Source organism: Brachyhypopomus gauderio, chromosome 8 (genome assembly GCF_052324685.1).
Source record: "Brachyhypopomus gauderio isolate BG-103 chromosome 8, BGAUD_0.2, whole genome shotgun sequence".
NCBI classification, from domain to species: domain Eukaryota; kingdom Metazoa; phylum Chordata; class Actinopteri; order Gymnotiformes; family Hypopomidae; genus Brachyhypopomus; species Brachyhypopomus gauderio.
The window spans coordinates 1,749,037-1,801,403 of NC_135218.1; the positions used below are offsets into that span (position 1 = coordinate 1,749,037).

The 52,367-nt window shown below is 43.6% G+C and overlaps 1 long non-coding RNA gene across 1 annotated transcript; it reads left to right on the forward strand.

The window, feature by feature from the left end:
* The first annotated feature begins 8,568 nt into the window (after positions 1 to 8,568).
* LOC143521173 (uncharacterized) lies at positions 8,569 to 16,066 on the forward strand. Its single transcript, XR_013132684.1, has 3 exons — positions 8,569 to 8,731; positions 9,043 to 15,349; positions 15,652 to 16,066. It is a non-coding gene; the product is annotated as an uncharacterized LOC143521173 (long non-coding RNA).
* Positions 16,067 to 52,367: the final 36,301 nt, after the last annotated feature.

Sequence of the window (52,367 nt, forward strand, 5' to 3'; positions counted from 1 at the left end):
TTCCAATAGATCTCTGCTTTGGTACCAACCCAAGGGGATATAACCCAAAAACACACTCTCAGTATGTGAGGGATTTGAAGAACAGGCTTAGATATGCTTGCAACCTGGCTTCCAGTAATATGGCGAAGAGACAGGCACTAAATAAGCAGCGTTGGGATGCAAAAGTCACTGCTATGCCTCTGGAGGAAGGTGACCGTGTTCTTATAAGAAATTTGGGCCTGAGGAAGAAGCATAAAATTTCCGACCGATGGGAACCTGCCGTCCATGTGGTGGTCCGGCAGCCTGATGAGAATCTTCCAGTGTATGTGGTAAAGCAGGAGAATGGAGCAGGGGGAGAACGCGTTCTTCATCGTGATCTGCTGCTTCCCTGTGGATTCTTACCAGTAAACCTAGAAGCTGGAATGGATGTTCACGAGTGTAATGCATCATTGCAAGACACGAGAGAAAATGAAAAGCAGCAAGTAGACTCTATTGATGTTTCCGCAGCACAGAAGCCTGATGACACCCTCGAGTTGCTGTTTTCCGAAGAAGGGAATATGAGCTCAGCTGAGAGAGCTGCAACCCCCTCTCAGAGGTCTCTAAATAATGAAGCACCAAATTTAGTAATGGATCTTTCAGGATCATCTGAGAGTGAGTGGGTAGTAAGCCCCACCCCACCACGGGGTAGACCACAGAGGAAACGAGTTCCTCCATCTTATCTGACAGATTACCATGTTGGGTGTAGACAGCACAGGGTTGATACATCTTCACCTCAGTCAAAGATTTATGATCTCTTGATGTCATGGCAAGAACAGATTGCGGACTTGATTCATTCTTTACTTATAGAGTGTGACGGGGGCGTCATATTCTAAGTGGGGGAGGATGTAACCTACATGGAATTTCATTAAAAATGATCAAGGCCATTATTAAATAGATGCTGGCCCTTTAAGAGCTTTGCGTCAGTTTACTGTATACTAGTGCAGTTTGCGAGTATGGGGATTGCGTTACGGTAGATTGGAAAGAACGTCACTGGAGGACAAAGCGCGCCTGTCAGATTACTTTCGGCGCGAAATGAGAAAGATCATCACGACGTTGTTGGTCGTATGTGCAACCGTCGTGCTAATTGTGCTTTTTCACCCTCCTGTTAGGTGAGCAGACTCTATGTTGTTGAGTAAATATTAATGTAGTGTGTTGTAATATGAAACAATGTGACTGTGGATATTATTTTTGTATTAATCTGTTCAATTTAACAAGAGTAATAATTTTGGTTACATGCTAGGAGTTGGTTAGTTGTCGCTAGTCAATTCAGTTAACTCTGTTGAACAAAAATATCTAGCTTAACTTTGTTAATGTTAAAATGTGGTCTGTATATATATATAGTTGAGTTAACTTTGTGGTATTTTGTTATTGTGATTATTTTTGTAAGTGTGCTACAAAGCGCGCCTGTCAGATTACTTTCGGCGCGAAATGAGAAAGATCATCACGACGTTGTTGGTCGTATGTGCAACCGTCGTGCTAATTGTGCTTTTTCACCCTCCTGTTAGCCTGCTGTAAAGTTATTGCTGTGACTGTGTTTGGAATGAGACGTCGGATAAGAGGATTGAGCAAAGAGCAGTCTACAACGCTCCTCAGTGTTCTGGACATTCTACAAGTACACACACACACACACACACACACACACACATTCATTATTTTATTTTATTTATTTTTTATTTTATTTTTATTACAAATCTGACAACTCGACATCAACAGAAATGTTGGTGTAATTATCCAAGGACACTTGTCATGTACTTTGGACATTCCCATCTGACAGTTGAGATGTATTGTTATGTGGTTTCGAATATTGTGCTGTATATTAATAACTGATGCAATTGCAAGGGTGTTTAGTCATACTGTTTAATTGTTAAAAATTGTTGAGTGACTACATCTTGTGAGGTACGCTCCAGCCCGATAACAAGGTTATCAGGTACAGGTAGTATATTGCTACCAAACCCAACATTAAATTCCTTCACGTAATGATCAACTGAGTTATTCGTCATTATTATAATTGTTGTCCACAGATTGGTTACATAAACACACGTACGATTTTTAATTCACAGGTTTGAAAACTCGTTCTCGCCCCTACTGTGCAATTTGGTTAGGAATACAGCCGAGCTAAACTGTCAAGTTGAAAGTCATCATAGTTTGCTTACCCATTTAGTAGATATATTAACGGCGATAATTTTTATATCGCCCGATAAGAGTATCAAATTAACGAACGCCGTTAACGCCGTTAACGGCCCACCACTAGTTTTTTTGTGTTCCTCTTCCTTCTTTTGTTTTCTCTTTTGGCTTCCTGATGGATAAATTCGCTTCATGGTTAAGTTTCATATTTGCCGGCGTCTAAAACTTGGCTGTCTGCCAGGACAGTGTCTGCCTGCCTTCAGCAGCTGGTGGGAGGGGCCCCCTTGAGGGGGATTCTGAGAACAGTGTCATTGCTCATGACTTTGAGAATGTAAAGGGGGGCTCACACAGTTTGTCGCTGCATTTAATTCTTAACCTGTTGTTGTCTGGGGGCCCCAGGCCAGCTTGGGGCCCCAAGCAATTGCCTGGTTTGCCTGCCCCATCGCGACGGGCCTGGTGATAAGTACTGTATTTGTTATTCAACTGTAGTGAAGTGAAAATCATAAGTATAAAAAAATATCAACTTAAGTAAAGTACAAATACTCAAGAACTGTACGTAAGTACAGTACTTAAGTAAATGTACTTCGTTACTGCCCACCTCTGTATTTAAGCCTATAGATCCAGTCATCTAGTGATGCATATTCACCGAGCAGTGTTCTCCCTGTCTCTCTCCCTCTTTCTCTGCACCTGAATATGGTGCCTTTCATCTCTCTCTCTCTCTCTCTCTCTCTCTCTTTCCCTAGCAACTTAGTTATTTACCTTCTACCATAAACAAATCTCCTTTGTATACAGCCACTGCACAGTATGAGCACACTTCACTTTTATTAGTGTGGTACTGGAATAATGCTGAGCACATTTTTGACTGATCTCAAACATGGGATGTTGGGTTATGTACAGACTTTATAAACTCACATTCTGTAACATTCTGTGTGCCATATTTTGGGGGTATTTTATTAACTGCGAGACACTTGATGAGATCATAATTACTGCGTGTGAGACATTTGACAGGTTATAATCAAGAGACCACAATAGTAATTTAGGAGCTTGAGATACACATCTTAATCTACATTTGGCCCATCGCATCAAAGTCATAGATGTTACACCAAGAGCTCAAATATGTGCCAACACCGAAAAGGCTTCTAAGCCCTTGCAACTGGCAGCATAATACCTTTAAATTAGTCCACTCTGAAACAATAACGATCAGAGATTTGAATTATGAACTGTTTCAACATCCCCATATAACTGGCTACAGGGCATCCATGTAATTTTCTCAGGTTAATGGTCGTGGGTTTCTTTTTTAATTACAATGAAGAACAATCCAATTACCTGACTTACAGCTGGAGGCTTTCTCTTTATAAATGTAGTTAATTTCCCCACTCTCATATATTTTAGCCTTCATAAATGTAAATATTTTATTGGTAACAGTTTGAAGCATATATAGAAAATGGAAAAGACACATTAGACATACAAAATGTTAGTTAATGTGTTTAAGTAAAGATGTTTGTTGGAAGTTATATGAATGATATGTACATTTCTCTTCCAAACATTTGTTTTTGATAGTGATTTTCTTCTATCTCCTGTACTTTGTTGTATTAAGAAATATATTCTAATCATGCAGCCGGACTAAGAGACACTTTGTCAACATAAATGACTGTTTAATGCTATTCTTCCAAAGACCGTGGTAGAATAGACCATGTAACCAATTTCTATTAACACAGTAATTCCATTTCTAAGAGTAATATCAAACAGAAAGTTATGTCCATCTGTTATGTGGCTTTATTCATGAGACACAATGTAGGCCTGGCAGTAGCAAACATGGACAGCTACTGTCTTCCTCAAGCTGGGCAGCCCCCAACCAATTAGCATTACCTCGAGTTGTATGCAACAATGAACACCGTAACAGACACTGCTCTCAACGCCATCCCAGACCTGACAGTCATGGAGGAGCTAGACACCCCACTCACTGTGGCAGAGCTCAGTAAAACCATCGACCGCCTTGACTGTGGGAAAGCACCTGGGAGCGACGGAATACCCCCAGAGGTCCTGAAGAGCGGGACATCAGCCTTGCTTCAGTCACTCCACCACCTCCTCTGTCTCTGCTGGGAACAGGGTTACATCCCCCAGGACATGAGAGACGCCAACATCATCACTTTGTATAGAACAAGGGAGAAAAAAGGAAAACAGAGCGACTGCAACAACTACTGGTGCATCTCCCTTGTCAGCATCATTGGCAAAGTGTTCTCCCAGGTCGCTTTCGTCCACCTGCAGGCTCTCACTACCCAAAGTCCCAGTGTGGCTTCAGGGCTGGCCGATCAACAGTGGACATGATCTTCTCACTATGCCAGCTGCAGGAGAAGTGTTAGAAGCAGCAGATGTCACTTTACATCGCCTTCATCGACCTTACAAAGGTGTCAGTCGAAGCGGACTCTTCACCTTGCTGCAGAAGATTGGCTGCCCTCCAGACCTGCTCGCTGTGGTCATGTCTTTTCACGAAAACACGCACAGCACGGTTTCCTACAGCGGCGCAACCTCTGAGGCCTTCCCTGTGAGCAGCAGAGTAAAGCAGGGCTGCGTCCTCGCGCCTACACTCTTCAGCATCTTCTTCTCCATTACGCCTTCAAGGACTGCAGCAAGGGTATATATATCTACACCAGGTCCAATGGCAAGCGCTACAACTTAGCCAGTCTACGTGCGAAGACCAAAGTCACAAAGGTACTCATCCGTGAGATGCTCTTCACTGATGCCTTGACATCACACACCAAAGACGGACTTAAGCAGCTTGTCACTTGCCTCTCCCACACATGCAAGGAGTTTGGACTGACCATCAGCTTGAAGAAGACAAACATCATGGCTCAGGGCACAGAGACTCCTCCAAACATTGTAATTGACGGAAACACCCTGGAGGTTGTTGAGAACTTCACCTACCTCAGGTCCACTATCTCCCGCTCTCTGTCCATCGACTTGAGGATCAACAGCAAAATCGCCAAGGAAGCCACAGTCATGGCCAAATTGAACCAGCGTGTGTGGAACAACTCCAGCTTCACTGAGAAGACCAGACTGCGTGTCTACCAGACCTGCGTACTCAGCACTTTCCTCTGTGGCAGCGAGACGTGGACCACCTACGCAGGGCACGAAAGAAAACTCAACAGCTTCCACATGAGGTGCCTGCGGTGCATACTGATGATCAAATGGCAGGATAGGGTCCCAAACACCGTGGTGCTGGAGCAAGCCAACATGAGCAGCTTGCATGCAGTTCTCAGTGAGAGACGTCTCAGGTGGCTCAGCCATGTCAAAAGAATGGATGCAGGCCGCATTCCCATTCTTCTACGGTGAGCTGGGTGAAGGCCAAAGGAAAACAAGAGCACTAGACTCCACCATAAAGAACATAATCTGTGATCCATTAGTTTCAAAACAGATGTGGAATAAATTAAAGTATTGGCTTTATTGTTCAAGTTCCACTTTATTACTCTGGATTTAGCAGAGCTAATTAGCATCATACACCATGAACTGGAAGATATATAGTGAACATTTCATGCATAGAAATGCATGGTGGTTGCAGCACAGATGGAGTTAAAAGCAAGGGAAGTGCACTCAAAAACAAAAGCTGTTGAGGCAGCGGTAACAAGTCAAAGTGTTTACGGAATAAAGCAAAGAAGTGTGCTTGAGAGAAGGTAAAAGACCACAATGCACAGCACCACCAACAGATACCTTTGGGCTTATGAAATGGAGGACAAAAGTGGGCAAACAAGGAACATGTATGTGCATTAACCAATAATCAGGTGATTGGGAATGGGACAGGTGCAAGGTGTGTGTGTGTGTGTGTGAGTGTGTGTGTGTGTGTGTGTGTGTGTGTGTGTGTAAGAGAGAGAGAGGTATGTGTGTGTGTGTGAGGGAGAGGTGTGGTTGAGTGAGTGAGCATATCACTCCTCCTGGGAGGATACAGCAAATGGCACCCTGGTACATAAGAGTGAACAAAATGAAAAACAGTAAGGAAGTAAGAAAAAATTTGTAGAAATATATTGTAACGTTCCAAATGGGCAGGCTTGACGCAAATGCAGGTTTTAAATGAATTTACTAAATAACCAAGACAGGTAATAAAGTGAAGTGAAGGACGAAAAACCAGGCTAGGAGAACACACAAGACTAATGGGCTAGCAAACATGGATACAGCAAAACAGTAAGACACTAACAAATACCGTGTAATACTAAGTATGACGACAACTACAAACACTACAAACAATGAAGCAAACGTTAATGGAACAGGACAAACATTATAGGTGCTGGCCAAATGTCACGGTGAGGCGGCCCCCTACCAGTCGCCTCCGTCCACAGCGGCTGTTGTTGTTGTTGTTTTGTGACGTTGTGTGCGTCCCTCAGGTGGGCGGAGCCTGTGATCCGTCTCACCTGAGGGTCGTTTGTTTGCTTATATATGTCTTGTCTTTGTACCAGTTGACCGCTGGTCATTATATCCTTAATTTGGATCTATTGCACGGGTTTTTGGTTTGCGCACTTCTTCATTAAACCATCCTTTTTCCCTGAGACTTGGCGTGATCGCTTCCTTTTTAGTCGCTCACCCTGCCCGTCACAGAATGACCAGCCACCTTTCGGAAGCCGCCAGTTTCTTTTTTTTCTCCTTCGTTCGTGGTCATGTCTCGTGGTAAGTGTCTGCGTGGTGTTTTGTGAAGAGTTCCGCCGTGCTTTTGTGTTGTGTTTGTGGCACGGCGAGGACCAGGGCTGTCTTCCTGGGAAAACTCTTCATGTTTGTTTGTTGTATGTAGTTGAAGAGCCCCGCCGTGCTTAGATGTGTGTGTGTAGCATGGCGGTGATCAGGGTCGTTTGTTAATTGTTAAATGTTGTGTGTGTGACGCGGTCGCCGCTCGTCACGGTCGCCTCGCTCCCCGTGTGTCTTGTGTTTTATGTGGGGAGTGACTGCGAACTTGAGCGGCGCGTCACTATTTTTTGTGTAGAGCGCGCATGTGTGGGTCCTGTCCGTTTGTTTGTCTAGTCTTTGCGTGTGTGTTTTGTCCTAGCGTGCATGTGAATTGTTGAGTGTAATTCCACGCATGCTCCTCCCCTTAAATGTGTGTTTGGGGGGGGGGGACCGGCTGTGGGCCCGTGCCACAGGATATGGCACGGAGGGCGTCGGTGGGGCACGTTTGTGTTTTATGTTGGTGTGTGTGTGTGTGTGTTTTCTCTGTACAGGTGCTTCCCCCTGGCGGTGTCATGGTGTTCCTGTACCTTGTGGGGGTCTACACCTGGCAGGAGCCCCCTTATGTTGTGGGATGACCGGAGCCCGGTCATAAAGAGCCCCTCCCTAGAGGGCTGGGGCCCCCGGATGTTTGGGGACCATGGGGCTCTGGTCTGAGAAGCTCCTGCTGAAGATGGAGATCCTCCTTCCTGCCCGGGGTGACCAGGAGGCCCTTGGGGCTGCTCCCTAGCCCGCGACGGGGGTGCTCTGGGCCTCGGTCTCTGGCGCTCCTGGGTTGGGTGGAGGAGTCCACCTTGCGATGAGGGGCCCCGGGAGGGGTTGGCTCCCCAGGAGGCTGGCTTCTGCTAGGGGTCAGCTCTGGGAGGAGGTAGGTCCAGGAGGTGAAGTAGCCACGCCTCGGGGAGGTAACCTGCTCACACACACATACCCTAGGGACGATTAAGGAGCCGTAGCTCCTCGTCCTCACACCTGTGGGGCTCACCGGCTGAAGGCCGGTTAGGGCGTGAGGGCCCTGTGACCGACCCCAGTCGGTCTAGGGTCCCGCCCAGGGAGGTGAGCTAATTAATGTTGTAATGTTTTGTGTTTCAGCTCCTGGACTGTAGGGGGTGTTTCCCTGCCTGTCCCTGCCTTCCTGCCCCTTTGTGTTTTGTGTTGCAGCCGCTGTGTGCCACACACCCAGTGGAGGGGAGTGCGGCTTGGTGGGGGGGTCTGTCACGGTGAGGCAGCCCTCTACCGGTCACCTCCGTCCACAGCGGCTGTTGTTGTTGTTTTATTACGTTGTGTGCGTCCCTCAGGTGGGCGGAGCCCGTGATCCGTCTCACCTGAGGGTCGTTTGTTTGCCTATATATGTCTTGTCTTTGTACCAGTTGACCGCTGGTCATTATATCCTTAATTTGGATCTATTGCACGGGTTTTGGTTTGCACACTTTCTATTAAACCTTCGTTTTCCCCTGAGACTTGGCGTGATCGCTTCCTTTTTAGTCGCTCACCATGCCCGTCACACCAAAATTATTTAGTAATCAGTCTCATAAAATTACCTACAAAATGGTAAATGGAAAAGTTTAGACAGTGTTAAATGTACCCAATTTGATATAAACTCAATTTAACTAAGGTCTCCACTACTTGTGGTCAACTCCCATAGCCCAATTTGTTTGAATAACTATAAATCTGAAGGTTACAGTTCAAATAATAGTTCTGTGTGTTGTCGAGTGTTTAGTAAATGTATTTGAATATGGTGACTGTACCTTTAAGAGATACAGCCACACTATGTCATGTGACTAACCAGGAAGCTAGGTGGAGAATGAGGGTTTGAGTGTTATCAATGTGCTCAGTTAATCCAGTCACATCTGCATTCATCTTCGCTCTAAATGTGGCATCGTGGGTATGTTATGTTTAATTTCATTATAGAGTATTATGTTCACAGTATTTCTAGTTTGTTAAGTTGACTTAGATCATTTCTAATGTTCCTATGCAAGATTAAGGTATTAGTTTACCGCTGATTCATAATCAGACCAAGCTACTGTAATAAACTAGTTAAGAGTATGGTTATAAATATACTTTAAATATTACATGTCACTGGGTTGAGTTGAATTGTGTTAAAACTGTAACAGTTGAGTCATGTGCAGTATCATTTAATTTACTTTGATTAATCATCTTACACTGAATAAGTGATATATCTTTTTGTGTGTTTAGTTTTACACTTCCTTGATGTCAATAAACCTGTGGATAAGAAGACAACATTCCTCAGAGTCTTGATATTCAAGAAGAGTTAACTGACTGTCTAGATGCATTGCTGCATGCACCGAGGGCAGTACAGTAAAACCACGGCTTCTCAACGGGCTAGACATCGCAGAATAAGCTGGACGACATAAATACACATCCTTACATCTAGCTCATAAATATTTCAGTATAACATCCATCCCTCTAAGTCATTATAACAAAATTGGCAATAATGACAGAGAAATCAGCAACATGGGAGACACGATCTCAAGTTTCATGCTCCTCTGTGCGATCAAGAGCCTCGAGCACAGGGTCTGCTGCCGCGAAAGCAAGAGCAAAGGCGGAAGCAGCGAAAGCACGCCTCGCCTTCGTCGAACAGGAAGCTGATTTAAAACTTAAAATGGCCAAATTAGAAGTGTCGATTGAAATTCTCAATGTAAAAAAAGAAACCGCTGCAGCTGTTGCTGAAGCTGAAGCATTGGAATCAGCGACTGATTTAATAAACCTACCCAATGACCAGTATAATAGAGAAATAGCTCCCTTAGAAGCCATCAATCGAACAACAGAGTACGTTTTCAACCAAGGACAACAGTTGGATGAAGAACATCAACAAGTCACTCTCCCTTCAAATGCACAGCAAGACACCGACGCTACACCTATGAGCCTCATGCCAGATGCTAAGCCACTAATTCCAAATCAAGATGATCGCGTAGCTCAGCCCCTTCGCCAGAACTCACAGCTGCCTCACGACTGGCAAGAGCATATTCAGAAAAAAAACGCAGTCCGGTTCGAGCATGACCCTCTAGCTCCAACACAACCCGCCATGCCACAAGTGAGCAGAGGTGTTCATCCCCCTCCATCATCATATTCAAGTCCTAAAGTCGACGATGTAAGTGTGAATGACTTCATGAGATATCTGGCTCGACGGGAGCTTGTATCTACAGGCTTACTCAGGTTTAATGACAAACCTCAAAACTATAGAGCTTGGAAACGGTCATTTGAGTCTGCCATACACGGTTTATGTCTGACATCCAGTGAGGAGATGGACCTACTACTTAAGTGGCTAGGCAAAGATTCGGCTGAACATGTGGAACGAATTAGAGCAATCCACATAAACCGCCCAGATGCAGGACTGGCAATGATTTGGAACCGGCTTGACCAAATGTATGGCGCTGCTGAAATTATAGAAGATGCCCTCTTCAAAAGGATAGAGACCTTTCCCAAAATAACACACCAAGACTATTCTAAGTTGATCAAGTTGAGTGATCTACTGAGTGAACTCCTGGCTGCCAAGGATGAAGGAGACTTACCTGGCCTTGCCTTCCTCGACACGGCAAGAGGCATCAATCCGGTCTTGCGGAAACTTCCCTGTAACCTACAGGAAAAATGGGCCTCAGTAGGTTCAGCATACAAACAAAGATATCAGGTTTCATATCCACCATTTGGCTACTTTGTGTATTTCATCAGTCAAGAGGCAAGCATTCGGAACGATCCAAGTTTCAATCTCAGCACTCGAGAGGAGAGTGACCCAAGAGATGAAAGGGCAGCTTGGAAGTCGCACAGACATAAAGAGGTTTCCACACATAAAACCGAGGTTATCTCAAAAATGAGTCCCAAAATGAATGAGCTGTTCTCAAAGCCCGACGACTTCAACAAAATGTGTCTTCTTCACAAAAAGCCACACCCACTGCGCAAATGCCGAGCATTTAGGGAGAAGCCTATCGAAGATCGTAAGAGCTTCTTGAAGGAGAACCATGTTTGCTTTAAATGTTGCGCCTCCACACTGCATGTAGCAAGGAACTGCTCAGCCAAAATTCAGTGCGCTGAATGCAATAGCGAAAGGCATCCTACAGTATTACACCCCGGGCCAGCACCTTGGGCAGCAGAGGTAGATCCTCCATTGGAGCACGGCGGGGAGAGCGAACTCTCCCTTCAGTCACAGGTCAACACTCAGTGTACTCAAGTTTGTGGGGGAGATCTCTCTAACAGATCATGCTCTAAAATAAGCCTCGTAAAGGTTTATCCTTCTGGGTTAAGGAATAAGGCAAAGAGAGTCTATGCCATACTAGACGATCAGAGCAACAGATCTCTAGTCACCTCACATTTCTTTGATGTCTTCAGCGACTCAAGTTTGAGTTCTCCGTATACTTTAAGAACATGCAGTGGAGTGAAGCAAGTATCAGGAAGAAGAGCTACAGGCTATGAAGTGGAATCCCTAGATGGAACTGTTCGTCTCTCATTACCAAGCCTTATAGAATGTAACGACATCCCGAACAATAGGGACGAGATTCCAACTCCCGATGTAGCGCTCCACCATCCTCATTTGAAGTCATTGGCACATCTTATCCCAGAGGTCGATCCAAATGCCCCAATCATGCTTCTCCTAGGCCGCGACATACTTCGTGTTCACAAGGTCCGTAAACAGGTTAATGGCACTCACAATGCGCCTTACGCACAGAAGTTGGACTTGGGGTGGGTGGTAGTGGGCAACGTATGCCTGGGCAATGTACACAAACCACCAGCAGTTTGTACATTCTTCACTGCTACCTCTGAACTTGGACGCCCCTCTCTCTTCCGACGATGTCCAAACGTGTTTCATGTGAAGGAAAATTATGGCGGACTCTCAACCAGCAAACACCTGCCAGCATGCTTAGAGGAGGCATCCATGTGTGAGGCTGACCACCTAGGATGCTCAGTCTTTCAGAGAACCAAAGACGATAACCAAGTAGCACCTTCGATTCAGGACGCATACTTCATGAAGATAATGCAGAAAGAGCTTCGCAAAGACTTAAACAATAGTTGGATAGCGCCATTGCCGTTTAAACATCCGCGTCCACGGCTTCCCAACAATAGGTCTCAAGCATTGAAACGCGTCACATCTCTCAAACGCAACCTTGACAAAAAACCCGAAATGAGAGAGCATTTTCTGAGCTTCATGGGTAGAATGTTAGAGAATAACCATGCAGAGTTAGCTCCTCCACTCAGTGAGGAGGAAGAAAGGTGGTATTTACCCACATTCGGTGTTTACCACCCGAGAAAGCCAAAACAAATTCGGGTCGTTTTCGACTCGAGCGCCCAGTTCAATGGCATATCCCTTAATGACGTGCTGTTAACTGGACCTGATCTAAATAATGCACTTCTCGGAGTCCTGATCCGCTTCAGAGAAGAAGCAGTTGCCTTCACGGCAGACATCGAGCAGATGTTCTACTGTTTTTTAGTCAAAGAGGAGGACAGGAACTTCTTACGCTTCCTTTGGTACGAGGACAATGACCTCTCTAAGAACATTGTAGATTATCGTATGAGAGTTCATGTCTTCGGCAATAGACCATCCCCTGCAGTGGCCATCAACGGTTTGCATCAGTCTGTTCAAGGTGGTGAGTTTCCTGTTGACCATGATGTTCAGCACTTTGTGACGCATGACTTCTATGTTGATGACGGGCTGAAGTCTCTTCCCACAAATGAGGCTGCCATCAGCCTGCTCAAAAGAACACAAGAGGTACTCTTGAAGTCAAATCTGAGACTGCACAAGATTGCAGCAAATAGCAAGGAGGTCATGGAAGCCTTTCCACCATCTGATCGTGCGAGTGACCTAAAAGAGCTAAATCTGGATGTTGATCAGCTTCCTATGCAACGCAGTCTTGGACTCGTTTGGAATCTCCAGACGGACTGTTTCCATTTCAGTGTTTCAGAGGAGGTAAGGCCGTACACCCGACGTGGTGTCTTATCTATGATTAACAGTCTTTATGATCCTCTTGGCTTTGCAGCACCCATCACTATACAGGGCATGGCAATCTTAAGAGAGCTCACAGTGGGTAGTATAGATTGGGACGCACCCCTACCAAAAGAAAGGGAAGAAGTCTGGTTAGCATGGAGAGCATCTTTGACTGAACTCTCTCATCTTTCAATTCCCAGACTATACACCAAAATGTCACCTTCAGCAGCTGACAGAAAAGAATTGTGCGTTTTCTGTGATGCATCGACAAAGGCTATTGCGGCAGTAGCATACTTGAAAGTTACAGACTCTGAGCGTAACAATCAGGTTGGGTTTGTCATGGGAAAGGCCAAGCTAGCCCCACGTCCAGAGCATACAATCCCCAGGCTGGAGCTCTGTGCAGCTGTGCTTGCCATTGAGCTAGCCGACCTAGTGTCCACAGAACTGAACTTCCAGCTCGATGCTGTATCGTACTATACAGATAGTAAAGTGGTGTTGGGCTACATCCATAATGAAACCAGGCGGTTCTACGTCTACGTCAGTAATCGGGTATTACGGATCAGAAGATCGTCTAATCCGAACCAGTGGTACTTCGTACCAACAGATCAGAATCCAGCAGATCATGCAACTCGTTTTGTTGCTGCTGGGCAACTCATCCACACCAACTGGCTGGTTGGACCTAAGTTTCTGTACTTACCCGAACCAACGGGCTTAGAGAGAAGTTACAACCTGATTGAGCCAGATATAGATTCAGAAGTGCGACCTCTAGTGTCAACCTTGAGCACAACAACACCCCCTGACCATCTGGGTTCCCAAAGATTTGTCAGGTTTTCCTCCTGGAAGTCACTCACCTGTGCGATGGCCCGCCTTGTGCACATAGCACATCTCTTTCACGTCAAGGCTACTGAAAATGACTCATGTAGAGGCTGGCATTACTGTAAGGCGGATGTCAGTGTTGAGGAGAGAAATCAAGCTTCAACCGTAATCATTAAAACGGTACAAGAGGAGACCTATTGCCAGGAGATCAGGTGTATCCAGGAACAGAAAAAAATTCCTTCTAACAGCCCTTTGAAGAACTTGGACCCCTTCGTTGCCATAGACGGCCTGTTAAAGGTCGGGGGTCGTCTTCAACATTCCAACATAAGTCAATGTGAAAAAACTCCAGTGATTATACCAGGAAACCATCATATAGCAACTTTGATCATCCGTCACCACCATGAGCAGGTACATCACCAGGGCCGACTCTTTACTGAAGGTGCCATCCGGTCAGCTGGCTTCTGGATAATTGGTGGGAAGAGGAAAACGAGCAGCGTCATTCATCAGTGTGTGATCTGCAGACGTCTTAGAGCTCCTGTTAGTAGTCAGAAAATGGCTGACCTACCGGCAGCTCGTCTGTCTACAGATCCTCCCTTTACACATGTTGGACTTGATGTCTTTGGTCCTTGGATCATCTGTTCACGACGAACTAGAGGTGGTCTTGCACAGAGCAAACGCTGGGCTGTAATATTCACTTGCATGAGCGTGAGGGCCATACATATCGAAGTTGTTGAATCCCTTGAATCATCCAGCTTTATCAATGCCTTTAGACGATTCCTTTCAGTTCGCGGACCTGTCAAACACATCTACTCAGATCGTGGCACCAACTTCATCGGTGCTTGCAAGGAGACGGGAATACCTTCCAACATTGACAGTACCTCAGTGAAAACTTACCTGTCGAGCAAAGGATGTGTGTGGACTTTCAATCCTCCTCATGCCTCTCATTTCGGTGGAACCTGGGAGAGGATGATTGGTGTTGTAAGAAGGATTCTTGACTCCATGTTCATACAGCTGAAAGATAAACTTACCCATGAAGTGCTAACAACGTTTATGTCAGAGGTGACAGCAATTGTCAACGCCAGACCTCTGGTTCCTGTGACGACTGACCCAGAAGATTCATTCATTCTGACACCTGCTGCTCTGCTCACGCAGAAGGTAAACATTGTACCAGTACCTCCAGGAGAGTTTGGAGTTTCTGATCTCTACAAACATCAGTGGCGCCAGGTTCAGCATTTGTCAAACACCTTCTGGGACCGATAGCGGAAACAGTTTCTTCCAACATTGCAGTCACGTAGGAAGTGGCTGGTAACTCATCCAAACATCCAACCAGGAAGTATTGTACTCCTCAAGGACACTCACATGCCACGGAATGAATGGCCTCTTGGACTTGTGACACAGACTTTTCCGAGCAAAGATGACAAAGTTCGAAAAGTTGAGGTGAGGGTCTGCCGAGCAGGGGGACCTTCAGTCTTCCTTAGACCTGTCACAGAAATAGTACTCCTCCTCTCTCCAAAGAACTAAAGACTGTTGCGAAATAGCGGTGGCATGAGGTCATGCCAGGCGGGGAGTGTGTTGTCGAGTGTTTAGTAAATGTATTTGAATATGGTGACTGTACCTTTAAGAGATACAGCCACACTATGTCATGTGACTAACCAGGAAGCTAGGTGGAGAATGAGGGTTTGAGTGTTATCAATGTGCTCAGTTAATCCAGTCACATCTGCATTCATCTTCGCTCTAAATGTGGCATCGTGGGTATGTTATGTTTAATTTCATTATAGAGTATTATGTTCACAGTATTTCTAGTTTGTTAAGTTGACTTAGATCATTTCTAATGTTCCTATGCAAGATTAAGGTATTAGTTTACCGCTGATTCATAATCAGACCAAGCTACTGTAATAAACTAGTTAAGAGTATGGTTATAAATATACTTTAAATATTACATGTCACTGGGTTGAGTTGAATTGTGTTAAAACTGTAACAGTTGAGTCATGTGCAGTATCATTTAATTTACTTTGATTACACTGAATAAGTGATATATCTTTTTGTGTGTTTAGTTTTACACTTCCTTGATGTCAATAAACCTGTGGATAAGAAGACAACATTCCTCAGAGTCTTGATATTCAAGAAGAGTTAACTGACTGTCTAGATGCATTGCTGCATGCACCGAGGGCAGTACATTCTGGCTTCAGGTTATAACTGGGAAACAACGACTCAAATGACAGCATTTAAACATAAAAACATTTATTTACCACATTACATAATAAAAAAGCATAGCAAACAAGGGGGCAACAGGGTCGGCTAGTGTGTGTGTGTGTGTGTGTGTGTGTGTGTGTGTGTATGTGTATTCGAGTATGTGCAGGTGCGCATGCGTGTGTACGTGCGGGGAGGAGGTCTTTCAGACAAAGAGAAACTCGACGGCACGAAAACCAAACCGAGCTCTCCACTATAGCCATGAACACGATGCACAGACAATAGGTGAGTTCGCTAACTAAAACAAAGTCATCTAAAACAAAAAATCATCTGTCACTATACAACCCCATCGAGAGTATAGTTGGACACACTATAATATAAAATACTATTAACTAACTATAAAGTTTGAAGTAAATTAATTAACTATGAAGTTTACTATGAAGTAAAATTAACCAAACAGGCTTTATACAGAATGTCTCGAATTAGTAATGTTTAAACATTGCGGAATTCGCGGAGGTCTGGCCATCACGCAAATGTTCAAACAGTTCTTAATTACCGTTGGCTAGCTGAAGTTTTTCGAGAACTCCACAAAAGAAATAAAAATAGTGAACTAATTACTTCTTGCGACAGTCGTTTGTTGCACAGGGCCTGAGTGCAGAATACTGCTTTGTTCTCGATGGTGAGTGCGCTCTTCGTCTCTATGTAGCTACTGAGATGCAGCCAGGTAGAGAGACCAGACAAAGGGGGGTTCGTCTGATGATGTAGTTCCACGTCTTTCCTGACTTGGGCCATGCCACTAGGGACAGCATCCCCCCCCCCCCTTTTTTGGCATGGTACCTACAACATGGAGGGCTAGGGCAGTCCACAGACACGAATAAACAGGCACAAGGAACCAGCAGACTATACACACATATCATAACAAAGGAGCTGGATTGTAAATCAATTGTAAGTTTGAGGGAAACAGCACGGAATGAGACACGAAATCACCTGAACACACAAAGTAACTGAAAAGGATAGACAACAACAAGGCATGCACATAAAGACAAACCGGATTTCAGGCAGGGAGAATAAATGGGGGAATCACGAGTGAAGAAAACAGGACAAATGAAGACCAACTTGCAATGACCAACAGGGGAAACACGGGGAGGGGTGGAGTGAGAAGCCATATGTTTTCTATACAGAGCCAGAATAAAGCACATCCCTTATTGATTAAATGTGTTGATTCTACCATGTTTACATATTGACACTGGACAATTCACTTCTGAGGCACAGAGTCCATTTCAGCTGGATCATATGAGATGTGAGTATAAATTTTATGTGACATGCTAAAAATATTGCCAAATGCTGAAACAATAAACTGAATCGATTTTAATTTTCATTACTCTGGAAGCAACTGTTAGGAATTCTGAAATTAGAACTTATAAATGCTGCCTTGTACAGAACAAAACAAGCTACTTAAATCAACAAAATAAATAACATGTCGACTTGCTAACAGCACACCCAAGAATGTTTTAGGCCAATTCAGCAGTCAGCATTTGCTTTCCTTGTATATCACTAGCCATTGGCTATGCTTCCTCTCAGTAACCGCAAACATTGACTAGTGGCTGCTGTCTGCTAATTGCTATGAAATGGGGTAATTGAGTGATCTCTGGGGCTCTATTCAGCTCCACATACTTCAATACCATCAGCAAATGTCAAGGGTGAAGATTAATGAGCTAGCACTGATTCTATCGTGTTCCAGTCAATCTCCACGGCTACTGCTAACTGAACACTGACAGGAAACTAAGATTTTTTTTAACTGGGGTAGCTGTTTCATTGCTTGCATGAAGATAAATTTCCTCTCAGTGACTTAGTCTTCTACTGAGTGTACATTGTTATGTAATTTACAGTACATATTACTGTTATGGTGAGCTGGCCCCTTGCCTCAAGGGAAACACTCACAAACACAAGCCCTACACCCCTCCCGGAGCTGCCTCATCTGCCCTCCTGGTACCTTGAGAGAATCACTATAATGTATTATATGCATGTAAGTTCAAAATTTTCTGTTTGGTTGTGTCCGTTAATTTAATAGAAAGTAAAGACGTGCCGCTACCACCTTTTCCCCCCTGACTCCACTGATCAGACACCCCAAGCATTTATCAGGTTCCACTTCTAAAGCTTTGATTGTTTTGTTTGTCATACATTAAATCATTTCATTTCATTATACATTTCTGAGACAGATGAAACCATAATTATATATAATTAATATACTAAATAATGTACACAAAAGTTGAAGGATGAAATGAAATGTAACAGAGGAGGACTTATAAAATGCAATGCATGCTGGTTTAATCTTTCATAGCGTAAAAAACATAACTACCTTTTGGAAGTATTTTACCACCATGCACTTTGTTGTAATTTCACCATGGGTCTGAAAATAGCTAATGTAATTAAAGAAGAAAGCGAACACGTTCTGAGGAGAGCTGGGTTTATTATCCAGGTGTTAACAGTCTCCCGTAGCTGAATAGTGCCGACATGGAGGGCACAAGGACGGTGAGGCATGATCACAAAATACAAAGTCAAACAAGTGAGATGTACTGAATATAAACACAGCAACAACTGCGCACTAATGGGAATTCACTAAATAAGACATGCAAAAGGACGTAACATGTAAAGGGCTACAACTAACAACCAGTCAAACCCAACTACAACTAGTCAAACCCAGATACAATAGACAATCAAACTACGAGAAACCAGCAAAGACTCAGACATATAGGAAAACACAGGAACATGGAAACCTAACCTAAGGGGGGGGGGGGTCACAACATCCTTGGCCCATTCTAAGGCCCCCCTAAATGTGAGACACATCAATTTGCGAATGGCGTGGTCTAGAACCTCCATTGTGCAGGGGGCCTCCGTATCGTGACACCTAGATTTGGTCTCAGGAATATTTTTCTTCTCTCTGCAGTATCCAGCAGTATCTTTTCAACATAAACGGGATTCTGTGGTTAACATGAAAGTATACAGGAGGAAAAAAAATTCTGACATGGGTGTCAGAGAAATTCTTCATAGTTGGATTATTACTATTATTATTTTTGCATGAAGGTAAATCATTGTTGACCAGTATTTTAGAATTTATCTAATGCATAAAAATGCTGTGCTATAATTGTTAAGTGAAATCGAAACATAGGATTGACTATGATCACAGTGTATGAAACTGTATGAAAGATGATAAAATATTAGGGGTAATAGTACTGCCATATTCAAGTATTCAGTACTGCTAAACTTTGAGTAATGAATCTGGGTATTTTGGACACAGATTAAGCTTGTCAAAGGCAAAATTTATTAAAAACATTCTGTTTCTAGGAATGTGGCATGGTGTGAGGTGCACTTTGTGAGTGAGGGTAAGACAAGACAGCTGTGCACAGATAAATATTCATTTGACAACGACAAGGCATACAAATGAAGACAAATATACAATGCCAATAACCAACACTGGACAGCAGGACATGATTAAATATGGCTTAATGTTAAGGGCTTAAATACATTAACATTAACAAGGTTACTAGAGGGTAGGCTAACAGAAGGGTGTGACAACATATGAGAAACACAACAAACTCATGTTGTGGACCAAACCACCACAAGCAAGTGCATGGAGGGAATGTGCTTGTCCGTGACTGTGCCACATGTATTTAGAATTAGGCAAAAGCTTTGAGAGACCTAGACAGAATAGTGAGACAGTTCACATGATTGCTTATACCAAGTTAAATGGATTTGTGGACAGGAATCTTTTATAGCAGTTCTATTGAATAATCACACTGTAACCTTGGTCCTAGTACTTTGTTTGTTTTACTTATCCCCTAAATATACACTGCTCAAAAAAATAAAGGAAACACTTAAAAAACACAATATCAATCAATCAATCAATCAATCAAATTTTATTTATATAGCGCTTTTTACAACAGTTGTTGTCACAAAGCAGCTTTACAAGTGCCGAGTCCTAGCCCCCAGTGAGCAAGCCAAAGGCGACAGTGGCAAGGAAAAACTCCCTAGTTTTTTGCATGAGGAAGAAACCTTGAGAGGAACCAAGACTCAGGGGGGGAACCCATCCTCCTCTGGCCGACACCGGTCACCATGACAACAACAACAATTTAGACAGAAAGAAGAGAAAGAAAAGGAAAAACATGTAATAATGTCCATCATGATGTATGCATCCGGTTAGGCAGGAGGTGGCTGGCCCAGGATGGATCGCTGGTCTCCTCATCTCATTATTCCTCAAGCAGGCGGGCAGCCATGTGGAGAAATGAAACAGGGTAAATTAGCTCTGTATGAGGATATATACAGGACAGGTAAAATTATAAACATTTCCGGAGTGTGGCAGCAACTCCGGCATTTAGTTAAATTATTACAGCCTAGCTAAAAAGGCAGAACCAGAAGGTAACATAGGCTTGGGGGCATTCTGAGACAATGGCATCCGTCCACTGCACTGTCAACAAACTTGAGTGACCACGAGCAGTGACAGGACGACAGCACCAGCGCCCCAGTCTACCATAAAACCCTTCGTCTATGAACCCCTGGATCTGTACTTTTATCTAAGGGGGGATATTAATTATCAAACGCTAAACTAAATAAGTGGGTTTTCAACCTAGACTTAAAGATTGTGACTGTGTCGGAGTCCCGGACGCATTTAGGAAGATTATTCCAAAGCTGGGGGGCCTTACAAGAAAAGGCTCTTCCCCCTGCTGTTACCTTATTAATTTTTGGAACTAATAAAAGACCAGCACCCTGTGATCTTAGTGGGCGTGGGGGTTCGTAATAGGAAATAAGTTCCTGAAGGTACTCAGGAGCAAGCCCGTGCAATGCTTTATAAGTTAATAAAATAATTTTAAAGTCAATACGGAATTTAACTGGGAGCCAATGCAGGGCTGATAGGACTGGACTGATATGCTGAAATTTTCTAGTTCTGGTCAGAACCCTGGCTGCGGCATTTTGAACTATTTGAAGTTTATTTAGATTCCTATTTGAACATCCTGACAGTAGTGCATTGCAGTAGTCTAATCTAGAGCTAACAAAGGCGTGCACCAATTTTTCCGCATCATCCTGTGATAATGCATTTCTTAATTTAGCAATGTTACGGAGATGTAGAAAAGCTATCCTAGTAGTATTATCTATGTATTTATCAAATGATAGGTCAGAGTCGAGTATATATAACTCCAAGTCAACCACACTTCTGTGAAACCAACCTGTTCAGTTAGGAAGCAACATGGATTGTGAATAAATTTCACCTGCTGTTGTGCAAATGGAATAGACAACAGGTAGAAATGAGAGGCAATTAGCAAGCCCCCCCCCCCCCCCCCCCCCTATAAAGGAGTGGTTCTGCAGGTGGGGACCACAGACTACCACTTCTCAGTACCTATGCTTTCTGGCTGATGTTTTGGTCACTTTTGAATGTTGGTGGTCCTTTCACACTCGTGGTAGCATGAGACGGACTCTACAACCCACACAAGTGGCTCAGGTAGTGCAGCTCATCCAGGATGGCACATCAATGTGAGCTGTGGCAAGAAGGTTTGCTGTGTCTGTCAGCGTAGTGTCCAGAGGCTGGAGGCGCTACCAGGAGACAGGCCAGTACACCAGGAGACGTGGAGGAGGCCGTAGGAGGGCAACAACCCAGCAGCAGGACCGCTACCTCCGCCTTTGTGCAAGAAGGAACAGGAGGAGCACTACCAGAACCCTGCAAAATGACCTCCAGCAGGCTACAAATATGCATGTGTCTGCACAAACGGTTAGAAACCGACTCCATGAGGATGGTATGAGGGCCCGACGTCCACAGATGGGGGTTGTGCATTTGCCAGAGAACACCAGGATTGGCAAATTCGCCACTGGCGCCTTGTGCTCTTCACAGATGAAAGCAGGTTCACACTGAGCACGTGACAGACGTGACAGAGTCTGGAGATGCCGTGGAGAGCGATCTGCTGCCTGCAACATCCTTCAGCATGACCGGTTTGGCAGTGGGTCAGTAATGGTGTGGGGTGGCATTTCTTTGGAGGGCCGCACAGCCCTCCATGTGCTCACCAGAGGTAGCCTGACTGCCATTAGGTACCGAGATGAGATCCTCAGAGCCCTTGTGAGACCATATGCTGGTGCGGTTGGCCCTGGGTTCCTCCTAATGCAGGACAATGTGTCAGCAGTTCCTGCAAGATGAAGGCATTGAAGCTATGGACTGGCCCGCCCGATCCCCAGACCTGAATCCAATTGAGCACATCTGGGACATCATGTCTCGCTCCATCCACCAACGTCACGTTGCACCACAGACTGTCCAGGAGTTGGCGGATGCTTTAGTCCAGGTCTGGGAGGAGATCCCTCATGAGACCATCTGCCACCTCATCAGGAGCATGCCCAGGCATTTTAGGGAGGTCATACAGGCACGTGGAGGCCACACACAATACTGAGCCTCATTTTGACTTGTTTTAAGGACATTACATCAAAGTTGGATCAGCCTGTAGTGTGTTTTTCCATTTTAATTTTGTGTGTGGCTCCAAATCCAGGCCTCCATTGGTTAATAAATTTGATTTCCATTGATGATTTTTGTGTGATTTTGTTGTCAGCACATTCAACTTTGTACAGAACAAAGTATTCAATGAGAATATTACATTCATTCAGATGTAGGATGTGTTATTTGAGTGTTCCCTTTATGTTTTTGAGCAGTGTATATCCATAAAAAATACTTATATGTACAATCTGAGTCAATTTTTTTCCTTTACTTGCATTAATTTCTGTTCACCATGAAAGTTTTGACAATCAGTATGTATGCACTACTGATATTTATCCTCTTGTGCCAAAAACTCGAGTGCCCGACTGTTATACATCATTCCTGCTAAACAAAACACACAATTGATCAAATGTAGTTAAATACATGAATATATCAAATGGGTTTACCCATATTGCTCATGAGTTGTCTAAGTGTGTGTGCTTGTATGCCCAGTGGTGGATGGTGCTCTGTCACTAGGGTCTTTCCTCTCTCCCCTTCCTGCACCCCATTCAGTCCCCCAGGGGTCTGTGGATCCCGGTAGAGAGTACGCTGTGCGCAATTGACTGCCGCTTCTCGCCGGTGTGTGTGTGACTGGTTGTCTGCGACTTGTACCTGTGTTAACAATTGTAAAGCGCCTTGGGTATCCTTAAAGGCGCTATATAAATTCAACATTCATTTATTCATTCATTCATTCATGGGTGAAGTTGAAATACATAAATATAATACACATAAATATAAAACACTTCATAAGCCTTTGGATAGTTGAATGGTCAAATGTGATAAATACTTTGATCATGTCACACCTTATGACTTGTGCTGCCACATTTACATTCAGTGAGATTTTACATTCAAGTGCTTTTGTTTTTAACAAATAAGATGGCCTGTATGGAATACACTTAGTCAACCAAAATACTCCATACTCCACAAGTTAATGATGAGCCTAGACCAGAGCTTTTTAAAACAGACTATTACAACAGAGGGCAGAAACTGCTTCCAGAAATATTTTTAAGTGTCATGCCCTGACATATTATTGTCAGCTCAAGTTCAGGCCAATCAGTCATGTGCTGCTGGTACTCCATCCCACAGCCCACCCCCTCCCACCTCACCTTCCCACACCCCTCCAGCAGGATTGCTCTTTAATCAGTGTTTGGCCCCTACTCTCCACTACACCCTGTCTGCAACATAACAGATGAGCCTCTGTTGCCACACTGTTCTAACTCTCAAGAGGAAACCTGATGTTCTGTTCATCACAGCTCAATTTTTCTGGTGGGCTGTGTTTTTCATTTTTAGTTTACTAGATAATTTCAATTGTCAAATGTGACATGCTTTAATCATGTCACATATTGCAAGATTTGACATTCAAGTGCTTTTGTTTTTAACAAATAAGATGTTGAACCTTTTCCAACATGTTTTCAATCCTGCTTCAACTAATCAGTGAGCACTGTGTTCATTAAAGGTCTGTATTTCATTGTTCCTTTTAAAATTGGTCTGTATTTGCCATATATTTAGGCTACAGTTAATTCATTTATAGGAAAATGAGAGTCTCATACCTTTAAAGATACAGTGAGGAAAATAAGTATTTGACCACCCTGTGACTCCCACTTAGAAATCATGGAGGGGTCTGAAATCTTAGGTGCATGTCCACTGAGAGAGACATAATCTAAAAAAGATCACAATGTATGATTTTTTAATAATTTATTTCTGTGTTACTGCTGCAAATAAGTATTTGAATACCTGTGAAAATCAATGATAATATTTGGTACAGTAACCTTTGTGTCACGTAGGGCTATGCCCCCCTCTGCTAGCTGCTCCGGTTCCCTGTTCCTCGTGTCTGTATTCCCTGCTTGTCTGTTTCCATGGTCCCCCAACCCTCCTGTCTGCCACGCCCATGTTGTCAGTGTTTCCACCTGTTCCTTGTTAGTTCTCTGCATTTATAGTCCCAGTGTTTCCCATGTCGAGTATTTTGTGGATCATTGTGAAGTTTACGATCTCTGTTTGGCATTACTCAAAACGTAGTAGGACCCACACACTATCAAAATCATACCCTAGATTTATTCTTAACGTTGGGTATCGACGTAGATAATATAAATATACTCCCGCAAACCGTAGCTATCTCTGATCACTATTTAGTCCAATTTGAGATTCATCTTAACATAAATACCCGCCCGTCTCCTCGGCAGTGTATAAAGCGCTCGATAAATTCATTAACAGCAACACAGTTTATTGAAGCCCTCCCTGATTTAACTGCTCTAGCCCACTCGTCATCCGATCCAGGAGAGTTAGACAGTCTAACCAACTGCATAGAGAATACCTGCAGATCAGCTCTAGATATAGTAGCTCCACTCAAATATAAAAAGACTAGATCTAAAAAACTCGCTCCGTGGTACACTGACCAAACTAGAAACTTAAAACAAATAGCACGTAAATTAGAGCGTAAATGGCGATCTACTAAGTTGGAAGTATTCCACTGTGCCTGGAAGGATAGCATCATTGACTACAAACGGGCACTCGCTAAAGCACGCTCAGCATACTTAGCCTCACTGATAGAGAAAAATAAAAACAATCCTAGATTTCTTTTTAATACTATTTCCAAACTTACAAAAAATCAAGCAGGCGCAGAACCTCGGATTCCAGTAAACATCACTAGTAATGTATTTATAGATTTCTTTGATAATAAAATAGAGAATATTAGACAAAATATAAAACCTTTTATTAGCAATACAACTGGTATGTCATCTGGTTTGGTATCGATTTAAATCGCATACTGGGAGAAAAACTTGATGCTTTTCATCCACTCCCACAATCAGAATTAGAGAAAATAATTTCTTCCTTAAATTGTGCTACCTGCACACTAGACTCGGTTCCCTCAAAGTTATTAAAAGAGGTATTACCAGCGGTAACTGAACCTCTTCTAACTATAGTTAACTCATCCATTACAATAGGTCACATGCCCAAATCATGTAAATTAGCAGTTATTAAACCTCTGATCAAGAAACCAAATCTTGATCCTACTGTACTATCTAATTATAGACCCATTTCAAACACATCATTTATATCTAAGATCATAGAAAAAGCTGTGTCTTTCGACACAATTGATCATAGGATCTTGCTAGAAAGGTTAGAACGCTGGGTTGGAGTCTCTGACACAGCCCTTTCATGGTTTCATTCTTACTTAACAAATCGCTATCAGTTTGTAGAGCTCAATAATATTCCATCCAAACGTACAAAAGTTAAATATGGGGTCCTGCAAGGCTCCATTCTAGGACCACTATTATTTACATTATATATGCTACCATTGGGCACAGTTATAAACAAATATGGTGTAAATTTTCACTGCTATGCAGATGACACTCAACTTTACATATCAGCCAAACCCGATGACAAACTCAGATTAAGAAAAATTGAGGCCTGTGTAAGAGATATTAAATGCTGGATGTCTCTAAACTTCCTCCAACTTAATGAGGACAAAACAGAAGTTCTCCTTCTGGGCCCTAAGGCCTCAAAACAGAAAATTCCAGATCTAATGCTTAATCTCGCAGGCTACCCCATTACACCTGGCACAGTAGCCAAAAACCTAGGCGTCATACTCGACTCTGACCTATCATTTGATAAATACATAGATAATACTACTAGGATAGCTTTTCTACATCTCCATAACATTGCTAAATTAAGAAATGCATTATCACAGGATGATGCAGAAAAATTGGTGCACGCCTTTGTTAGCTCTAGATTAGACTACTGCAATGCACTACTGTCAGGATGTTCAAATAGGAATCTAAATAAACTTCAAATAGTTCAAAATGCCGCAGCCAGGGTTCTGACCAGAACTAGAAAATTTCAGCATATCAGTCCAGTCCTATCAGCCCTGCATTGGCTCCCAGTTAAATTCCGTATTGACTTTAAAATTCTTTTATTAACTTATAAAGCATTGCACGGGCTTGCTCCTGAGTACCTTCAGGAACTTATTTCCTATTACGAACCCCCACGCCCACTAAGATCACAGGGTGCTGGTCTTTTATTAGTTCCAAAAATTAACAAGGTAACAGCAGGGGGAAGAGCCTTTTCTTGTAAGGCCCCCCAGCTTTGGAATAATCTTCCTAAATGCGTCCGGGACTCTGACACAGTCACAATCTTTAAGTCTAGGTTGAAAACCCACTTATTTAGTTTAGCGTTTGATAATTAATATCCCCCCTTAGATTAAGGTACAGATCCAGGGGTTCACAGGCGAAGGGTTTTATGGTAGACTGGGGCGCTGGTGCTGTCGTCCTGTCACTGCTCGTGGTCACTCAAGTTTGTTGACAGTGCAGTGGACGGATGCCATTGTCTCAGAATGCCCCCAAGCCTATGTTACCTTCTGGTTCTGCCTTTTTAGCTAGGCTGTAATAATTTAACTTAATGCCGGAGTTGCTGCCACACTCCGGAAATGTTTATAATTTCACCTGTCCTGTATATGTCCTCATACAGAGCTAATTTTCCCTGTTTCATTTCTCCACATGGCTGCCCGCCTGCTTGAGGAATAATGAGATGAGGAGACCAGCGATCCATCCTGGGCCAGCCACCTCCTGCCTAACCGGATGCATACATCATGATGGACATTATTACATATTTTTCCTTTTCTTTCTCTTCTTTCTGTCTAAATTGTTGTTGTTGTCATGGTGACCGGTGTCGGCCAGAGGAGGATGGGTTCCCCCCCTGAGTCTTGGTTCCTCTCAAGGTTTCTTCATCATGCAAAAAACTAGGGAGTTTTTCCTTGCCACTGTCGCCCTTGGCTTGCTCACTGGGGGCTAGGATTCGGCACTTGTAAAGCTGCTTTGTGACAACAACTGTTGTAAAAAGCGTTATATAAATAAAATTTGATTGATGATTGATTGAACTGCACAAACCATTATAGCTGTAAACATTAGAGAAAACAGAGCTAATGTAACTCAGCATGACTCTCTCTGCATGACTGACCATTACAACATCTGAGGTGTGTTACGGCTGTGCTCTGTGTGTTTTTGCTGTCTTGTTGTTGTGTCTGCCTGTTTGTTCCTCCGTGTCCCTAGGTGGTGCTGTCCTGGAGGTAACACCCTGCCATCCAGGAAGTCCATCCAGGAAGTCCCCAGAAGGGCGTGGCAAGAGGCCAGAAGAGGAGAGCGAGAGGAAGGGGGAGCAGGGGGGGCTCTTTGTGTTTGTTGACTGGTTGTATCCAGGTTGTGTTACTGTTGTTACTGTGTTACACCCACACACTGAGTGTTCTGTGTGGGTGGCTCAGGGTTGAACTGTGTGTCCTGATTTAGTGTATGTTGCCAGAAGGGGGTAAGTGCCATTTTCTTTGTATGTATGTCTGTTTCCTCCTGTTTTTCTGCGTGGGTTAGGGAGTTAGTGTAGTTGCCTGTTCTTTGGTTGTTTTGTACTTATTTTGTAGTTGTAGCTAGTTTTGGTGTCTGGACTTAGAGTGGGGTTTACTTTGGTTTGTTTGTTGTTTTGGCCTGGCTTACCCCTGGAGAGATGGCTTGGTGTTCTTATGTGTTATCCTTGTATATTATATGTGAATGTAAATACACGATTGACTAAAAACCCTTGTGTGTTGGTTCATGTTCTGTTGGAACATTAACTCCTGGTCCGGTTACCTTTGGGGGGGAAACATAACAATTGGGGGCTCGTCCTAAGCCGTTGGTGTGTGGGTCTCTGTCTTCCTTCTTTTTTTTGGTGTGGGCAGGTGTGGTGTGTTTTGTCGTGTTTGGTTTGCATTTCCTTTGTTTTAAGATGGAGTTTGATTTGGAGCAGTTTGTGTTGTCTCCATCTGTTGAAGCTCTAGCGTGGTGTAGAAAGGCTGACCTTATGTCAGTGGCTGAGTTTTACAATGTTTCAGTGGCACGTTCTGCCAGAAAGGCAGAGATCAGAGAGACTATACTTGAGAGGCTGCGTGAGGACCGGAGGTTGCCTGTGTCCCCTGATACAAGGATTCCTGCTGTGGCCCAGGTTGCGGGGTTACATGGGTTGGAGAGGGCTAGTGTTGCTGTAGGGGGTGGTGGTTTACTGTCTGCTGAGGTTACAGGGCGTTCACCAGACACTTCCCCAGGCATGGATGTAGTTGATTCTCCACCAGCAGCTGGTTCTCTCAGTGACATTGATTTTGAACATGGCTGTAAGGCTGAAGGAGTTGGACCTCGCTATTAAGCAGGAGGAACGGCAGACGCAGTTGTTGCGTGTCCGGGCTCTTGAGTTAGAGGCCAGCAGGAGTGCTTCTTCCAGACAACCTGCCTTGCGCTCTTCTGAGTTTGATGTAAGCAAAAACGTTTCTCTTGTGCCCCCTTTCAGGGAATCAGAGGTTGATTCCTATTTTACCGCTTTTGAGCGTGTAGCAGCCACTCTGCACTGGCCCAAAGACATGTGGTCTTTACTGCTACAATGCAAACTGGTGGGAAAGGCGCAGGAAGTATGCTCTTCCTTAACTATTGAGCAGAGCCTGGATTATGACAGAGTCAAAGCAGCTGTACTACGAGCGTACGAGTTTGTGCCTGAGGCTTATAGGCAACGTTTTCGGACTCACCAGAGATCTGCAGACCAAACGTTTGTTGAGTTTGCTCGTGAGAAAACAGTTTTATTTGATAAGTGGTGTTCTGCCTCAAAAACAACTAGCTTTCAACAGTTAAAAGAGCTAGTCCTGCTAGAAGATTTTAAACATTCTGTGCCTGAGATGGTGGTAGTACATCTGAATGAACAAAAGGTTGCCACCCTTTCAGAGGCGGCGGTGCTGACGGATGAGTATGTCTTGACCCATAGGACAGTGTTTCCTGTGAAAGCTTCATGTTTGCCTACAGGCAGCATGAGAGGTGAAAGGGACAAAACAGGTCAAGGTGGTTATATGCGTGCTGTTCGCGTATTTGAGAGGTCCCCTAAAAGAGAAAAATCTGTAGCTGAGACTACACAACACTCTCCCGATGCTCGTGTTTGTTTTTACTGTCGGCGCCCAGGCCACTTAATTGCAGACTGCCCTAGGTGGATCAAAAGGAAGGATAAACCCAAGTCTGTAGCTTGCGTGGCTGCTTCTACATCAGTGCCAAGTAAAGATCATTGTGTTGCTGCATTCCGTCCATTTATTTTGGATGGTTTTGTGGCTTTGTCTGAGGAAGAACAGTGTAAAAAGCCAATTAGCATCCTGCGAGATACTGGAGCAGCCCAATCGTTTATCTCAAGTAAGGTGCTTGCTTTCACAGCAGACACCTTTTGTGGATCATATTTAGTTGTATGTGGGATCGATCTTGCTCCTATTAGCGTACCCCTACACCACGTTTACTTGCAGTCAGAGCTGATTAGTGGAGTGGTGCGGGTAGCTGTACAGGAGAAATTACCGGTTGCTGGTGTGGATTTCATACTTGGTAATGACCTGGCTGGTGGCAAGGTTTTCCCCAGTCTGGAAGTGGTACCCGAACCTTTACCACTTGATGTAGACCTTTTAAGAGAGGAGTTTCCTGTGGTTTTCTCTGTCTGTGTCACAACTAGAGCACAGAAAGCGAAAATGATGGAGCAAAATGACCTATCCAGTCTGTTTGTTGAGGGTACAGACAGAAAAGATCCTGTAGATAGCCACAGTGGGTTGTTGAAGCAGGCCCATTCTGTCTGTCATGAACTAACTCTCCCAGTAAGTCGTGCTGAGCTGGTGTCTGCTCAAGAGAATGATCAGTCACTTGCCCACTGTAGGTCGGCTGTGATAGACCAGGAGAAGGTTCATGAAGTTCCTGTGGCCTTTTATCAGATAAATGCAGTCTTAATGAGAAAGTGGGCCCCATCGGTAGCTTCAAATGTATGGGACAGTGTGTTTCAAATTGTGGTACCTGAGAAGTACAGGTCCTATGTTTTGAGCCTAGCCCATGATCATGTCATGGCTGGTCATTTGGGTATTAACAAAACATATAAGCGTATCCTGCAACATTTCTTCTGGCCTGGTTTAAAGGCAGATGTGGTGAAGTACTGCAACTCCTGTCATGTGTGTCAGGTTGCTGGGAAACCGAATCAGTTTATTCCCCCAGCACCACTGCGCCCTATACCTGTGATAGGTGAGCCCTTTGAGCATATATTGTTGGACTGTGTGGGCCCTCTCCCCAAAAGTAAAAGTGGAAATCAGTACCTACTTACTGTTATGTGCATGGCCACCCGTTTTCCAGATGCTTTTCCTCTAAGAAACATCACAGCCAAGTCTGTTGCTAGAGCGCTTGTACGTTTTTGCTCTGTTTTTGGGTTACCAAAAACGATTCAGACTGACCAGGGAACTAACTTCACATCCAAGTTGTTTTCCCAATTGCTCAAGCAGTTAAATGTTAACCATCGCACCTCTTCAGCATTCCATCCAGAATCTCAGGGAGCCCTTGAGCGCTTTCACCAGACTTTAAAAGCTCGGTTGCGGGCATTCTGTGTTGAGTCCGAAAAGGAGTGGGATGAAGGAATACCCCTCCTAATGTTTGCTCTCCGTGAAGTTGTTCAGGAGTCCACTGGTTTTAGTCCAGCTGAACTGGTGTTTGCACACACAGTGCGTGGTCCACTAAAATTGTTAAAAGACCAAATGCTGAATGAGCCGTGTTCGGTGAAAGCTGACTTGTTGAGCTACGTGACCAGGTTTCGTGAAAGACTCCACAATGCTTGTGATACCGCTAAAGCGTCTCTGTCCTCTGCCCAGTCAGCCATGAAGGCAACCTTTGACAAAAAGACAGTGCCTCGTGAATTCAGACCCCTTGACAAAGTTTTGGTATTGTTGCCCATGTCTGGCTCTGCCTTGCGTTCAAAATTCTCAGGTCCATATGAAGTGCATAAGAAATTGAGTGATGTGAATTATGTAATCTCTACTCCAGATCGTAGGTGCAAATTTCGCGTGTGCCATATAAATATGCTGAAGCCATATGTGACCCATAGAGATCAAGAGTGCCCGGAACCCTGTCCGGCTCTTGTCACTTTTGTGCCGAAGTGTGATAGTGTTGACGATGATGATAATCAGCATGATGGACTAATGCCTCATTCTGGATCTGTTTTGTCTGCCCGTCTGCAGAACTCAGAGCTCCTGCGTCAGCTGGACACGATCTTGCAACATCTGCCAGTTGATGCCCGGGCTGATCTGATGTCCTTGTGCACAGAGCATGCAAGTCTTTTTACAGACGTGCCCCGACAAACCAATGTATTGAAACATGACATTGATGTTGGTACTAGTAGGCCCATTAAGCAAAACTACTATTGCATCAGTCCGGTTAAACGTGTCCATATGCGTACTGAGACAGACTACTTGGTTAAACATGGCTTGGCAATTCCTAGTTCCAGCCCTTGGAGTTCCCCATGCCTTTTGGTCCCTAAACCGGACGGAGCATTCCGGTTCTGTACTGACTACAGGAAAGTGAATACCGTTACTGTCCCTGATTCTTTTCCCTTGCCCAGAATCGAGGATTGTGTGGACTGCGTGGGTTCTGCTAAATATGTGACTAAGTTGGATTTACTAAAAGGGTACTGGCAGGTACCTTTAACGGACCGTGCATCCGAGATATCTGCTTTTGTGACACCGGATGCCTTCCTGCAATACTCTGTCATGGCATTTGGTATGCGAAACGCCCCAGCAACATTTCAGAGGCTGATGAGCTGTGTACTTCAGTCTGTACCAAATTGTGCTGCCTATTTAGATGATGTGGTGGTTTCTACGTCCACCTGGGCAGAGCACATGCACACTTTGCGGGAAGTATTTGGTCATTTGGACCAGGCTTCCTTGACCCTTAACCTGGCCAAGTGTGACTTTGGTAAGGCTACCATACGTTACTTGGGTAGAGAGGTTGGACATGGTAGTGTGCGTACACCGGTTGACAAGGTTCAAGCTATCCTCCAGTATCCTGCTCCGAATACCAGACGACAACTACGCAGATTCTTGGGTATGGCGGGGTATTACCGGAGTTTTTGTAAAAACTTTTCTGTGGTGGCTTTTCCGCTAACCAATCTGCTGAAGGCTCAGGTGGAGTATAAGTGGACTAGTGACTGCCAGAAGGTTTTTGAAAGCCTGAAAGGTCTCTTGTGTAGCTCGCCAGTTCTAGCTGCTCCTGATTTCACCCTGCCCTTTAAACTGGAGGTGGATGCTTGTGACTCTGGGGCTGGGGCAGTTTTAATCCAGGAGAACCATGAAGGTGTTGATCGTCCTGTGTGTTTTTATTCAAAGAAATTCACCAGCTACCAGCAGAGATACAGTACAATTGAAAAAGAAACTCTTGCTTTGCTCCTAGCGCTACAGCACTTTGAGGTGTATCTAAATTCACATTGCTTGCCCACTATGGTGTATACTGACCACAACCCCTTGGTTTTCTTATCCCAGATGTGCAACAAGAACCAGCGGTTGATGCGTTGGGCATTACTTCTACAGCCGTTCCACATTGTCATACAACATAAAAAAGGCTCAGACAATTTGGTGGCTGATGCCTTGTCTCGCTCACTCTGAACAGTTTAGTTACTAAACTGTTTTTTTTGGTGGGGGGTTGTTACGGCTGTGCTCTGTGTGTGTTTGCTGTCTTGTTGTGTCTGCCTGTTTGTTCCTCCGTGTCCCTAGGTGGTGCTGTCCTGGAGGTAACACCCTGCCATCCAGGAAGTCCATCCAGGAAGTCCCCAGAAGGGCGTGGCAAGAGGCCAGAAGAGGAGAGCGAGAGGGAGGGGGAGCGGGGGGGCTCTTTGTGTTTGTTGACTGGTTGTATCCAGGTTGTGTTACTGTTGTTACTGTGTTACACCCACACACTGAGTGTTCTGTGTGGGTGGCTCAGGGTTGAACTGTGTGTCCTGATTTAGTGTATGTTGCCAGAAGGGGGTAAGTGCCATTTTCTTTGTATGTATGTCTGTTTCCTCCTGTTTTTCTGCGTGGGTTAGGGAGTTAGTGTAGTTGCCTGTTCTTTGGTTGTTTTGTACTTATTTTGTAGTTGTAGCTAGTTTTGGTGTCTGGACTTAGAGTGGGGTTTACTTTGGTTTGTTTGTTGTTTTGGCCTGGCTTACCCCTGGAGAGATGGCTTGGTGTTCTTATGTGTTATCCTTGTATATTATATGTGAATGTAAATACACGATTGACTAAAAACCCTTGTGTGTTGGTTCATGTTCTGTTGGAACATTAACTCCTGGTCCGGTTACCTTTGGGGGGGAAACATAACAGGTGCTTCACAATTTCCAAAAAATGTAATGAACATGAATTAAACGGTCTTTGGTGTTTTATTGCTGATAAAAATATTTGGGTTTTGTAGCCACGCAATTATCCAATCCAAATACACAAGTTTAGGCAATGTCAAAAAACAGTCTAGAGTCAAAACTGAAGTTAATGAGTGCATACAAAATGCAGGGCAAGCCAGAGACAAAAATCAAAAAGGGAATAGATCTACTGCACAGTTAACAAATTAGAATCTACCATTGTATCCTTAGATGCAGAAAAAGCATTTGACCGGGTAAACTGGAAATATTTATTAGCAGTTCAACACAAATTTGGATTTGGCTCATCCTTCATAAACTGGATCAAAACCTTACATAGCTCTCCCAATGCACGAGTTGGGACAAACGATATCACTTCACAAAGCTTCACTCTGCAGAGGGGCACCAGGCAGGGCTGCCCACTATCACCCTCACTTTTCATTCTCTTCATTGAGCCATTAGCAGCAGCAATTAGACAAAATGCAAATATTACAGGAATTAACACAGGAATCACAAACCATAAGATAAGTCTTTACGCAGATGATGTATTACTTTTCCTACAGAACACACAAGCTTCTCTTTCAAATACAATCAAACTTATAGACAGCTTCTCTTCTATATCAGAATATTCCATTAACTGGGGTAAGTCAACAGTTTTGCCTATAAATTGTAGTTTTCAGAATACGACCACCACTCCACTACAATCAGGTAATATTAGATACTTAGGCATACATATTTCCGCTAAACTTTCAGATTTAGTGCAGTTAAATCATATCCATCTGTTAAAAACAATAGAAAATGATCTCGCACGTTGGAAAGCTTTACCTATATCACTCATGGGGAAAATCGCTACCATTAAAATGATGGTTCTACCAAAAGTCAACTATTTATTCTGACTAATCCCAAATAAACCCTCTGCTGCTTGGTTTAAATCCTTAGACTCAAACATCTCAAAATTCCTATGGAAAAACAAGCCACCAAGAATAAGTCTGAAAACCTTGCAAAAGCCAAAACTCAATGGTGGCTTAGAACTACCAAATTTTTATAATTATTTCTTAGCCAATAGATTACAGTACATTTAAAAATGGATCAAATACGACTTAATAGACAGCCCATGGTTGGACCTAGAACAAGCATTCTGTGGGAAAATAAAACTCTCAGACCTACCTTACATTAGCTCCAATATTAAGCGTCAAGACTGTTTTAAAAGCCTTAATATAAAAACTTCACTGACAGCCTGGTGGGAATTTCTAAAACTAACTCGGTCCCCACCAGGGCCGGCGCCAGAACATATACAGTGAGGGGGCGTCAGAAAGTTTCAGGGGGGCGAACGTAAGTTGTTGAGCGCGGGGCGTGGCGAACGTAAGTTGTTGAGCGGGGGGAGGGGGGGGGGTTTGCGTGTAACGATTGTCGAGCGGCCGAGGGGGCACCATGTAGCGATTGTTGTAAAATAAATGGGTCTTATTTTTTACATTGAGGGGGCGGGACACCTCGCCTGAGGGGGCGACGCCCCCATTCGCCCCCCCGTGGCGCCGGCCCTGGTCCCCACTCATCCCATGCAAACTAACACCCATTTGGAACAATCCAGACATTTGTCAGAATAAAGAAGTACTACATTTCACATCATGGCATGATAAGGGAATAGAAAATTTAGAACGTTATTAAAGATGGAAACTTTGTCATATTTCAGGAACTTATATCAGAATATGGAATAAGCAACAGTAGATTTCTTGAATATCAACAATTGAAATCAATCATTCAACAGAGATTCAACCGCAATCAACTGAATCTAGAAATATCAGTATGGGTAACTGAATTTTTAAATCTATATACTCCTAAATTATTATTAAAACTATATAAATTATTGTTAAAATTTGATGACTCAATTTCCCTTCCGATAGCCAAATGGGAACAAGATCTCTCTATTAATCCAGATCAACACTTTTGGACAGATATTTGTACAAATATTTTCAAAATAAGTAAAAACCCCAACTTACAACTTATACAATACAAAGTCCTTCATAGAACACACTATACAGGACAAAGGATGTTCCAAATGGGCCTAGCATAGTCAAACATATGCACCCACTGTACAGCCAATATAATTGATCACTATATGCATGCTATATGAGACTGTAGGCCTGTTCAGGAATTCTGGCAGAAGGTATGTGTAGACTTGTCCACGTGGTTTAAATGCTGCATCCCAACTTCACCCAGACTGTGCATCCTAGGAGACGTCAGTGAATTGGCTATGGAGGCAAACTCATCACACATAGTTCTTACTGCCCTATGCATCGCCAAGAAAACCATTCTTATCAATTGGAAAACGAAAAAGGACCTGCATATTACTCATTACAAAAATTTATTACTCGATCACATATGTCTGGAGAGAATGTCTGCTTCCTCTAAAGACCAGTTGGAGGAATTTAATTCTCTTTGGTTCCCACTGATCAGTTCCATTAGCTAGTTGGGGTGGTCGGCTGGGGCATCGGCTCCCGGGTGGCCTAGTTGGTGGCTGGGGGTCGACTCCGGGGGACTGCTCGTGCCGGCCACTTTCTGGGCGGGAGGGCCGAGACTGCCGACCTGGGATGTTCGTGTGCCTGTCCTGGCTGGCGGTGGGGTGGGGGGGGGGGGTGCTCGAGTGGCGCTGCCTCTGGTCTCTGGGGTGTGGGGCCGGGGGTGCGGGGGGAGCAGGTGCTGGCCCTTAGGGGGGTGGCCGGCCTCCCCTGCGGAGCTAGGTGGCGGGGCCCGGCGCCCGGGGACGCCCGACCCCGTGCTGGGGCCCTGCCCGTGTGGGGGGACCTGTGCCGCTGCGGGCGCACCGCTGGGTGGGGTGTGTCGGTCGGCTTTGTGTCGGGGTGTCTGGTCTGGGCCTTGGGGCTCTGAGGTGCCTGGGTGGTGGGGGTGGGGCGGTGGCTGGTTGGGGGTATCTGGGGGGGGCCGGGGGGGCTGGGTTCTGGACTCAGACCAGCATATCTTCACCGTGTGGATGTCTGTTGTTGTATGATCATTGTGCGATAGGTATGGTGGGGGGTGCCTGCATGGGTGAGATGTGCACATGGCACAAGATGTGCGGGTGTATATGCGTGTGGAGATGTATATATGGTATGAATGTGTGTGGGTGTACATATGGAATGAACGTGTGTGGGGGTATACGTGTGTGAGAGTATGTGTTTAGGATGCCTACTCTCGGCAGTGGGGGTGGTGGGGGCCGGGATTGGATATGGTGACGGGGTGGGATGTCCCCCCCAGTCTCCCCGGGTTGGCCGCTCCCTGCCTCGGGTTGGGGCAGCGAAGCTCGGTGCCTAATGAGCCAGCTAGCAAGCAGGCTCTCCTCTTCCATAGGACCATTTCCTCTGGACCTACGCATTTCCACCCACACACACACACACACACACACACACACAGTCCTTTTACATTTAGGACCCTGGGGGGCAGGCATGTTATCCAGAGGTTGACGAGGTGGGCTTGCTGCCATGGTTCACCCGTCTCCTCACCACTGCCTGTCCCTCAGTTTTTACTGCATTTTAGACATTGAGGGCCTTTGAGGGGACGGTGTGGACACACACACACGTCGAGACTTCCCTTCGTACAGCTTTAGACAAAGTTGCACCACTACGATATAAGAGAGCCACGGAGAGAAGAATAGCGCCATGGTACAATGAGCACACGCGTAGCCTCAAACGAGCCGCGCGGATCCTGGAACGTAAATGGCGAAATATGAAGTTAGAAGTGTATAGACTATCATGGAAAAGCAGCCTTATTGAATATAAGCATGCCCTCCATATGGCAAAGTCCTTATACTTATCGGCCTTAATAGAAAAACATAAAAACAATTCAGGACTCCTTTTTAAAACTGTTTCCAGCCTTACGAGGAGTCATGAACAAAACAATTCTCTTATTCCACTAGAGTGTAGCAGTAACAATTTTATGAAATTCTTTAATGATAAGATTGATAAAATTAGGGAAAACATTAGTAGTGCTATCTCAGAGCCTGTCAACATGCCAATGCACCTTGACAGCTGTCTGGTCAGCTCTGATGCCCTGTTCGAGTCCTTCTCCCCAATTGGTCGTGAGGAGCTTATTTCACTGGTGAAATCTGCTAAACCCTCCACATGCATACTAGATGCTGTACCAACCCATCTACTTAAAGAATTACTGCACAGCAATGTAGAACCGTTGCTTACTATAATAAATTATTCTCTGAGCCTGGGCTACGTTCCCAGTTCATTTAAACTTGCAGTCATCAAGCCGCTAATTAAAAAACCTGGTCTTAACCCCCAAGAACTGTCCAACTATAGGCCAATTTCTAATCTGTCATTCATATCCAAAATTTTAGAGAAAGTAGTTTCTTCACAACTCTCTTCCTTCTTACAGACAGAACATGTCTTAGAGTTATTTCAGTCTGGATTTAGAGCTCATCACAGCACTGAAACAGCACTAACTAAAGTACTGAATGATCTCTTAATATCCTCTGATAAAGGACACATTTCGTTTCTCATACTGCTAGACCTCAGTGCTGCTTTTGACACCATTGATCATAATATTCTACTTAATAGACTGGAGACACTCATTGGCATAAGAGGTCAAGCACTCTCCTGGTTCAGGTCCTACCTGACAGATCGTTACCAATTTGTGCTAGTAAATAACGAATGCTCTGAGCATTCTAAAGTAAAATATGGTGTCCCACAAGGATCTGTACTGGGCCCCATATTATTCTCATTATATATGCTACCACTGGGCACTATCATTCGTAGGCATGGTATTAGCTTCCATTGCTACGCAGATGATACTCAGTTGTATATATCTTCTAATCCAGATGATACCACCACAACTCTCAAGATTGAGAACTGCGTCCAGGATATTAAAAACTGGATGGCGTCTAATTTTCTTAAACTAAATTCTGACAAGACTGAGGTACTGATTCTTGGGCCTAAAGCTGTTAGAAGCAATTGGGCTGATATTCCCCTTACCCTAGATGGTTTTTCAGTAACACCAAAATCTACTGCAAAAAGTTTAGGTGTCACTATTGATTCTGATCTTTCATTTGACACACATGTATGCAATGTCACTAAGGCTGCCTTTTTCCATTTACGTAATATTGCCAAGCTGAGACACTTACTTTCTTTAGCTGATGCAGAGAAGCTAGTTCATGCTTTTGTCTCGTCGAGATTGGACTACTGTAATAGTCTTCTAATTGGATGCTCTAAACAGTCCATAAAGAAGCTACAACTTGTACAAAATGCCGCAGCAGTCCTAACCAAGGCTAGGAAATTCGATCATATTAGTCCCACTCTCGCTGCACTACACTGGCTGCCGATTAAATATCGCATTGAATTTAAAGTTCTCCTGTTAACCTATAAGGCGTTAAATGGTCTTGCCCCACAATATCTGAGTGAACTCATTGATTACTACAACCCATCTCGCCCTTTGCGCTCCCAAAATGCTGGATTTCTCGTAGTTCCAAAAATTTGTAAAACTACAGCCGGAGGCAGAGCTTTCTCTTTTAAAGCCCCTCAATTATGGAATAGCCTTCCAGCTCCAATCCGAGACTCTGACACAGTTCCAATCTTTAAATCTAGACTTAAGACTCACCTGTTTAGTCAAGCCTTCAGCTAAAATTCCCCTTGTAAGGTGTAAGGGCTTGGGGGCCCCCAGACGTTGAGATTTCTGGTGATTTGAGATGTTGATGCTGTCATCCAGCTGTGTCTTGGCATCACTCTATTTGTGACTATGACTTGACTGGAAAGCAATGTCTCAGTGAGCCCTCATGCCTGTGGTCACCTCTGAACCTCTCCCTTTAGTTATGCTGCTATAGATTAGTCTGCCGGAGCCACATGCTGATCACTGGCACGTGAGCTACGTACATTTAAATCAACGGTGGTTTAAATTCATGTCCACTCAGTCTGTATTATCTATCTTCTTGCATGGCTCTACCCAAGACGATTGGATACAGGCACCTGCAGGCACCTGGGGGATGGTCTGGCTGCCGGTGGATGTGCTGATACCGGGGTTCATCTGGGGAGTAACACTGCAGTCGGAGCCTACAATACCAGCATCACTGCTCCGACACGGAATGAAAGCCTGGCATTCATCAACAGACATTTACAGTGACAATATCAAAACCCAGAACTTTCAATTCTACCTTTTACCTAGTCTGATTGTGTGAATTATGTGTGACTTGTGTATTTGTGTGTTAACGGGCCGCCCAATGGAGGATGGGTTCCCTTTTGAGTCTTGGTTCTCCCGAGGTTTCTTCCTATTCCTCACCATCATAGGGAGTTTTTCCTCGCCACTGTCGCCTTTGGCTTGCTCATTAGGGTTCTGGACCCATAGTATTGTTAACCTTGTAAACCCTGTAAAGCTGCTTTGCGACAACTTGAGTTGTTAAAAGCGCTATACAAATAAACTTTGATTGATTGATTGACATTGTCCAGTGGCCCAGGCCCTTGCCCACGTTTGTCCCAGCACCTGTCCCCTCAATTTTAACCGCACCATAGTATCACACACTACCACACATGCATATACACCAACACCTACACACAACACAGCACTGGGGGTGGAGGGGTGGGAAGGCCTTCCTTCACCCGTTTCCTGCTCCCTGCCGGGGCGGGGGTGGGTCGCTGGCGTGGGGCTGGGCTGGGGGCGTCCTGGGGCTGCTGCCGGTCCTTGCTGGTCTGGCCATTTGCCCCCGCCGCAGAGAGGGTGTTAGTTTGGATGAATGTGTGTTTTTGTCCTTGTCTCTGTTTGTATAGGTAGATGAGTACGTGTTGGGTGGGGGGATATGGGGACGTGTGTATCCATTGGGGTGAATGTGTGTGTACATATGTGAGGGTATATATGTCCGCAAAAGTGTATATGTGTGGGTGAACGTGTGTGAGAATGTATGTTGAGGTGAATGTACATGTGTGTGTAGGTGTAGATATGTGAGGGTCTACATATGAGGGTGAGTTTGGGGGTGTGTGTGTGTATACGTATGTGTTTAAGGATGGGTGTGGGTGTATATAAGGGGTAGTGTGCAGGTATGTAGGGGGGTATATACGGGGGTGAATGTAAGCAAGAATGTATGTGTGGGGCCGGTTGGTTCTGGGTCTGGGGCTTATTGTGCCCGGTCCTCTCCGGGCTGCTCCCCTGTGATTACTGCTCTACTCCAGAGGAGGGGTGCCTTGGAGTTCCGGGGCCTGGATTGGTGCTCCGGTGTGGGGGTGGTTGGCCCGCTCCCCTGGGCAGTTGTGGTCCGGGGCGGCGCGGGACTCCTTTGGCGGGATGGGGGCCCTGCCGGGTGGGGGGTGGTTCCCCAGGGCGCGTGGCGCTGGGGCTTTGCTACTGGCCCATGGCGGGGGGGGCTCTGTTTCCTCTGGTTCCCCTGGACCTGCACTCCTTGGCTGGGGGGGCGCTGTCCGGGGTCTCCCTTTCCCGCCCGGGCTGGGGCGGGCGTGCGGGGGTCACCGGGAAGTGCGGCCCTGGGACTCCACAGCTCCTGGGGGGGCCGTGGGTGGGTGGGATTCCCGGGCCTTTCTCTGCCTACCTCTGGCCTCTGGGGGGAAGTTGTCGCAGCTCTCTACCCTCGCTGGCAAGTACATTCTGTACATTTATCCTATGTTGCACTTTTGTGTTGCACATAAACACACATTCATACATACATATACATCAGTCATTTGTGCTGTATGTCTTGGGTACACTTTCTGCTCTACTTTGCAGTGGTCATTTGAGCTGGTTGGTTTTTTTTTATTTTTTATTTTTTTTATATATATCTTTTATTTTTATTTATGCGTGTGTATATATATGTATATATTTGTATATATGTATGTATGTTTTTTTTTCTTCCCCGCCCTGCTGTCTTTTCTCTTTTTCTCTCTCTCCCTTCTTTTCTTTCTATATTCTATCCTCTCATGGTCCACCTAACCCCAATAATTGTCATCACTTTATTATACATGTAACCCACTCAAATTTTCCGGTTAACCACAGTTGACAGTTTCCACTATATTTCCTATGTGTAGTTATCTATGTACTTTAAATTCAGTTCCCATCCACTAGGGGCAGTAAGTACACTGTTAGGAAGGGAGATTCATAGATGAAGAGCGTATAGCGTATAGGTTGCTATAGGAACGGAGCGAGGTGCAAAACCTGAAAGGAACATTTACATTGAAGAAGTGTTGAAAGTTGCTTTAATGTGTTAACTTAATTTAATGTTTTAATTTCATGAGTCAGAAGAAAAATAAAAAATAAAGACCCGGACAGCATTATTACTGTGTTTTTACTTCTCCTTTACTCCGGTGAGTTGTATTTATTTATTTTTTCTTCCCGCACTAGACGCGAGATTAGTTTACATTAGTTTGATTCATGGTATTTTGGAAAAAAAAATATACGAACTGAACATGTAAGACTTATCTTATGAAGATGTATTAAGTTCATGTAGTTGTATGATTTCGTTGTGCAAGCTAATTTTGAGCAACTTTGATGTGTTTCGACCGTAAGTTAAAAAAAACCAACTGGAGTTGAACTGAACTAATGAGCTGCCTATGTTCGTGAATGCCGTTAGAATCCATGTTATTGAGCTAATAAGCTAACGACTGAATTTCATTTTCGTGCAGTTATGGACTGAATCGACTATTACTTTTGAAACACTGCACTTTGAGTTAAGATATCGTAGAGTATGTTTCAGATCTGATAAGAGTGATTAAGAAGAATATTTATAGTACTGTTATCCTGCTATGCAGGTTGTTTTTTTTTAGAGATCGATTTTCTTTTCGTACGGTGTTACGGTCAATTCAGTTCCCCCTGTTCCCCCCAAACGGCGCATGCGCGAAATCAACGAAATCACGCATTAGTCTGCTGCTGGGTTATCGCCTTTACTCGATGTGTACACGTTATTATCCGGGTTGGTTTTGTTTCTCTAACTAAAGTTAACTTTGTGTGCTTGTGACTAACTGTGCTGTAAAGCTCAGGTGTTTTAGCAGAGGATTAAATGTACAAAAATTACTCCGATGTTTAATTGTTTACGCTACTTTTTCAGCCTTTCATTTTTTAGTTCGCTTGCATGCGAACTAAAAAAATGCGAAGATTGAATGCGTTTTTAAAACTATTTAAATTATTTATTGAAACATAAAGAGACGTGTATTGTTCACACTTTAAAGGTTGTTTTTTAACAGACTTATTTGTTGTTTGCTGTGTCCTGGATGTTCTACAGCCTAAAAGGACTTTTGTCTAAATACAAATTTTTTTTCTAAATACAAATAAAAATATATTACACGACAAATGTTATCCCATTTGGCTTCACGCAATATTTAAATCACTTGAGCATGTGATATATTGTTTTTGCTTTACAGTGCAAGTTTTATCCAATGCACAGTGCTTTTACACTAAGAACAGGGGGAACGGATTTAACCGGAGCCCTGTGAAAAATGGTTCCCCCCTCTTAAATGACAGAAAGTGTACATGTAAGGCACAAAAAGTAGAGTGGGTGTGTATTTGACTCTTATCCTTGTAAATAACAAGTTTTATTCACTGCACAGTGCTTTTACACTAAGAACACAGGGGGAACGGTTTTTACCAGAGCCCTGTGAAAAATGGTTCCCCCCTCTTAAATGACAGAAAGTGTACATGTAAGGCACAAAAAGTAGAGTGGGTGTGTATTTGACTCTTATCCTTGTAAATAACAAGTTTTATTCACTGCACAGTGCTTTTACACTAAGAACACAGGGGGAACGGTTTTTACCAGAGCCCTGTGAAAAATGGTTCCCCCCTCTTAAATGACAGAAAGTGTACATGTAAGGCACAAAAAGTAGAGTGGGTGTGTATTTGACTCTTATCCTTGTAAATAACAAGTTTTATTCACTGCACAGTGCTTTTACACTAAGAACACAGGGGGAACGGATTTAACCGGAGCCCTGTGAAAAATGGTTCCCCCCTCTTAAATGACAGAAAGTGTACATGTAAGGCACAACAATAAAGGTGGGGGTGTATTTGACTCTTATCCTTGTAAATAACAAGTTTTATTCACTGCACAGTGCTTTTACACTAAGAACACATGGGGGAACAGGTTTTACCAGAGACTGGGACATTTGGTTCCCCTTGTATTCTCAATGTAAATGTGATGCAGATAGTATTAAAGTTACTGAGGGAAATGGTAATCTATATATAGTTTATCAGCATCAATCTTCTTCTTCTTTCCGCAATTCCCATTTAGGGGTCGCCACAGCGGATCAAACTCCTCCATTTGGCCCTGTTTTGAGTGTCCTCCACTGACACACCAGCCACTCTCATATCCTCTACCACTGCATCCATAAACTTCCTCTTAGGTCTACCTCTCCTCCTCTTGCCTGGAAGTTCCATCCTCAACACCCTCCTACCAATATACCTCTCCTCCCTCCTCTGTACATGTCCACTTTATGCCATCCACACCACCCCTGCACTCTCTTCTTTACCTCTCTTTCACTTCCTCCATTACTCTGTACCCTCGACCCTAAGTAGGTAAACTCGTCAACCTTCACCAAATCAACTCCTTGTAACTGGACCTGTCCACCGTCTGCCCTCTCATTCACACACATGTACTCTGTTTTACTCCTGCTCACTTTCATTTCCCTGCTCTCCAAAGCATATCTCCATCTTTCCAAGCTCACCTCCACCTGCTCCCTACTCTCACTACAGATCACAATGTCATCAGCAAACATCATAGTCCAAGAGGACTCCTGCCTAACTTCGTCTGTCAGTCTGTCCATGACAATTGCGAACAGGAAGGGACTCAGGGCTGATCCCTGATGTAGTCCTACCCCAACTTTAAACCCATCTGTCATTCCTACCGCACATCTCACTGCTGTCACACTGTTCTCATACATATCCTGCACTACCCTCACACACTTTTCTGCTACTCCTGACTTCCCCATACAATACCACAGTTCCTGTCTTGGTACTCTATCATAAGCTTTCTCTAAGTCAACAAACACACAATGTAACTCATTCTATCCTTCCTACTTCTCTATTAACACTCTCAAAGCAAACATAGCATCTGTGGTGCACTTAGCTGGCATGAAACCATACTGCTGCTCACAGATCTCTACCTCTCCTCTAAGCCTAGCTTCCACTACTCTTTCCCAGATTTTCAGGCTGAGACTGATCAACTTTATTCCCCTGTAATTACTACAGCTCTGAACATCACCCTTATTCTTGAAAATCGGCACCATTATGCTTCATCTCCACTCCTCAGGCATCTTCTGACCTTCCAAGATTATGTTAAATAACTCAGTCAAAAACTCCACTGCCGTCTCTCCCAAACATTTCCATGTCTCCACTGGAATAACATCTGGTCCAACTGCCTTACCACACTTCATTCTCCGAATTGCACCCCTTACTTCCTCCTTGCTCACCTGAGGCACTTCTTGATTCACAACCTCTACCTCTTCTAACCTTCTTTACCTTTCATTCTTTTGATTCATCAGTTCCTCAAAATACCCCTTCCACCTTCCCAAGACACTCTCCTCACCAGACAACACATTTTCATCTTTATCCTTTATCATCCTAACCTGCTGCACATCCTGCCCATCACGGTTTCTCTGTCTGGCCAATCTGTAGAGATCCTTTTCCCCTTCCTTAGTGTCCAACTTCTCCTACAGCTTGCTATATGCCTTCTCTTTAGCTTCTGCCACTGCTCTCATTGCCTTACGACACATCTCCTTGTACCTCTGTCTACTTTCTTCATCTCGCTGAAAATCCCAATTCTTTTTAGCCAACTCTCAAACTTTCCTGAACTTCCTCATTTCACCACCACGACTCCATGTCTATCTTCCTCTGTCCTGAGGTCACACCAAGTAGCTTCCTAGCCACATCCCTCACTACATTTGAAGTCTCATCCCAGGTATCCAGAACACCACCACCATTACCCAGTACCTGCCTCACCTCATCCCTGAATTTTACACCACAGTCCTCATCCTTTAACTTCCACCACCTGATCTTAGGTTCCGCTCTCACTCTCTTCCTCTTCTTCACCTCCAAATTCATCCTACATATCACCATCCTATGCTGTTTAGCTACACTCTCCCCTGGTAACACCTTGCAATCACTAACCTCTTTCAGGTTTTGTATCCTACAGAGGATATAGTCGACCTGTGTGCATCTTCCCCCACTATTATACGTTACCCTGTGCTCTTCCTTTTTCTTAAAGTAAGTATTAACTACAGCCATCTTTATCCTTTTAGCAAAATCTAAAGTCCTTCCATATTCCTTACATTAACACCATATCTACCCAACACCTCCTCATCACCACTGTTCCCTCCACCAACATGTCCATTTAAATCTGCTCCAATAACCACTCTCTTCATTAGGAACCTGCAAAACAACTTCATCTAACTCTCTCCAGAATTTTTCTTTCTCCTCCCCATCACAACCTACCTGAGGAGCATAAGCACTGATGACATTCATCATCACCCCATCAATCTCTAACTTTACACAGATTACCCTGTCACTTACTCACTTTACCTCCACTACACTCTTACTAAATTCATCCTTCAGGATTACCCCTACTCCATTTCTCTTCCTGTCTACAACATGATAGAAGAGTTTGAAGCCACCATCAATGCTCCTGGCCTTGCTCCCCTTCCACTTGGTCTCCTGTACACACAGTATATCTATCTTCCTTCTGTCCATCGCATCAGCTAGCTCTCTCCCTTTACCTGTCATAGAGCCCACATTTAAGCCTCCTATCAGCATCAATAATGTACCTTAAATACACTCCGGCTTTATTCTACAAGGGGAACCAAATGTCCCAGTCTCTGGTAAAACCTGTTCCCCCTGTGTTCTCAGTGTTAAAGGAGGTACAGGATGAATAAATGTTACTGAATGAATTGATTATAGACAGATATAAATAATCAGCATAATTTCTGTATTTTATATCAGCTCCAGCTTTATTCTTCAAGGGGAACCAAATTTCCCAGTCTCTGGTTGAATATGTTCCCCCATGTGTTCTCAGTGTAAAGGTGGTACAGATAGTTGTAAAGTCACTGAATGAAGTGATTATACACAGATACAGATAATCAGCACTATTATTGTACTCTATATAATCTCCAGCAGTTATTCTACATGGGGAACCATTTTTCACAGGGCTCTGGTAAAATCCGTTCCTCCTGTGTTCTTAGTGTAAAAGCACTGTGCAGTGGATAAAACTTGTTATATACAAGGATAAGAGTAAAATACACCCCCACCTTAATTGTTGTGCCTTACATGTACACTTTCTGTCATTTAAGGGGGGGGGGGAACCATTTTTCACAGGGCTCCGGTTAAATCCGTTCCCCCTGTGTTCTTAGTGTAAAGGCACTGTGCAGTGGATAAAACTTGTTATATACAAGGATAAGAGTCAAATATAACCCCACCTTAATTGTTGTGCCTTACATGTCAATCAATCAATCAATCAAATTTTATTTATATAGCGCTTTTTACAACAGTTGTTGTCACAAAGCAGCTTTACAAGTGCCGAGTCCTAGCCCCCAGTGAGCAAGCCAAAGGCGACAGTGGCAAGGAAAAACTCCCTAGTTTTTTGCATGAGGAAGAAACCTTGAGAGGAACCAAGACTCAGGGGGGGAACCCATCCTCCTCTGGCCGACACCGGTCACCATGACAACAACAATAATGTACACTTTCTGTCATTTAAGAGGGGGGAACCATTTTTCACAGGGCTCTGGTAAAAACCGTTCCCCCTGTGTTCTTAGTGTAAAAGCACTGTGCAGTGAATAAAACTTGTTATATACAAGGATAAGAGTCAAATATAACCCCACCTTAATTGTTGTGCCTTACATGTACACTTTCTGTCATTTAAGAGGGGGGAACCATTTTTCACAGGGCTCTGGTAAAAACCGTTCCCCCTGTGTTCTTAGTGTAAAAGCACTGTGCAGTGAATAAAACTTGTTATATACAAGGATAAGAGTCAAATATAACCCCACCTTAATTGTTGTGCCTTACATGTACACTTTCTGTCATTTAAGAGGGGGGAACCATTTTTCACAGGGCTCTGGTAAAATCCGTTCCCCCTGTGTTCTTAGTGTAAAAGCACTGTGCAGTGAATAAAACTTGTTATTTACAAGGATAAGAGTCAAATACACACCCACTCTACTTTTTGTGCCTTACATGTACACTTTCTGTCATTTAAGAGGGGGGAACCATTTTTCACAGGGCTCTGGTAAAAACCGTTCCCCCTGTGTTCTTAGTGTAAAAGCACTGTGCAGTGAATAAAACTTGTTATTTACAAGAATAAGAGTCAAATACACCCCCCACCTTAATTGTTGTGCCTTACATGTACACTTTCTGTCATTTAAGAGGGGGAAACCATTTTTCACAGGGCTCTGGTAAAAACCGTTCCCCCTGTGTTCTTAGTGTAAAAGCACTGTGCAGTGAATAAAACTTGTTATTTACAAGGATAAGAGTCAAATACACCCCCACCTTTATTGTTGTGCCTTACATGTACACTTTCTGTCATTTAAGAGGGGGGAACCATTTTTCACAGGGCTCCGGTTAAATCCGTTCCCCCTGTGTTCTTAGTGTAAAAGCACTGTGCAGTGAATAAAACTTGTTATTTACAAGGATAAGAGTCAAATACACACCCACTCTACTTTTTGTGCCTTACATGTACACTTTCTGTCATTTAAGAGGGGGGAACCATTTTTCACAGGGCTCCGGTTAAATCCGTTCCCCCTGTTCTTAGTGTAAAAGCACTGTGCATTGGATAAAACTTGCACTGTAAAGCAAAAACAATATATCACATGCTCAAGTGATTTAAATATTGCGTGAAGCCAAATGGGATAACATTTGTCGTGTAATATATTTTTATTTGTATTTAGAAAAAAAATTTGTATTTAGACAAAAGTCCTTTTAGGCTGTCCCAGATAGCAAAACAGTTCTGGCCCAAATCTGGGCCAAATTGCGCCACTGGATTCGGCCCAGTTGCCTCATGGAATTACGGCCCAAAACTGGCCCAAACTACACTTACCACAGTCAAACCAAACCCCTGCCAGAAAAATGCCAAAACTCAGCCACACCTTAAACTACACCCCCAAAATACAGCCGCAACTCACCCACAGGTGAGCCAGAAGACCCAGATTTAAGCCACAACATAGCCAATACTACCCAAAAAGCCTATTTCTATAATTAAGTCACTTTATTACAAGTCACAAATAAACAAAGTATTTTATTAACATATGTGCAATATTGCAAAAACAGGCAACTGAAACTTAGTTACCTACCCACATTACCTTGTAACAAAGTAGACAACACTGTAGAACTATTAAAGGGTAGGCCTACAAGGAGCAATGTAACAAAATGGTGGCTGTGATATCACCATCACAACAAAACCATAATTAACTGGTAGTCTGCTGCATTAACCTGCAACATTCAAGCATTAAAGCCAACAAAGGTGAACACACATCTTGGCTTTAGAGAAAGCTTTGACCTAAATTGACAGAGGAAAGAATAACAAAAAATAAATGTTTTTGATGCAGTCACCACCTTCCAATGTCTTGAGAAAGCATCCAGCGTGGTTTGTTGTACAGTCCAGTGTTTTGAGGTAATCTCCAGTGTGGTTTGTTGTATAGTCCAGTGTTTTGAGGTAGTCTCCAGCGTGTTGTATAGTCCAGTGTTTTGAGGTAGTCTCCAGCGTGTTGTATAGTCCAGTGTTTTGAGGTAGTCTCCAGCGTGTTGTATAGTCCAGTGTTTTGAGGTAGTCTCCAGCGTGGTTTGTTGTACAGTCCAGTGTTTTGAGGTAGTCTCCAGCATGTTGTATAGTCCAGTGTTTTGAGGTAGTCTCCAGCATGTTGTATAGTCCAGTGTTTTGAGGTAGTCTCCAGCGTGGTTTGTTGTATTGTCCGGTGTTTTGAGGTAGTCTCCAGTGTGGTTTGTTGTATTGTCCGGTGTTTTGAGGTAGTCTCCAGTGTGGTTTGTTGTATAGTCCAGTGTTTTGAGGTAGTCTCCAGCGTGGTTTGTTGTATTGTCCGGTGTTTTGAGGTAGTCTCCAGTGTGGTTTGTTGTATAGTCTAGTGTTTTGAGGTAGTCTCCAGCGTGTTGTATAGTCCGGTGTTTTGAGGTAGTCTCCAGCGTGGTTTGTTGTATTGTCCGGTGTTTTGAGGTAGTCTCCAGTGTGGTTTGTTGTATAGTCCAGTGTTTTGAGGTAGTCTCCAGCGTGGTTTGTTGTATTGTCCGGTGTTTTGAGGTAGTCTCCAGTGTGGTTTGTTGTATAGTCTAGTGTTTTGAGGTAGTCTCCAGCGTGTTGTATAGTCCGGTGTTTTGAGGTAGTCTCCAGCGTGGTTTGTTGTATTGTCCGGTGTTTTGAGGTAGTCTCCAGTGTGGTTTGTTGTATAGTCCAGTGTTTTGAGGTAGTCTCCAGTGTGGTTTGTTGTATAGTCCAGTGTTTTGAGGTAGTCTCCAGCGTGGTTTGTTGTATTGTCCGGTGTTTTGAGGTAGTCTCCAGTGTGGTTTGTTGTATAGTCTAGTGTTTTGAGGTAGTCTCCAGCGTGTTGTATAGTCCGGTGTTTTGAGGTAGTCTCCAGCGTGGTTTGTTGTATTGTCCGGTGTTTTGAGGTAGTCTCCAGTGTGGTTTGTTGTATAGTCCAGTGTTTTGAGGTAGTCTCCAGCGTGGTTTGTTGTATAGTCCAGTGTTTTGAGGTAGTCTCCAGTGTGGTTTGTTGTATAGTCCAGTGTGCTTCATTTTACAGTCCAATGTCTTTATTCGCTCACCAGTGCGGCATTGTATTGTCCATTACATGCTTTTTCCTGATGTATTGCTCTCCATGTCTTCGGCTATTTGTTTCCTCCTCTTTCTCCCACCCTCCTGATCACCAGCAAGATGAAACCATCTTCTTATTACTTTTTCAACCTCTATGTCAGTGGCATTGGCGCACAGTGGGTTTCTTCTTACAGCTTCTAGCAGATGGGCACAGAACAATGCGAAGACATTAGTACAATCGTAGGTATTTTTAATTTTGCATAACTGTTGCATAACTGTTAAAGTAAAAAATATAATTTACACAATATTAACACATGTTAAAGATTAACTTTAAACTATAAACAGATACTATGTGATTATCATATAGCTTTAGCAGGTGGGTCAGAAAAAGTAGTAGTAATGTTCAAAAACATGACTGGATAGATTGAATGTTTATAAGTCACTTTATAACTTTAACAAGAAGAGTAACCCTGTGGTCTAAAACTAAAAAAGGAAATGAGAGTATATATATATATATATATATATATATATATATATATATATATATATATATATGCTTCATAACCTCAGGCCCAAGTATAAACTGTTATTTGTCTAAGATTAGTTCCATTAAGATGTATAAAATCATCAGCAAATATACTTACCAATTACAACACTCTTTAGCTCCAAGCTTTGAAAACCTGTCTTTCCATTCACCCCTCGCCAGTTGACAGTTTTAGCCAAATTATTTTTAATGGCCTGTTTCAAAATTCTCCACACAGTGTCCTTGATATCAGCACCACCAATTAGCCCCAGTTCAAGCACCTGGAGAAATTTCAAATATAAACCAATATCAGCAACACAGGCATTATACATTTTTGTGACAAACCACATTCTCAGCACATTCAACAAGTATTATTCATTGTTTCTGCTGCCACCACTCCTGAAAAAAATTTATTTACAGGTCATTTTAGTCAATCACGTAGGCATTATCTACTAATATCTCAAATTTTCAAATGTTTCCTGAAAGGACTTTAAACAGTAAGGTATTGCTTTAAATAATACACCAGCTACAATTTACACAGTGGGCCCTATTTTGGCAATATATAGGTCTTTGGTATCATGGGTACAGAGAAATAAGCCTTGCGCAGCTCAAAACGCATAAAAGGCATGTAAAATTAATTAAAATTAATTATGGGTGTGTTTTGGGCGCAACATGAAATAAACCAATCAGTGTGTCACTTGCCATTCCATTTAAGAACCATGTGCGCTCTGACTTAATCTGTATTCTGCGCTTAATCAGTAGGGGGTGTATGCGCAAGCGGTGCACCACTTTTTTGAGGGATAACAATGAGCATCTGACATAGGGCCCAATGTGTTTAGTCTAGCAAATAATTGTACTTCAAATAGAACTAACTATAACAATCTTGCATACCAGTTTTTTTCTCTTGTCTGGAGAGGATTTGAGATCATTTTCTAGATCCATCAGTGAAGAAAGGTCTTCAACAGGAAGGTGCCTTTGATCCAAGCCACAATCAACTGCATTTTCCCTAGTGCTGGTAGTCTTCAGATTTTGGACCATTCTTATTAAGTTCCTCTGTTGCTCAATTATTACTTCCTGCATTGTCAACAGGTCATGCAGTAGTGCTGAAACAAATTGAACAACAAAAGTAAGGGGTGACATTAGGGCATTTGATAAATATAACATACACTCAGCATAAGCTGACAACCAGTTGGATAGAAACAATAATATAAAACAAAATTACTTACTTGCACAATTTTGTTCACAAATTGAGGCACTTCTGAGGCTCTGAAGTTTAAGTGTTTCCTTGGCTGATCCTGGAGTGGCTTCCTGCTGCAAAACATTCTAGGTACATTATCTGCCTCTCTTTCTTTAAATGTGCATTTAACAATATCCTTACCATTTATATGTATTATACTATTTAGTTAAATTATTTATAAGCATGAGAAGTTAGCAAAATTGAATAAACACTTTAAGACACAGGGTTGGTGACCTACAGGTTTTCATTTTAAGAAAACTGGAGCACACCTGATTCTACTTGTTTAATAGGCTTGTTTCATCTTCAGCAACTAACCTTGTGTTTGTTTTTGTTCAATGCTTTGTTAGTGCTGTAACATTACAGACATAATTTTAACATACTAACAAAGAGCAGCAGGGTTTTCTGTCTCCGTTTATTTTTCAGTATTTTTCTAAATCATTT